A 72,089-nucleotide genomic window follows, 5' to 3' on the forward strand; every position below is an offset into this window, starting at 1 on the left:
CTTACTGATATATATATGTATATCATATATATATATATATATATATATATATATATATATATATATATATATATATATATATATATATATATATATATATATATATATATATATATATATATATATATATATATATATATATATATATATATATATATATATATATATATATATATGTGTGTGTGTGTGTGTGTGTATGTATATACATGTAGCTCTATGTTTGTTCCACCTAATCTCCTTCATGAAGTGTCAATAGTTTCTAAAACGTTAATATCTGGTTTTAATTTACGCATAAATTATTTTAAACAATCTGCTTCCTTGTGGCTATGTAGTTAGTGTACGAGCCTTTGGGGTGGGAGACCAGAGTTTGATTCCCGGAAGAAATTCAAGTAGTTGGGATCCCACGTTAAGTTGTAGATGTACTGTACATCTTACAAAACCTCAGTGTTGATGGGATTGATAAACTGAAATCCAATCCAAATTCAGTGTAAACCAAAAATGATGCACCTAAGTACTACATATTCAGAAGAGTTTATCCGACGATTGCACAAAGAACCTGAACCCATTTTTCATGAATTTGGTTTATGGAATTTTTTTTTTAATTTTCAGGGAGCTGTATAGAAAAACTTCAGTCGAGTGTTCAACAACATTGTAATTGAAACGTTGAATTATAAGTTGAATGTGGAAAAATGGTCAATGGTGAGATTTAAATACACTATAAGTTTCGGTTAATATCTCAAAACTTGACAAAAAGGATTCGGATTCCTCCTGTAGTCATAGATTCACTTATTGATTACACTATTAAAAACTTAACAAAACACGTTTGTCATTAGAAGTTATTCTCTAATGCCCTAAAAAACATTTCGTTCGAAATAGAAAAACCACCGCAACCACTAACTAACGTTATCTCTTTCCTATCAAATGACCGGTTTTTCTTTTATTCTTGCATTTCTAATAGTCTTTTATTCAGAATTCAACAATTGAATGTTATTTCCTGTTATAAGAAGAAAAAATAGTATAACTTACAGTTATTCCCTCATGAAAAACAAAGTCTTTTTTAAAATTATTTAGGCAAAAGACCATGAAAAATATTTCTTTTTTTAAGAGCCAGGTTTTTATTAGAACTTTTATGTTTAGTTAATGGTAAGCCTCCTTTGATATACCGCTAACTTGTATTTGTTGGAATAAGGGAAAGAGTACAAATTGATTAAGTAGGAAATGCCTTCTGCATAATGGTTTTTATTATCTTACAACTACGTGGCCTTTGATGAATTGAAAATTTTATATGCTCGAATAAGAAATTGGGGTATAAATTGCTTAAGTACGGAGTATCCGGTGTACTATGTTTTGTATTTTTAACAATAAGCTATCTTTGATGTACCGATAACTTTTTACGTTGGCATTTGGAGGAGATGTAAATTTCCTAGGCAAGAATAGTTTCTCTGTATAGCGTTTGTTGTTAACATTAGTCTTTCTTTGATGTACCGCCAACATGTATTAGTTGGAATATAGGAGGGGATATAAATTGTCTGGCGGAAAATACCTCACGTTATAGTGTCTTTTATTGTGTTAACATTAAACAAACTTTGAGATACCCTCAACTTGTATTTTTTACTATGTGGGACGAAGAATAAACTGCTTGGGTAGGACGCACCTATATCTCTATTGTGTTAACATAAAGCCATATTTGATGTGAAATTGCGTAGAAAGGAAATACCTGAAGTATAATGTTTTTATTGTGTTAGCATTAAACTACCTTTGATGTATTAACCAATTTGTAATTATTATATGCGAAATAAATATCATAGGTAGAAAGCACCTGTAATATATTGTTATGTGTTATGTTACCATTAATCCACTTTTTATGTACTACCAACTTGTATTTGTTGGAACAAGAGACAGTGGTATAAATTGTTGGGCAAGAAGCATCCCTTTATAATGTTTTGTATTAAGGTTGTTGGATGTTCTACCAACTTGAACTTGTTCAAATATAAGAGGGATATAAATTGTCAGGGCACAAAGTACCTCTCTGTACAGAATTTTCTATTGTGTTATCACTAAGTCACCTTTCATATACCTCCAAATTGAATTTGTTGTAATATGGGATAAGTGTAAATTACCTAGAGAACGTACTCTATGTATGCTCTTCAGCATTGCTTGAACATTAAGCCATATTTGATGTGCCGCCAACTTGAAGTTGTTGAAACATGAGAGGAGATGTAACTTGCCTTGGCAGTAAGTACCATTCTGTATAGTCTTTTATATTGTTTTAACAATAAGCTAATTTTTATTACCATAACTTGTTGGTATTGTTGGAATATGGGGAAATATAAATTGCCTAGGTAGTCAGTGCTCCCAGTATAATGTTTTGTATTGTGTTAATATTGTCATCTTTCATGTATCGCTTTTATTTGTTAGTATATATGAAGGTCTGTGAATTGCGTAGGGAGGAAATACTAGCAATAATGTTTTGGTTTGATTCAGTGGTGGTCAATTGAATCATTGAAACACCAATGATTCAATGCTGTTTTGGATTGTGTTACGATTAAACCACCTTTCAATGTACCACCAAATTGTATTTGTTGGAATATGGAAGTAAGTATAAAATGTCTAGAAAAGAAATATCTCATTCTATGGTGTTTTGTATTATGTTAATATTAAGCAACGCTTGATATACCGACATGTTGAATGGCGGGATATACTTGTACATTGGAATAAGTGAGGAGGTATAAATTGCCTAAACAATAATGAATGCTGTGGAAGAACAATGCTGTGGAAGATCAGGGAAGCAGAGTTGTCTTCAACGTTGGAAAACGGACAGATTTGAGGCTTATTCTGAGGAGGGGGCAGGATACTCATGTAGTTGAATCTGATTCCTGAGGTAAACCTGTTGTATATCTCTTATATATCAGGTGATGTAGATGAATTAGTGAAAATGAAACAAGCCAAGGGACATCAATTTCATCTCACTTTCCTTTGTAACAATCGGACACAAATCATCGCATCCCCCCCCAAAAAAAAATCAAATCGGTTTATTGGAGAGACAGTCTTCTCAGTTTCAAGATTGAGGGGACATGTTCCCCTCATAACTCCGGAATTTGCGCTAGGGGTTGGAATATTGAAATGGTTTATAAATTGCCTAGGCAGGAGGTGTCTCGGTATGTTGCTTTGTATTGTGTTAGTATTAAAATACATTTGATGTACTTTAATGTCATGTTATTATTTTAATATGTATGGGTATAAATTACCCAGAAATTAAGTACTTCCCTTTATAATGTTTTGCATTGTTAACCCTTTAATCCTCTTCAGTGTTAACACAAAATCACCTTTTGCAACTTGTATATGTTGCAGTATTGGAGAGGTATAAATTGTCTAGGTAGAAGTCCCCTGCATAGTGGTTTTCTTTTTTGTATTGTGTTAACATTAAACCACCTGTGTGGAAGACCACCTCTAAAAATTGTGTTTATGAAAATATGAGATGAGTAGGCCCTATTTATGAAAATACTTTGCCTGTAGGGGTATACTAGGTATTGTGTAACATTACGTCATGTTTCATGTTGCACGAACTTGTATTGTATATGCTGGAATATAGGAAGAGAATATAAGTTCCTTAGGCAGGAAGTATTCCACATTTATGAATAAAGTCGCATTTTCTTGGGCGGTATATTTCACCTAGGCATTTTCTACTGGAAGTTACTTATTGGCTATTATCTTCCTAAATGTTGGCAATACCTCATTTAGTGCGCATTCTTGAATGTAACTAAGTAAATATTGTAAGGATAACTATTAGCATAATATTACAACAGATTATATAATAAATTGGCTGCATTTGAATGCGAAATACTGCATTTGCACTCCTGCACCGGGGAATAGGTAACCACGCATCCCAAACCGATCAAACATAGACATCAACTTGGTTCCTTTCAACGGGGGCGCGATGGCTCAGTGGTAGAGCGTTGATCTCCGGTGCTTGAGGTCCCTGGTTCGATCCCAGCTCGCGCCGAGTGGACCTTGTGGTGGAGAAACACCACGCTTGTGCGTTTCCTCGGGTTCTCCCGTTTCCTCCATCTTCTTCATTCCACCATTTCATTCATTACTCATCATCACCGTTTCCTTTAGCCTAACCAGCATAGCTGTGGAACGTAAAACTTAAAGATTTAATTTCATTTCATTTTTGGTTCCTTTCGAAAATCGCTGTCTCTTAACCTCTGGACTATTTGTGTGAGTTACTGATAACTACAGCTGATAATCTAATATTATTTCTTCGAAACAGTTCCTTGTCTCGAAATAGCTGATTTAAAGTGAAATTCTTAAGTAAATAAAGTTGTAGGTAACCACATTATAAGTGACACTAAACCATAAAGTAATTAATTGTTGTTACTTTATTTGCAATCAAACCAATATCAACTCTTGAGGGAAATCACAACCCTCTGTCCCATATGGAGATGACAATAATCATAGAGCTAGAAGGATGGAACAAACGCCACTCGTAAGCTTTTGTACAACTGAACGAAAGCGAAAGCGGACCTAATTGCTGAACCATGCGTAGTTTTTTGAGATCTAGGATGAAAAATATTCAAATATTTAATTTTTTCTAAACTATGGCCATCGTCACGCAAGTGCTTACTTCGCGTTTCTAGCATGTCCTCACTTTTTTCTCCATGTAATATCAGTCATGACTTTTTTCAATAGTTTATTCATATACAGAATTACTTTCTGGCCTAGGCAGCAATTTTTAACACTTTGCCCTCCTGAGCTATTAGTTTCAAAAATGCCATCAAATTCACAAACTTCAACTTTCGGACCCCATAAATCTATGGTGCCAGTAGTATCATAACTGTGGATATTTCTGCATACTCTTTTCATGCAATAGTATTCAGCACAAAAGTTATGGACCCCACTTTATGCCATTCCAACACACAGCTCCTTTGAAAGTGTAATTTTCTGTACTTAATATGGTGATTTCATGTATTGGTTTGCAACCCGGTATATTTATTTAGAAGCAAGCGTACCTCAGTCTCTCTTCTAAACATTCGGTTTTTGTTTGGTGTTCCTCTGATTCGTACGTCCTGAGCAACTACACGCTTGCAAATTCAGAAATTGGCACTCCACCGACAACAAAGATTGCCGCCATTCAGGAACACTTGTACATACGACAACGTAAATAGTATTATTGACGTTCTCATACACGAGGTTTATCACACTCAATTTTTTATAATTTTTGGAGATGGTTGAGCAACCTGCTCTGAACCACTTCGTATGTATTGACTCCTTAGTGTGTATCGATAAAATAGAAATTTACTCATGTGGCTTCTCTCAAGAGTTCGTGCTGAATCACACTCTGTGGTTATAAGATTAGCATAGATACCTTCAGAGTGGGAGATCTGAGTTAGATTCAGTATGTGCAGTGATGATTTCCGATTTCTGAAGATAGATTTTCAATACACCGTGCGTTAGATTAGTATTACGAAAATACTGATATCCCGTGTTAAGCAACAATGGATGTAGACCCAACAGGAATTCCGTAGCTCTCACTGGGAGTGGGGATTTCTCTCGGCCGAATCCCTGAAAACATTGGTGGTTATGAGAGTTAATATCGTTCATAACTCACATTAAAGTATAGGTCCCCTTTATATATAGTCTTGGTGCTGAAAATGATCTGTAGAACCTTCTTGTGACAAAGACGTTAGTGTGCGCAGCTGCTGAAAGGGGCGCTAAACTCAAAATCAAATCAAATTAAATCAAATGTTACTGTAAATTCTAAGTCAATCAATCAATATGATTTCTATAAAATGTGTACTTACATTGGGAAGCTTGACATTCAGAGTGGCCAGAATTTGATGTTGACTGTATCTACTCTAATAATTATTATAAAGCATCCTGCTTTCGGCAGGTCCTGGGAAAAATGAGATTTTCTTTCTTCTTGTACTCCAATATATGCCGAAAGGTTAGCCTTACCTTCAAATTGATCTATTTCGAATGTGAAGATTTCTTTATACCTATGTTTCTGAATTGAACTATTGTAATTCTTTCGGAGACTCTAAAACTTGCTTAAGTACGCAGGATACAAAAGTTTACATGTGTTCTAAGAGCAAGAAATGCTTTACAATAGTCATTTATAATGCAAATAATTTCCTCTGTTCAGAAGCATTACATCATAAGAATGTGTGTAAAGCTCTCTCAGTGTAGTTAGCAAAATTACATGCATACAAATACTCTCCAAATGTTTATCTGTTACAAACAAATTAGTATTGATATTAGGAAACTGTTATCAAATATTTCAAATCTCAAATTGTTATTTCAAATATTTCAGAATTGAATTATGAATATAGTAATTCTACTCTTCCGACAGTACAAACATCAAATTCTCGGGATTATAATTCCTTAGTAATGCTAAAAATAAGTTGCCATTCTCAAAACTAAATATTGAAATATTGAATGTTAAATAAAATTCATTCCTATTTTGCTGGATGTAATTTTTTTACTCATGTAAGTGCTGGAGTTAATTGGTTTTATTGAAGCAATATTCGAATACAAGTACCTACCTGCTGAGTATTATAAATGAAAAGGACCATCACATTTTGCACAATTGGTATTTATAAAGGAAAGTAAAATGGAAAGCTAGTAAAGATTATTGGTTTTGATACAACAAGTAAGTAAATTTATAGCTGATTTGTATTTTTAAACTACAAATACATATGCCACTAGTACGGTAGAACAATGGATAAGGTATTGCGCTTCACCACTGAGGTTACTATTTAAACTAGCTCTACTTCTTTTGAATCTTATTATGGGTAAATATAAAATCCATCGTATTATTCGAACTGAATGTAACTTTTTTTTTATTTTTATTTTGAGTTATTCGTTTGCCATAACAACGCAACACACAGATGGTGCTTTTACATAAACACTTGCATCCATAGCTTTGTGCGTCATATTGAAACGAAGCAGAAATAATAGAAAGAGTCAGAATGATAGAAAAAAGATTAAGGAATACGCAAAAAATAACACAGGCAAAAATAGAACAAGCCTGACATAACGAAGTAATTACAATGTTAAATTAGGGGCAGTAATTCTCGTTATGGGTGATATAAAAACTCACACCACTGTTTTAATGATCATTTCTGTGACGTAATAATATCACATTTTTCCGGTTCGTTTTTTTTTTTTTAAGCTTTGAATATCTTCTACATTTCCCATCCCCTCAACCAGACTGTTTGAAACCACCACATCACGTGTTATCTACACGAAACAGGCACATTCCGATATGTTCATGTGGAGCAATAACCAGCAATAACAGCCGATTCGGTACCTGTTAGTGGTGTGAAAATGAACGTACTAGGTTTCCTGTGAACCCTATCGTAAAATGTACGACGTCTCAGCATTGGGCCCTCATTAGCGTCTATTCCACTCTCGTATCACGTGCTACAGATGGTTCCGATTTTGAGGCTCTGCCCTTTGCGGTGCATTACTAATGTGCCTCGTTTCTCTGCTGTTCTGTCTCGGTGTGTCGCATAGAATAAAATTCACGGCATCCACAGTTCCTCCTTTGAAGGGACGGGAAGTGGTACATTGGAAATTCTCTATCTGCCTCATACTCCTCTGAGCCTTGTAGATTCTTCATCTCTATCCCTAACATCCCTCAGTAGATTCAGTCTCTATATCTTTCTTTCTCTGTCTCTGTGTGGGTATGTATGTATGTATGTGTGTGCGTAAATGTGTGTGTTGTCCCATTATTCCTTGCATTACTGAGTGGCTCTGATATTAAAGACATCAAAGATCTCATCTCCCTTTAGGGCAAAGCAAAAGATATTCATCTTAAGTAATTTAACAATAAGGAAGTTGGGTAATTCCTCAGGAGAATAATAATACTCCCTTATCACATAAAAATACTTCCTTTTTCACTGAAATACTGTGTAAGAAAATTCTATTTTTCAGAGGATGTTGTGGTTGATTTAATTCAACTGCATATTCTATCACCATTCATACAAACCAACCACTAATAAAAATTAAATTTGCGAACAGTAAGAGTATAGAAGGAAATGGTAAGACAATATAAATACCACTTTTACATTTTTATCAAATAAACAAAAAGCAAAAGATCTCCAAGAGAATAATGATTTTCAATTTCGTATTTGCCAAAGTGGATCAATTTGTACACATCAACTTAGTTCAAAGTGAAAAAAATCAGATATATGAGGGAGGATCAGAAACTAAAGTTATAAGGTCGATATTTCTGGAGTTTCGTGTGTTATAGAGGAATGAGGAGTGTGCGGTTATTTTAATACATAACGTTGGCAGCTGTGCAGAATGTCAGCCATCTGTAACCTATGTGCTAATTGTAGGTAAACACAAATTGTGACTCCTTCAGAAAACTTTCCTTGCGAAGAAATTCGCTCATTTATTCGATTTCTGTGGTGAAGCATATAATTGCAGCTGAAATTCACCAGCATCTGGTAGAGGAAACTGCTAGGCCTTCTTACTAAGGACTACATCTTCCTTTACTTCAACGTGGGCCCGCATACAGCCCAGCAGACCACCCCGCTGTTGAAGTAGTTTCACTAAGAAACATCCATTATTTTTATTTAAGAGTTTACATTATGAATTTCACATCTCCAATCAAAGCGAGTCCTCATATTGAACACTTTCTCAATATAACGGGAAATGTCACCACTATAGAAATGAAATTAAATCCTTGAGTTTTACGTCGCACGATTATACCGGGTAGGCTAAAGGAAATATTAATGATGATGATAAATGAATAAAATGGTGGAATGAATAAAGTGGGAGGAAACGGGAGAACCCCGAGAAAACTCACGCACACGGTGCTTCTCGCACCACAAAGCCCACTTGACGCAAGCTGGGATCGAACCAGAGCTGAACACTCTATCAGTGAGCCACCGGATCCCACTATTATAGAAATCCCCCATCTCCTTTTCAAGAGAAAATTTTCAAAGACGCTGAAACCTGTGCTCCATTATTTTTATTATGAGTTTACATGCTGAATTTACATCTCTAACTGAAGTGAATCCTCACATTCGGTAATTTGTGAATAAATAAAGGGAAATTTTACTACTATTGAAACACCCCGTCTTGAGCGGGATATTCGGAAAGTCTCAAATAAATGTCTCATTTTTAATTTGAAGCCGACAACTACGTCAAAAAATCGAAATTAGTCACGCAATTGTTAAACGACGCCAATGGCCGCTAATAACATCTGAAAATGTCTATGAATATTTCTCCGAATATTTAACTTTCTGTGCTCTTACAAACGATAATTAGTTAACATAATTAACTTACCTTAGTGTAACAGCCAACATTTCAATTGGTGGTATCGCAAGTCTCATGAAAGTGTCTTCTGCTTCAATTTTATCACTTGTTTTCGATAAGAGTTCGACAAGAGTTTTGATACTCATGCAAAAATAATTAAAGAACTTTTCTTCGTCATTGCGCAAATCAATAAACATGGAACAAAATGCACCTTGATGCAGTCGTAAGCTTACGTACCGATGAACCCAGTATCGTATCTGTTTCTTCCTTGGGAGTTTACTGGCTAAGTATACAAAAACAGCACGTTTTCTTCTTTCAATTTCCATCTTCATTCAACTGCAGCTGAAAATAAAATGAGCTGTTTTCTATGTCTATGTGAACTGGTTGATCTTTGACGCCTGCACGAGTCTGCTGCGAGTCTGTTGCGTGCCCGCAACAGACTTTTCTGCACGTCTGAACCGAGTTCTGCTTCGTAGTGAACGCCTGTCTCCAAATACATTGTGAGAATACGTTGGTTAATTGCATAAGGGCGTTTGTTTTTCTGCTCTCCTGAAAAATTGAAGAACTGCTAGTTACGCTCTTATCCAAATTTACCCCTTTTGATACTTAGTCTGTGAAAACAGGCTATAATTTAGGTTACAATAGCAGAGTTGATATAAACATTAAAGAAAGAGAATTGAAAATTGATTCAAACATTTTCAAGGAAGATCTATTGAATAAAATAGAATCCACTAAGGACATCACAGATTTACTATTTTCAAATTCCAACGTGTACAGTCATGTTGTTTCATCTGAAGAACATAGAGAATCAAAGATAATAGTCCAGATTCATGAAACGCCAACATTTAACTAATATTCTCAGCCTGTTTACGTATATCTATTTGATCTTGAATCCATTATTTTCATTAGTAATCTTTTTATCAAACATCCACCAATAATGTTTCTTTTTACTCTCTTACTTTTTGTTTCTTTTGCCATTGTTTACTATATTTTTTGATTTTTCAATTTTGTATCATGTTTAGGTGTTAAAGAAGGCTTCATACAGCCTTAATCTCGACATGTAAAATTAAGTCGAAATAAATAAATAAATAATACTATTTTGATGTCCTGTTTCACCAGTTGTTAGTCATAATTGGTCACAATTATAATGAAATATGGAGCATTATTATTGACGTAACTCGATTACTTTGTTAGGGGAAACACGGCCTATAATGGGGCATAATTTTAAAAAAAAAAGTGATGAAAATGTAAGTTTTATTCTTTCCTCAAACTAATTAGCTGCTGATATGTGTTGGGTACCACCCAGACCCATCTGAACTATTTTGATGGGAAGATTGTCTATAAGGAGTTCATGTAATATGAAAACCTACAAGGAAGTTCTAAAATATTGAGTAAAATTGCCTGCAAGAATGTCCGATTGCTTTAGTTTGACCAAAGTATAATATTAAGAAGTGGGAAATAAAGTTTCTTGAAATGTTTAATATCAGAAATAGAAATGCTTGGACTATGCTTCACAACTTAATAGCAGTTGCTTTTTTGCTTATTTAAATTTCATTTCAGAATTTGAAAGCTGAAATTTTAGATTCCATGCCTATTACTGATTGCACTTTGCACAGACTTTATGACATCTAGGTTTCCAAGCTCTATGTATAGGGGTTCCAGGTGTCCCTGTTTAACCAAAAAAGTCCCGGATCTGTACCACCAGGAATTACTCGAAATTACAAATATACCAATTTACATCCAAAACATAAGTTAGTACTATTTGTGCGATAAATGTTTAAAAATCCCGCTTTTATTCACCATCATCATAGGTATTCTGCCCTTATTGGTATTGGCAAGTCACTTGCTGTAGCTCAAAAGCTTCCATGCCCCACGATCTTCCGCTAACCTCTTCGTATTCACATACGATTTTTCTGTTTGGATATCTTCCATTAATTGTAATCTTCTTCATACACCCCTCTCTTTCCTGCCACCATACCCTCTAGCACGTTCCTCATCATACAGTTCCTTCTTAGCCAGTGTCCCAACCAGTTTCTCTTTTTCTTCTTAATAATATTCAAAATTATTATATTCTGCCCTCATTTCTAACACCCTGTCAATCGTTTTCCGCTTGACCCAGCTAATTCTTCCAATTCTTCTCCACACCAACATCCATGCTTTTATTAGTTATTGAAGTTGCTGAATAATCTACCCTCTGTCATTCATTTATGGCGTGTAATGAGCTTTTAATTAATTCTGATATTTTAATGGATATTTTAATAATTAATGAATTTAATTATTTTATTTTAATAAGCAAATGGATAACCATGAATATATTGTAAACTTTCGCAGGGTGACCTGTTATTCATAGTCTAAAAATATTGGAACCCTAATAATGCAGGAAACAAAACACGTGTAATGAAAAAATTGTAGTCAGTAATATACGTAAAACATGAAAATGCGGCACAAAAACATTACATAAAACGCTACAAACAACACATGCTATTGTAACTAAATGAACCAATTTTGGGAGGTACGGAATTTTTTAGATAACTCTCTGGTTCCATTTAGTTAACTATAATAATCAATCTTATGATGATTAATCTTCTATACTTCACAAATCTTTTTAAATATTTTGTTATATGCTCTTGATCTTACGAAGGTTAATGTATCATTTTATGCAAATACTTGATTTGTGTTAGTTCAATTAGTAGGCGAACTAATTAATAGTTAGTATTATATATAGACATCGGACTTTTATGTACTTAAAATTCATGATATAAGCATGCAACTATGACGTTAAATGTGTATAAATATGCACCTAATATGCACAAACAATAAAATAAAATAAAACACTTTCAAAGATGCAGCGAAGTTGTGACATAAGTTTATAGGCCAATTATAACAACGAATGTGTTATTCACGTTTCAGGGATATCTCTTCAGAACTTATTTTTGTGATACGTGTATTTACACTTCGTATACCCCAAATTTTAAAAAAAAACACAGATTATGAGATTAAATTTACACAGTGACATGAGAACACAATTTCTAGTTTTTCTTCACATCTGCATTTTAGTGTATTTACTTTGAGGAGCCTCAGTTTTCTACATGTTTCCACTGTACAAAAAATAAGGGTTCGTTTTTAGGGATTTACCCTTTCCCGTAATTAGCCTAACAGTATATCACGAGATACTTCTCTATGTTTTCTGGTGTCAGTTTGTGGCGCTTGTAGCCAGAAAATGACCTGTCAACTTCAACAGATGTTACCGGACAACGTTGATCGGAACCAGCAAGTTTAGTATATATTTTCTGGCAAGTTGGAACATAACCCCTGAAGTTATTTCCCCATTTTATAGTCAGAATATATATCTGGGAAGAACATCCATTAATTTGTTTCCCACAGAGCGCCAGAATTCACCAAGAACTGACTGGAGCTCGTGTTGAAATTTATCAACTGGAGCTAAGCATTCACTGAGCACCATCCCACACGTGTCTTGTTTCTGTACTGATGTCAACAAGATCTTAAATTGACTATTTGTTATTATCAGATTTCTGTTAATGATTTGATAATTAAAAGCTTTTTTGTTCTGCTGATCGGTTGTTAATGTGCAGCACACCAACAATATTGGTCTTCCATAAACTAGGTATTCCTCCATCCTCCCATGCAAAAGCCATTCTGTTACATAGACATTTAAATTGAAAATACAATCTAAAACTGCATTTATGGCTTCCCATAAGCGTAAATTTAAAATGTAAGCTTACAAAATATGCTTAATACGCTCTAAGCATTAATATATGCTTTAGACCTTGAAATAAGCATTTATATGCAATTTAAAACTTCAAATTTGAGCCGTATTATTGTTGTTAGAAACCACTAGAAAGTTTAACAGGGATGCATATAAGCAAACAAAATATGCATTAGCATAAACTTCAGGGGTGGTATTCAGAGAGAATTTGTTAATCAATAGTTAGTCACCGACTAGTTAGTGTCATACTAGCACTTCAGTAAGGAAGGTTTACTTTTTGGTATTCAGAGTCTACTTTGAGTACAACTAAAAATTGATTTGGGTATGATTAACTAATATAACCCAATGCATCAGGTGAGAAAAATAAATATGGCAACCACGGAAAAGAGATGTGCGCATGCGTAGTCTGTAAAAATGGAAATACATGACATACGAAATCCGAAATATGTCGCACAAGCTAAACCGTGGCTAAAAGGGTACCCGCTGCTCTAGATTAATTAGTCACATGTAATGAACTCCGTCCTAATCAGAGACTCAGAGTACACTTTTGATAACCATCTGTTAGACAACCCCATAGTATTGCCTTAATCAGACGTCAAAACGACTCTGCATAAGGCCCCAGATGTCTAATTGTAAGACATAGACATTTGTGCGATCATTTAAAGAAAAAAAACTCAGTTTTGATGTGTATTCTTTTAGTTTAAAGGCCAATTCTTATTATACTTCATTCACTATCCTCAGGTGCAGTTGCTCTCCGACACACCGTAGGTAGTGGACGATATCAATGGAAACAGGACGGGAGATTATTTTTGACCAGGGCCCGGATGTTGTGGACAAGTCAACTTTTTTCTGTTATGCATGGGACAAGGCAAATTCAAATATAAACCTTATCCATCAACTCTAGGTTTTAAAAATATATTTTTTTAGGGCCAACTTTTGGTCACTTTTTGCTATTTTCAAGTTTCAGGTCATTTTTTAATATTTTAAGGTAACTTTTAGGTCACTTACGGTCTTTTTATTGTTTTTCTTCTATATAAGGGAACCTTAAAATAAACACTGTTTAGGGATATGGAAAACACGAAATTAAATAATCTCTTTCCCTGCTTCCTTACTATTGGGGTGGATAAAAGTGTCAGATGATGTTGGCAACAGCGTTCTGTGTAAATTGAAACGTGTGCTTGAAAGAAACAACTGATACAATACTTCGTGTGAAATTTCAAATGTATACTGCAAGGTGAAGTGTTATCTTCCAAAGTTGAAGATTTAACCCCCAATGACATAGTTCATTTCAAGTATAGGCTACTCCCATAGCTTCTGTTGAAGTTGAAAGGAGTTTTTCCAAATATAAGAATGTGCTAGCGGACAACAGGCGCTCATTCACTGGCGCATGTTTACAGTTATTTACTGTAATGCTGAATAAGGCATTAGCTAAATTTTGTGAGGATTACAAAGTAAGTTCCTGCGTTAGTTAGTTGTGTCACAGCTTACAAAATATTTATATGTTGCTTAACTGGATATAAGCCTATGTATCTGTATTGCAAAGAAATGCTTAACTATTTACTAAATTGGACAAAGTTTAGTTTTAATATTATTGCTTATTTTTTTAAACCAAAGACATGAATGATCAATGGACTGCAACTAATTGAAACAAAACTTCTGAAAATGAGTGAAAAATGAGTGAGTGAGAATGAGTGAGTGAGAACAAAATCCAATAGATAGTTAAAAATTGTCAATGTTTAACGAAATAAACGTTTTAAAAAGGTCATTTTATAGGTCACTTTTTAGAAAATTTTAGGTCAACAAGATCTGGGCCCTGTTTATGACTAGTCGATAAAAAAGAGATGAGATTGATTATTTCCTTGTTACTTTTTTTCTTTTCCTGTAGAGTTCCTAAAAAAGACTAAATGAGAACTGTAATAGTTATGAAATTTGTACTAGGAGCAAACACTTACAAACTATGAAGCAGTTTTGCAACTGCTTGCTGGTATGTATATTTTCTATACGTATATATCTGCGTTGTATTAAGTTTTGCTTTTGGTGAGCAAATTGTGAATTATATTTCAATTTTCACAACAAATAAATTTTTTGTATAGTTTCTACAGCAGCGAAGGAGATTATTATTATTACTGTTATTATTATTATTATTATTATTATTATTATTATTATTATTATTATTATTATTATTATTATTATTATTATTATTATTATTATTAAGTACACCTTTGTTCTACTACAGATTGTCTAAGCAGGTTTTAAATGAGTCTATATGAACCTTTTTATAAGTTTCTGAGTCTGTAATGACCTTGATAAAACAAACAATTGGAATTATGGATGATAAAAAGAGAACCTTTATAATTATTACACAAATACAATAAAACGATTGCACACAAAATGTTCACTTCTAACTTACATTGTAGCCAGATACAACTTGGAAAGCTTAATTTTATTTTCACTAGAATTCAGTGATTTTGCTGGTGATCTAGTTTACGAAAAGTAATAAATTTTTCGTTAGCAATAGCACCTATTATTTTATGTTGAAACTGCGATACTGCTTAATTAAACACTGATGTGTACTGCATGTACTTGGTAATCACTAAATTCCTTATTAAAAACAACTTTTAATACTTCCAAATCATAAAATATTGCTGAAAGTAACAGCGCCATTTCAGATGCATATTCAAGGAAGGGAAAAAGTGTGCTTTGAAACGGATAAGGATGACAAATAAAAATGAAAATTGGCACTGGCCATAACATCCCTCTTTATTCAATTTACCCTGCTCGACAATTTGGAGAAACATGAGGAAGTTGCAGAACTCATTGACGGATGGGCTGTATCAAGGTGAGGGTTGTGTTGGCGTTATATGATGGCTCTTTTGTGGTTCCGGGCGAAAGGGACAGAACCTTTGAGATTCTGAAAGTGTACATGAGGAAAACGAATGAAGTATACCAGACAGTAGCGTATGCATAATTTCGTCAAGGGTATTGTTCAAATTCCCAAATTTATATAATTCCAGGTGTTTGTATAAATATCCCAACATAGTAAATGTTTTATTTTCATAATATCTTGCTCAAACTAATACGCGATGCATTCAAATTAAACTGAACACTGGACTGAACTAAAATGAACTGTTGCACTTTTAACATGCAATGTAGAGTCCTAAGTCTTAATATATCTACACACTAATGCCTACCACTTTTAACTCCTAGTCAGCAGTCAACAAATAAGCTAAACAGTGCTTATGAATATTTATATCTCTATATATTTTTCTGTTGGAGAATTATAGTAAAGAACAAGGGGGTTTATATTCTAGTGGGACAAATCGTACAGTGAATTGCAAAAGAGTAAGTTTGGGTTAGATGGAAGTACAGAAAAAAAATGTTATAGAGACAATTTATAATCGATTATTGCCGAGTTTCTTCACCAAGCAGTTATGTATTATGGCTCAACTAATATGCTTTATGCCATTGCCGCTAGTAATTGCACATTGTTTCGTTCATTTATTTTTCATTTCTTATACCTTTCACCTTTCTGCTTATATCTTTCATTTCTTATACTGTATGATCAAACAAATAAATTACGAATATCGAAAACGATTGTCTTATGAATTATAATGTAAATAAAGAATATACATTATTATTATTATTATTATTATTATTATTATTATTATTATTATTATTATTATTATTATTATTATTATTATTATTATTATTATCGGATAGAAATAGGGATGTAATTGTAAATTTGGACTTTGCCCAATGTGTTCTACTCAAGCTTTAATTTTGTTTTAACTAAAAAGAAATACACTATTGTACGTTATTTCTATGCTAATTGGGGTCATTTGAGTGATAACGAATTTTCAAATATTCAGAGGTCAACAAAAGGGGAAACTCAGATTAACTGATTGTATAACACTGATCAGTGATAGGAAATATTACAAATCTTCTACCTTCTATCGTCCTTGATGAGTTGGTGTACAACTACTAGCCTGACACTTCAGTTATATCTCAATTTCAAATCCTAGTAGGAGCAGAATGCTTACGATTCGAACAAAAGCAGTAGATTGTGATTTCACTTTTAATAGTAAAATTAGGGTCTACCATGACTTGGAAACGAAAAAAGTAAAATATTCTCTCTCAATTCATCTCCCACCGCTGATCTAGTTGCTAGCAAGCGACTTTGGTGCAGTGTGTTTTCGCTCTGATTCCTGGTGAAAGAGTCTGTTACGGTGATACTGATTTTTCATTCAATCTTCGTACTGGAAGGGGAAGCTAATCATCAACCAACGAACCAAACTCTCTCTCAAAACAGCTCCATCTTCTTTGAAAGGATTGACACCTCACCCAACGGTGTCTTTGAAATTCCACATTTGCAGTTCATTTTTGTTAACTAAAATTGCGTAAATTGAACCTACGAACTACAGTTTTCACCATTCCTCTCCTCAGTATTATTAAAGCTTCCTAACCGGAAATATGGTAAGAGTAGCTCTTACATAAAAAACAAAAATCATAACCAAAACTATGAAAATCCTCAATTTCATACCTTCAATGGTCATGTACCATGATATTTTTCATGAAATTATTAAATGAGGAGTTGAGGTATATAAAAATCATCAATTGTATAAAATTTCCATCAATATTTTCCTAATGCTTGCAAACAACCAACATAAAACGTGGGGATTTTTTCTTTGCTCGAAAGAATTCTGAAATACCCTCTTGCAATACTTTTTTCTTTACTTCTACAGTTTTATCCTTTCCTACTCATCCCTTAGGACTAGGAAATGCTATGGCACATTATAATCAAGACGTGAGCAACACCGTAATGCTTCTCTAAGCACAAACCCTTGCCTTCTTCTACTTGTTTCTGGGGAAAATGAATAACAATCATTATATATATATATATATATATATATATATATATATATATATATATATATATATATATAAACATCTTCATGTAACAAGTCACCCCTTCCTATGCATCGCCTTATCTACCTCATGTAAGGAATGTCAATTACTGTGCAAATTCGTTTTCGGTTCTTCTTTTTTCTGGAGATGAGCCTTTTCTGTTTCCTCAGTGTTTTTACCCTTTCCTCTTTCTCTCCCACGAGTAATAAGGATGCTTCTGTTTAAGGATTAAAGACTTGGATAGGCTCTTGGATCCGTAGAGCAGAGCGATGAGAGTCCTTCCAATGTATGTATAATGGAATAGATGGGCTTACTTTCTCGTTATTTTTTTAGTAGAAGCAAAAAATACTGGAGGGACAAGGAGAGTTTCAGGATTTTCTTCCGGCTGATTTTAACGTAAAGTTATTTTACTCCCGATGGTCATATAGTTTCTCTCTTTTTGTCTGGGTAAAAGAAAATGACATAAAAGATTATACAAAGGATTTTCTGACATACGCATGCAATGAATTTAATATAAAGTATATACCAGAAAAATGTTTTCCTTTCTAGCTCTTTATACGGTTTTCCCCAAGCAGATGTTTCACTACCTTTTCCCACTGGAAAACCCCAAGTTTAATTCATTTAATAAAAGCCATTTGATAAATTCTCAAAAGTGGTGAGTCCAAACCTTGATAGATGTGCTTCTGAAGACTTTGCTAAATCTCTTTCCGGCAACTCGAATGCCAGCCATACATTCTTCAAATTTCCTGAAAATTATTTTAATTGAAAATGTTTGATATATTCCATATACACACCTAAATTAATCTTCTTGGAGATGCCCTTAAATAATTTTTGCCAAACTCACAACTTGATAAATTTTGTTTTTCGCATCCTAAAACAGTAGATTTATAAATTTCTTTCAAATTGTTACACGCAAAATGTAAGTTATTATCTAGTTTTTCTAAGTGAGTTTTGCAGAAGTCGTGACGTAGCTAAACTGTTTTCTTCTTCATAAGTTAAAATTAGAGCATCATCAAGAGAGTAGCATTCAATCATTCAAGCAACAATTGATTGCTTTAGAAATATCTTTCAGATCAAACTCTGCTCTGTGATACTAAAGAAAATTACACAATAACCTAAACTATTATATAATATATTCGCAAACTTGAATAATTTCTGGAGTAAATATTATCAAAGTCACTCTCATATTAGTTTACGAAGTCGGGATTTAAAATTCTCCTTCTTCATTCAAAAGTAGTTTATATCTCTAATATCTTGAAACTCTTTAGATCATCAAGGGAAATTTTCTATTAAACGTCCTCCCATGAGTTTTCCCGCTGTGAAGATCTAAGTCGATTTCTCACCCACAAGGACAGTATTCATATTTCGTCTGACAGAAGTATATGCCATCAAAATAATATTCTCTAGTAATACTATAAATATTTTTTGTTTTGAATCAGGGCTGGTGAAAACAATGTTTTGTAACCAAATATAATTTTACCAAAAGAATCATACAGTGCTTTGGCAAACGTTAGGAACTTTCAAAATATATTTTCTATAACCTCCCCTTGATGATTCTTTTTCAGAAGTCAATGCCATTATAAACAGCTTTTCGCACTCAAAGTCATTAGTCCACTCAATTTAGCAAAAATAGTTTAAAATTTCTAGGACGATCTTTCAATAAATCTTTGAAATAAGTTCCCCTAAAGATCAGACATAAATATTCCAATTCTCATACTTAGAACGGGAGACACACTTCGCTTCATGAGATTTGTTCGCTGTCTCAAGAACGATATTGTACTACAGACATCCGAGAGCGATTTTTAGAAGTACCATATCTTGTTAAGTCGTTTTGACTAATAATAAGTTCTATGTAAGTTTTAAAAGCCTTGTGAACATAAACACCTCTGTCAGCATAAACCTAAGAGAGTTCTGAGTGCTTTCAGCTTATTCAATTAATGACTTTATTCAATATTCAGAACCAATTTAACATCTTTTTGAACCTAGAAATCGACTTCTTCAAAATTCTATGAAACTTGTTGAATCTGGTTTGACATTGTAACTAAGAAACTGTCTAAATTTTCTTCTTCTCTCTGCAGACATTCCAAAATATTTTTTCTCCAAATGTGGGACGTAGTTTGTATATCTTATCAAAAATATTTACGAGGCATGTATTATGTACAAAGCCATAGATAAAGATTACGGTGCCCGGAGCGAAGTAGAATTCGGCGCCCCCTACATTCACCTTACCAAGTTTTTCTTTTATCTTCTTGCTTTTTTTTACATATAAGGAACAACTTATACGCTGAATTTTTATTGGATCAGAAGATCCAAAATATTTGAATCAAAAATTTTCTGTAGGCCTTATATCTGGAGAACATAGTGTACCCAAATCCAAACTATGAATTAATTCAGTATGGTGTGTTTATTTCGTAGAAAATATGAAAACTCGATTTAGGGACTGTTCAAAAATGTTCTGGTCCCTGATCCAACTGGCACAACAGATCATATATTTCAACAAAAATTTTCTTGTAGCCCTTATATCTGGAGAACTACATACAATGTAGCCAAATCCAAACTATCAGTTAACTCAGTATGATGTGCTTATTCCGTAAAAGATATGAAAACTCGATGGAAAGAGTTATGAAAATTTACAACCATTGACAATGCTTCATACTATCGATAAGAAATGAATTTCAATACATTAGAAACTGTTTCGTTTAAAGTGTTCGAAATAGGTAACAGCTTTACTTTCCAGTATTAATCGTAAACATTTGTATTAATGTTATTCTTTATGTGACCACACAAATAGTTTTTTTTTTTAAATTTCGATTCTTTTACAGTAAAAAAAAATGTGAAATGTAACGGAAATTCAGAAGGAGCCTTCTTCTTGCGAGTTTCTCAATATTCGTGAATGAAGGTGAAGAATATGTTTAATGTTTGTACTTAAAATCCAAAATATAGTTTGGCTACTGCATGTTTGAAATTATAGAAATTACTTAATTTCTTAATAAATGAAAGTTCTGATGAAAGTTCTAAAAAGACGAAATTCATTGGGTTAAGTTCTGACCCCATAAGCCCCCATTCTACAACTGCTACAAGTTCGAAAACGTTATTATATCCTTTGTTTATAGGCTATTTGCTTTTAATATTCCGTTTGCGTATCAGTTCACTCCTTTTATTTTCATAGCTTCCTTTTCACCGTCGTGATTAATCCAATTGGGTAGAAGAGCATCATTAACTAAGCAAACTCATCACCATCCAAACGCTGAACACGTATTTCAGACTTTGAAAACCCTGCTGCTTACACTATAAGAGATTACTCGGCACCTTGTATATCACATCGTCATTAATAATTCATATATAATTACTTTTTTCTTTACGTAATAAGTAAAAATTTGTTGTGACTCTTATTGAAAAGTCTGAGTTGCGAGCGAAGCGAAAACGTAAATTTTTGCAAAATCTATTTCTTTTCAAACCGACAACAATATTGCTTTAATGGGGCGCTAATATCTTTTCGTGGTGACGCATTGTTACTTATTTCCAATTCCTTTCTTCTTATTCGGTCAGCACCCTCTTGCTTTCAGCGCCCAGGGCAACCGCCCCGCTCGACCCCGTGGACACGGCTCTGATTACATATGATGCCGTTTATACATGCTGTTTATACTGATACAAGTTATTTCCTAGTTATTCACATTACTTTTTTCATTATTTAAGAAAATTGTTTGTGTGGAACTCTTAATACAGAATCAATCGAGGAACTTAAGATATGTATCATCGTTCCCATTTCGGAACAAAAGAGTCCATCTCACACACACATGAAAAGCCTGCCGTTGTGGAGGACTGTGAATAGTAACATGATGTAACTGAAGCCCTTTTCCCAACAGCAACGTAAATACTGGGGAAAAAGCTCGACTTAGCACCCCTCTGACCAACCAAACCAAAAAGCTCTCCCAAATATTCGCCCAATTTTGCGCCTCCCAATCCGACGCCCAGAGCACAAGCCCCGTTTGTGCCCCTAGTTACGTCACTGATTTCTAACCATTGTTATCTTGAACTTTGCATAATTTGAGTTGACAAAATCAATCAATTGCTTCGCTGTTAAACTAACTAGCTCCCTCTGGATCTTGTATTATGATGAAGAGTACATATAGCCTATATGCTATTGCCTTTTATCTACAAAATAGAGTTAATCTTGGAATTAGTATTTCAAATATTTCATGTGTGATGCTTTAAAAAAAGAAAAAAAAACTCAAAGCAACAAAATTAAGTTATACCAATTGAAACGACTCTGATATTTCGAAACAGTTAACTTATTTCAAAATATGGCTCATGATTAATTTTATCTTATGGGAGCAAATATAGGAAAAAAACTCCAAAATTGAATTAGGACTTGTTATTCCACAGGATATAAATAAAACGTTTTTAAACATAAGCAGAAAGTTTTCAAGAATGTCAGTGTTCAGTGCAAACTATTTCCTGTATTTATCAATGACTGTTAAATACTGTCAAGCATTAGCAAATTTTATTTTTCACACATTTCTATTAGGAACTGTCACTGGAGAAAGTTCAATCGTAACACGAATGATATCAAAAACTCTGTATATAGGTAAAATGTGTCATTCTCTTCTGCTGCAAAAATGAAATAATTAGTCTAAGAAAACAAATAATGAATTTTTACTTCTGATAATACATTAACACCTCAGCAATATGTTGTCTCTTGCTGTAAATTTTAATTAGCATAGGTTTTTCTTAGCTTTTTTTAGATGCAAAATATAGAGCAGTTATGCGCATTTTCATATCTCTTGAAAGCATCGAATGCAGTGTGAATCTAATTTACGTACCGTAATAATTTCTTAAATTAACTATATTGAATAAATAAAGGAAAGTTTATATGAACAAGTTTTTCTTTTTCGCTTGCTCTATATATAAGCTTGCCAAATTTACAATATTTTTATCGTACTGTAATTTATACACATTTATTTTACAAATTATAAGAGTAAAATATTTACAAATACATTTCTGGTACATAATATGTATAATAAAATAACCACTTAACTTCTAACACCGTCGGTTATAATCCTAATTACAACTAATATACTTTTATATTCCATCAAGCCTATGCGAGGGGGAGCCTACTGTGAAACTGGAATCTCAACCACTACTTGGTTTTGTATTGAGTTAAAATTCCCCACTTAGAATCAAATCTGGGAACGCACAGCACTTAATCAGAAACAGAACAATCTTGATTACGAAATTACACCTGCTTCGCCAAAGACTTCTCAATCGCGACTAGAAATACAATCTTGGCTCCTTGCTAATTTACGTATAAAACATGCAAGCCTTGGTATCAAATTAAATTTGCATTAATTTGGCGTCTTGTTTCCAGTACTGGCGTCTACGTCAGAAGAAAAGTTGTCTAATGATTATTATTAGTTTTTTTTCATATGTTAGAAATACTAACCAACTTACTTTGTAACTTTTTGATGTTCTTCAAAGTATTTTATTGTTCGTTAATATTTAATGAAAAAAAACTGTAGGAAAGCTTTGTGAAGATATTTAAAAATATTTTACTGTATCAGGTTCAAAGGTGTTTAGTTAATCTTCTTAATAAGAAAGATCATATGTCACATTCCAATCTGTTATAGCTGTTAGTATTAAGGGCCCATATAAACAAACAAAATACTTTTGTTAATTCTACAATCTTAGAGAATATAAATAGCATTAGTAAGAAGGGAAGCAGACATGTAATGCTGGAATTATCAAATGCACTCAGAAGAAGAAACATAGACACATTCAAATACGCAAGGTTGTGGTACCATTCTGGACACGGTACTTGCATCAACTTCCTTGGAGTTCAACCATAGAAGCACTTTGTCAGGATTTGGAGACGCATTGCCTTTGGTTTATTTTTTCTTCTACCTCGTGCTCAACGCTTCTCACATTTTCCTCTTAGCATTTTCTTTTAAGGGAAGCGACGAAGTGGGAACCTTCCATCTCGAAAGGACAATAATACTTGGAGACAGCTCCTTCGTCTTAGCTGACCTTCCGCTCCTGTAGCACGTTTTCGAAAAGAGAGTCCTGTGAAAAATGGTCCATTTACCTTACACTGACAATGACGAGAGCAACACGTCTTGGAACGCCAAAAGCTTCTTTCAGCTCTTCTTCTCAGCGCTTCTTTTGCCTTAAAAAGACGCAAACGATATGAGCAACAAACGAAAAGGTTAATTTTGTTTTAAAAAGTATACGTGCCATTAGAAATTGTTTCTCCAATCTCAGTAGCGTAACAAAGCATTCTCTATGTGGCTAATTAGAATTCCTTTTGTTAAAGAAGGAGACTAGATAATAACAGAATACAAACATTTCTTTAATATCGAACAGTACAAATTTCGTTATTACAGGTTCTTTGTAATATCAAATAATTTTATGAAAAGTATGACATATTGTTACTTTTCAAAACAAAAGCCATCTACTGTTTCTATTTATCACTTATGTCTACCCCAGTAATTGTATGACTTGTATTACTTGTTTTCGTTGTTATGAAAATAATATTTTAATAACTCGTTGCCTGTAGAACTCACACATCATTTCAGTAATAAAATATATGATAATCTTAGGAAATATCGTCATATCAGAACCATAGTAACGTAACTTCATTTTCATAGGTTTACAGAAGAGAGAGGAAAAAAATTTACAAAAAATTATAAGGTAGTAAAACATTATTGAATAGCTGTCAAGCCATTATAAAGTGAATTTTAGTAACGGTCAAATGACGGATAGCTTACCAAAATAATGATTTAGTTTCAGACCACAGACTTTCTAAATGAGACATGTTCCTGTGACTCTGAACAAAACTTGTCTAATAGGAAAGTTCTGTTGTGAACATACGTTCTGTATATTATGTTCTTCAGTTTCTTTTATTAAACACAAATCGCAAACACTAAACATTGAACTCTAAGCACTAAAATAATATTCAGTAACTCTCTCCATCGATATCACTATAATTATCTCCATCATTGTCACAACCGGTCTTTCAGCTTCTCTTCTTGAAGTGGAATCATTCTACTATATTTTCTTTCAGCTGAAATAGTTTCTTCGGTAGCGTCTTGAAATTTGAACATATTTTAAATGTTGTTCTTGACAGTTTTTGAAGAGAATACGAGAAGGTATTAAAAAGTTCGTGCAATCACTGAAAAGGTAATTAACTACGAACCTCTTCGGAGAAGTGTTTTATACTTAGGTCCTCGCATGTTACCCATGCGAATTCTTTACTAGCTTGAACAACTCTTTCTTTCCTTTTTTGCAGGTAAATCACTTAGGATGCGCTTATGCATAAGCTTGAGGTACGAGGCGTCATTAAGTTCCTTCATATTCAGGAAATATCAGCAAAGCAGATCCACGAATGGGTGGGAAAAGTCTCTTGGTATGAAAACCCATCCTAAGAGATGGTATACAAGTAGAAATGGCGATTCGAAACTGGGCACATAATCACCACAGAATCTTTAGAGTAGAAGACCATGTTTCACTGGTGATGCCACTTTGACGGAGAAAGTTGAGATGATAATGAAAGCCAGAAGGATGACCATTGAAAGTGTTATGTGTGCAATGGATATAAGTTACGAATCTGCCAGGAATATTATTCACAAGCTGCTGCATCATCAGAAAGTGTAAGCACTTTGGGTGCCACGACTGCTCATATCTTTCCAGAAGAGAAATCGCGTGGATGCTGCAAGAGAAATGTTGCATCGCTGTGAGGTGGACGAAGAGGATTTTTCAGCTGACTAGTGACAATGGATGAAAGTTGGGTTTATCTTTATGCTCCAGAAACAAAGGAAATGAACAAACAGTGGAAACACCTCTTCTCACTCACCCCTAAAGTGGCACGAGTGCTGATTCTGCCGTCAAGGTGATGCTTTCTGTTTTCTGGGACTGTGAAGGTGTTATCATGATAAATTACCTACCATATTGGCAAACTATTACCAGAACATATTATTCTCATCTTTTGACTAAGTTACGAGAGGAATTGAAGAATAAAGTCGTGGATTGGTCACGAAAGGGATGCTGCTGTTGGTAGACAATGGACCAGCTCATTCCGCCCATGCATTGATGACGAAAGGAGTGGAATTAAGATATGAAATATTGATTCAGCCCCATAATCATCAAATCTAGCACCAAGTGACTTCTTTCTCTTTGTAGAAAATAAGCGTCCACTCAGATGACGCTATTTTGGCAGTAAGGATGACGTTATTTCTGACGTTAGATTGTGGTTTCAAAGCCAAACTGCAGACTTTTACAAAACGGGCTTACTAAAATTCAAGAACCGCTGTCAAAAATGTGTCGCTGAGCACGGTGGCCACGTAGAGAAGGACTAATGGCATTATGGTGTTAGAGTTTTCAGATTGGATTTCTTCTATGTGATTGCACGAATCTTTTTATACCCTCTATTGTTAATATCACTTTTGTGTAACTGGAAGGGTACTAACTTATCCATTAGTCTTTCCTTCCCTTACAGTCAATTTTCTTATTCTTCAACATAACTTTTCAATTGATTCAAAGTCATCGAAGTCATTGTGGCCAACTTTAGGAACTTCATGCAGTCATTCCTGTTTTATCTGGACTACAGTAAACTAACCACAGGGATCATAAATGTTCCTTGCAGCTTTCTCAATACTTAAATTAACTGAATCCCACTCCATTAATGAATGCCTCGGCTCAAAAAAGCATTAATTTATTTCAGGAAATGTTCAGTATCTGTACAGCACATACGGACATGGTACACATGTTAACACCAACAATTTTCTCTTCTGCAGGTATTAGAGAATAAGAATATGGTACCGTCATAGGCAATTTTACTAAGGCTATCAAACACATCTAATGCTATTTAAATTGATCCTCTTTTAGTAACAATCCTCTTTTAGTAACATTCATGCCACATACCATTTGTCTTTATCTTTATAGAAGTGTTGTACAGAGTTAGGTTATGCACAGCTAATCTTTCTTTGTAGAAAATGAACTTAGCAGAAATGGACAGACAGTATCTAGCAGCTTCCATATCAAATGCCAGCAAACATCATTCTCCAGCAAAACTCTTTTCTTGATCTCATTTTTTAAATTGTCGGGCTGACTCTTTAGCATTTAAATATTCAAAATTTTCTTTTTGGTCTCCGTCTATATCTTTCTCTGAGAGGTTTTGGAAGTGATAACCGAAGTCACATTCATCCCTTCTTGGCACATGAAAAGCCAAGGTAAATACTTCGTTGAACATTTCCCTGTAAAGTCAATTTTTTATGATCATTTTTCTTTACATTGTTTTCTGTGGAGGTCATACATGATTTGTACATTCAGATCAACTAGGAGATGCAGTCTTGTACTACGGTGCCGAGAGTAATGAGACTGAATAAGAGGAAAGGATCTTGCGTAATTTCTATTTTTTTTCACTACTTTAATACTTGGAGAATTACAGCCTCTATTATTTTGGGATATCATAAGTGTATTTTTGTCTGGTTTCTTCACTATGTTTCGTGCAAATATTTCTGAAATAACACACGTGCTGAGGAAGAATCTAAGACAAAATTTAACATGCTTGCCATCTTTCAGTGGCCATTCAGTTGCAGCATTTGGGAATTCACATTTGCCACCCTCCAACAGAAATATGACCTACATCATTAGACACTGCATTGTTGACTTCCTTTCCGTATTGAACACCGCATTAGTTTTCCGGCTCGAAATTTTGGAATACGGGACTCCATACTTCATTTTTACAGAATTCTAGTCCCTTTGTCTAGGAATAGAAGCTATTGTCTGGATTTGTTTTCATTAACGTTTGTTTCCTTCTATGTATAGAAGAATGCAGTTCAGATATTTTTCACATACTTTATTCACACCTTGTGTATTATTATACATTTTTTGCACAAAAATTCTACAGAATTTCCTAAAGTAAATAAATTTCTTTATGTTTTTCTTCTGAATGAAACAGTCAGACAAGTACTCATAATTCCTTATAGGGGCTCTGAAGGCCATGATTCACTCTCTGCGTACGTCACTGACAGCAATCAAACAGTGAAACAAAATGGAATTATATGATCAACTTAGGAAATTGAAATTATTACTTCGAAAAATATTTCACCTCTCAAGCAGGATGTCCAGAGAACATTCACCATGAGAGCCTGAACTGATGAAAGACACCGTTTGAGAAATCCAAAGGCATAATTATTGTGACTAACATCTGGATTTCTGTCCTTCGGCAGAGTATCATAGATGCAAAATACGTTGTTCTCCATCCGAACAGAGTGAGTTAGTCCATAGTCTAGCAACAGCAGCATCCCTTTTGTGATCAATCCACGACTTTATTCTTTAATTCCTCTCGTAACTTAGTCAGGTTATGGGAATATAGGTACTAGTAATAGTTTGCCAATATGATAGGTAATTTGTCATGGTGACCCCTTCACAGTCCCAGAAAACAGAAAGCATCACCTTGACGGCAGAGTTAGCACTCATGCCACTTTAGGGATGAGTGAGAAGGGGTGTTTGCCCTGTTTGTTCACTTCCTTTGCTTCTGGCTCATAAAGATAAGCCTGGAAAGGTCAGGCACTTAATTTCTCTCTTGGAAAGGTCAGCTGTGTTTTGGTCATGAGACTTGAAGATTAGTGATAGGGCAATTTCACGTAGAATACTGTAACTTAACCATAGATTGCTGTTAGATCGTCTGTATAAACTGGGAGTAAGATATTTTCTTGGTAATAACCATAATTAAATTTGACATTAATTTGAAATCTTACGAATATTGAGCTTCCTTCTGTAGTGATAGCCAATAACAGTTACAAAACCTTTCGAGAAACTTTCTTGTCATTGAGCCAAAGATTTACATCCGTCTTTTTATGAAAACCTCTACAGATGATTTTCTGAAAATTTGGCAATGGTTATCAGCTACGTTGTGCTGATACAGCCTTCTGTCCCTGCTCTATCTCTCAATGATATGCCATGATGTTAATGCATACACATTAGCATTGTACACAGTTTGCATCCTGAATTTATGATGGATTTTATATAGATTTTTCTTCTAACTTGCATGCTGTTTGCAATATTCTTCTCATCCTAAATTATTTTGTTCAATCTTATGCAGTTCTAACATCAGTTAATAATTATGTCGTCCATAATAACCATCGTCCTTCAAATTCATTCATTTCCATTCGATTTCGTTTTTAGCTTTTCTGTAAAATTCATTTGTCTCTAAATTCAAGCATTGTTTCATTAGCTTTCTTAAAGTAAGGGTCTTGCTTTTTTGTTTATTTTTAAATTTATAAATAAATTATATTTACTTTAAGTACATTAAAAAGTTTGAAACTACCTTTAGTTTTATTTTGAATAACTCTGTCTCTTACAGTTAAGAACTTAAAAGGGACTTTACATTCTCCAACCTTTTGTATTTTAAATGTTTGTAACCTGTTTTTAAATTACGTTTCTTTTAATTCAAAATTTACTTCAGTTGTCTCTTGGTTTGTTTCTTTAAATATATCTTTCTAAATGGAAACAATTCGGTAAATTTAAATCTGTTTTATTCGTTTTCATGTTGTTTGTTTAATACATCCAATCAGTTCTACTTTTCTCAATGAGGAATAACCTCTTATTACTTTTCTTTGCCAATCTCTTTTATTTTAGTTACTTTATGTTTATCTAAACTTTTCATCTTACTCTTTCTTACTTTCACCACTTGATTTTATTTCATTATTATTATAACGTTTATAGCAGTATAATTAAAATTCACTTCTTTACTATAGAGATTTGTTTTTTTGCTGATTTACGAGAGTTAATATTCATACGACCCGTAAAAATCCTTATGTTTATTAACATATTCTATTAGAAATTTGGCCTATATGGGAGTAACATATCAATGTCACTAATATTATATTAAAAACTAATTCACTTTTAAGAATCTACCTCAATGATCATCACTATCATTTATAGGCTCATTTTTTGTCAGTATCCCAATTTGATTCTTTTGTATAACTTCTCCCTCGTTTTTCTTGTTCTTTTAAAAAATTCTTTTTTTAACACTATTTCTTTCTCTTTTAACAATATTTGGTTTTCTATTAATGCAGCTAAAAGTTTAAAATCTTGATGAATAAAGTTAAGTCTATCATATACTAAACCACAATCCTTCTCCATTTTTATTACATAGAAAATCTTTAAAAATGAATATCTGTACCATGTTTTCTTAATAGACCTTGCAAAACATTCTTCGCAGTTATAAAGGCTTTCCATTTAGTAAATTAACGTTCTCAAAACATAAATTTGCTTAATTTTAGTTAATTTTCCCATTAAAAATAGAATATTCGGGTAAATATGATATACATTATTGTTCTACATGTCACTTTCAATTGAATGTCACCCAATGCATGCAGTCGACAATTGGTCCGCATTGTTCAAGTCGTCCCGCAAACTGTAGCTTCTTCTTCAATTTCCCCTAACGATGGCACACATGCTAAAGGCGAACATTGACATACTTACTACTTGTAGTCCAAGTCATATGAATATCAAGATATTTTTTTCTTACAGATTTGGATTTTAGCAGAGATTTGAATCTTTTAGAAACCAGTAACAGTAAGAAGGAACGAGAAATATTAACGGTATGGGAAGAAAACAAATACTTGAAAGATGGAAACGAAAACCTTTAAGAAATGTTTTTTTCTTCCTTGAAGACATTGTATAAGTTATTATAAAACAATTTTCCAGCTGAAAACTTTTAATTCCTCTGTACAACCTCAGATAGGGAGGAAGAGAATTCCATTGCTAATAATTTGGAGAAGGAATTTTCTTCAAGGAATATATACTTTGTATCTTTCTTTCCTTTTCCTTTCTCTCTTCTTCGTAATCTCCTTCCAGAAAAGATGATAGTAGTTGGTTTTCTTAATCAAATACATGGGTTAGTTCGTTCCTTTCTTTCCGATACTTTATTAAGGCCTGAAGGTAGCAGAAACTAAGAAAAGCTTCAGAATTGATAATAAGGAAATTTATGCCCAGCCCTGGTTGGATTTTAGCAGAATATTAATTCAATTCCTCTTCGAGAAAAGCGCGGGTACGTATTATTTTAAGACTATATGTAAGAAGGATCATAAAATAAAAGAATGCTTTCACACACACACACACACACGCATATATATATATATATATATATATATATATATATATATATATATATATGAAATATTAAGTCCTTGATTATAAAAACGAGAAAAATTAATGCAAATTAATTATAAATTTAGGAGAAAGTATAGGGTACTTGAAGTATTATTTAAAGAATTAAACTTTTCTTCCTATTATTTAGATTCTACTTTCGTATTAATTGTAATATGGAAAGATATAAATCAATAAAGCTTTTACAGATTGTGCACTTTTCTGCCTGCAGCAGAACTTCCGAGTACTAAAATCCTATAGTTATTTCCTTGAAGTTTATTTACTTTTTATCAAATGGCATATATATAAATATGTAATTCTTGGCACAAATGTTAACACCATAGTTCGATTTTATACCAAAGAATGACCAAATTGCAAAGCCGTACCAGTAAGAGTTTGGCTTGTTATCAGATTTATGTATTAATATTAATGTTCTAAAATTAAATATTCTTTTGGTTGCATGCTTTTCTTGTTAGGAACGAGAGAAGTTCACATTGTTTTTCTTATGATTGGTATCAGTATTTTATTTCGAATTAATGGCCGTAAACCTTGGTTTTCAACAAGCTCTAAATCTGTCTTATGACGTTCATTTTGACACATCGACTCGAAGAGCATTTTAAATATTTTAGGTGTTAGAAATGTAGAAACAATTCTTGTTTCCCTGTGTCACTATTCCTCATTTTGAACATACAGCTCCTGAGTGAACATTAATTGTGTCAAGAGGGTGAAAATTTTCCGTGTATTTTCCTAGTTTTGCATAAACAAGAAAAGATGAATATAAAACATTCTTAAATAAGTCATCTTCATTAAAAAGAAACTGGCGATAATAAAAACATAATCTTGAGAATGTTATGTTTTTATTATTGCCACATAATCTTGAGAATGTTGTTTTTATTATTCACACTGACCAGGAAGCACATAATGGCTAACTACCTAATAATGGTATTTCCATTTTTTATCTCGCAAGGCAGTATGAATGCTATTTAGCATGGAAGCAATGAAGGATTAGTATATGACTTAAAGCATGGGCCATCATATCTACATAAGCAAATAACTTAATTCCATGATCATATCGGGTCTGACATTGAATTATATGTCAAAGGTGTTCAATTAAGTTTAGATGAGTTTAAAGAATATTACAACAATTGATATTAATCACTGTGCTCCTCAAACCATTGCAGCACGATATTGACTTGAGACAAGGAACGTTGTCCTACTGAAAGATATCATTATCAGCTGTAAACATGTCCGACATGAATTGATTTACGAGATTAGCAAAGGCCTCTTGATAGTTAGGAGCATCCCCTCCCCTCCACACACAATACTGGATCCATGGATGTTCACATGAAAGTTCAAGAAATCATAAGGGGGCTACCACCGGCCTGTGGTTATCTTTTGTGCACTTCTTTAGAAACTATTCGCCTGCAAGAAGAGAGATCCTGATCTGACCATTGATATGATGAAGGTAGTATCTTTATTCATCGGATCATATAGCGTTGTATTTGATCGGCGGTTCGACAAGTGTGAATTCGAGTCAGAATTCACGATGTCACGCTTTAAGATTGGTACAGGCGTGGGGCGTCAGCTGCGGATGCACATATTTAACAATCAACGGCGAACTTTGTGCTTAAACATACTCGTTCTTTGTCCATTGTCCAAGTCTGTTGTTGTTTGAGCTCAGTTTGCACCGTATTCTGTTGTACCAATTTCAACAAGCCACGGCGTCCGGCATTTTTAATGAGACCTAGTACCCCTACTTCTTGTGGTTTGGTGCTGGTTTCAACTTTCTTTTCATATCTTTAGATAACGGTAATTATAGTAGCTTGGCTAACTCTAAAAAAGTAGTACGTTTTCCGAAATGCTCGTTTCCTGCTGTTTGGCCATCGTATTTTGGCCCCTATTAAACTCCAATATATTGCAGGCCCCATTTTATGCACAAATCTTACACTGACTAATGATGTAATATCCCTGCCAATGTACGGAGAGCAATTCTGTTGTACGCCCATGCCTCTCACGGCAGCCTAACGATTTCGCTCAAAAATTATCGGATGGTGATAATATTTATGCTGTTTAGTGTTTATCAAAGATAACATGAATAATATTAAGGAAACACTCGAAACATTTTACCTAATATATAAGAAAACTTAAGAAGTTGTTAAATTTGAATATAGAGAAGAATATTTAAAAATAACTGAAAAGAGATATGTAGAACTTGTACTGATGGAATGGGTTATTACATGGTGTGGAAATGGTATGAGTAGCTAGCCAGGAAGGAATTAATTAATCGGGCAACAATAATGAGCTGAAAAAGCAGAATAGAAGATTGTCAATTTAAAAGAAACACTCTTTATCAGTATCAAACTAATAAAATTTATTGATAAATTAATAAATATTTAATGCTTTGTAACATTTTTTGACTTTACCGTAGATATTCAGAACAACACTAGAGATTATTTAGAAGAGAAAGACATATACATATTTTTATATCTTGCGGAAACGAAATCAGAACTAGTAGAACATCTATTAAGAGATGACGATAACTTCTTGTGTACATTTTGAAAAGATAGTACAAACTATAAATATGTATATACCGTGTATGTTATGGGAGACAACTTTAAAGAGAGATGTATTACTTAACGGAAAGTTAATTTTGGATTTTAGTAAGTGATATAACGAAGAGAGTAAACTTTGTAAGGAATACGAATAGGATAAAGAACTTAATAATACGCAACGTACAACGTATCTGAGTACGAGCACCAACGAATTACAATTGGGATGTTAACTAAATAATAAATAGATGAAAAAGAATCACAGAGAAATATTAAACTAAAGAAGTTCCTTCTAAAGGGGTTTGAAAACTAGGAGAAGAGAAACAAGGTATTTTTTTTCAAAATATAATAGACATGAACAACCTGTCATTGATGCTATTCATGACCTAGGTAAAGACATAGAAGAAGTAGTAAAAGAAAATGCAAACTCTGTCCAGAAAGTTCGATGAATGTGTCTACATTTCGAATGAATTATTCTCTTACGTGAAACAGCAGTTATTGGTCTTCGTCGTCATCGATCGTAATGCACTTCTGGGAACGGCAGTACAAGTTCTGCAATTTCCTGGTGTACTTACAACGATACTTGTATTCTAACACCTTTGTTATATCTTTATTTATATTTGGGGGCAAAATGTAATTTTAAATTATGCACAAGCTGTTCAAGAAAGGAAGAAGAAGAATATGAAAAGAGATATAGATATAATTTCTCTTCTGGTTGTTATGCGATTATATTTTGTTATAATAGTGATTCGACTATGTGAGTTTAGTTGTCATAACAACGAAAAATAAATAACGCATAAGAAAGGATACACCTCGTTAAACTTACATGTACAATTTTTAAAGAGTGTACTTGTTTAACTTGTTTGGTACAATAAAAGGTAAATGGATATTTTGGATACACTTCATGGATACACTGCATGGATACACTTCATGCAGTGTGTAAATGGATATTTTGGTATATCAGTAGCCTTAGTGATATAATTATATATATGAACTAAGGACCTTTGAGTTTCGTTACATATAAATTTGATGGTTACGCCCAGGATTCTAGGAGATTTGTGTGAAGTTAAGTAAACAATCTCCTACATAATTAACTCCAGGATTGCAGATTGATTTTAATGTTACGTAGTGATTTTGCTAAAAACATCAAAACGGAGTATACTTTATTACAGAGTGGCAGAAAAATTTTCAGAAATATCAAAATGAGTCTTTCTATTGAAAATACAACTGAATCAAATGATAATGGGAAGATGAACTTATTTGACCTAGCCGATCTCATTAAACAGCTGAGCCAAGATTTTAGTTAGCAGATGGGACAATTAAAGCAAGATGTTGGTCAGCAGATGGGACAATTATAGCAGGAACTGAGGCAAGAGTCTGGTCCGCAGATGTTACAATTAAAGCAAGATTTTGGTGACCGAACGAATCAACAAACGGAACAAATAAATCAACGAATTGAACAGTGATCTTAAAATTGAACAGATTATACGTAGATTTACTGAGGTGCAAAATTCCGTTGAAGTAATAGAAACTATAGTTAATGATCACACTACCCAGTGAAGATAATAACCAGATTAGAAAGTTCCAAGAAGAAGTGAACTCTATTAAAGAAAGTCTTGTTGTTGCTAATGAGAATCATGTCAATGCTCATGCGAATGGCGATAGAGCTCTCACTGACATTATGCAGGCATCCCAGTATTATCATCGAAGGAACGTGAGAGAAAGTGACTCATCTGATTCTTCAATAAGGAGTGATAGTGAGGTTAGTATGGACCAGCATCGGAGAACCAATGGTTTCTCGTAGCATGAAAGAAATCATCCTGTGAATTCCCTTCAGGTGAAGGATAGGAACAGAGGTAAATTTTTCCGTGTCAGTGAAATCAAATCTCTTACAAAGTTTAGTGGAAGATCTGATGATATACCAGCTAGTATATTTATAGAGAAATTCGAAGATGAGTGTGATCTAATGGGAGTGGATGAATCTAAATTCTTAAAAATTCTGCCACACGTTTCATTGCCTCCCTGTTCAACTTGGTTTAAGGCTGTCATAGTTAACCTGCGTAATTACTCTGATTTTAAGAATGCGTTATTATCCCACTTCGAAAATGACTTTATGTTAGCTAATAGGGATGCATTGATTCGTAATAGGCATTATCATCCTAAACTGTACCGGAGTATCACTGACTTTGTAATATCAGCTTATAACGAGTTGAAATCAATTAATCCTTTTCAACCTGAATCTAGGATAATAACATCCATACGTATCTTATTACCCTTTAAGCTACAACAAATGTTAATTTCGGCTCAGTGTGTCAACTTCAACCATCTCATTATGATTGTTCAAAATGTTGAATGCCAATCTATGATGCAAAATAACAATAGAGGGCAGGCTGACCCTAATCGTAGCCACGTTAATTATGCCTCTGTCCGTAATATCAATGTTCAACAAGAGGATATTTCAAATGTGCGAAATAATAATAGATTTCATTCTAATGGGAGAACAAACGAATTAAATTTTACCGGTACTCGAACTGAACCTAATTACAGGAATAGCAATAGATATAGTAAACCTAACACGTTTTCACGAAACAGGCTCACAGGTGGCAGGAATTCGCAATATAGAAATCGGAATACAGATGAAGGATGTAATAGACAAGACTGTACCCAAGATTGCGCTACGCAATGTAACTTAACTCAATCCTATGATAATATAACGGAAACTAATGTTGCGGCGTCTGAGAAAACCGTATTCAATTGATTTTTGTTTTATTTCACTATAAATACCGTTATAATTTCGTATGTTGTTCGTACTTTATTTAAATTCTATATAGATAATATAAATGTATAATTCATCACGTACTAATGTAGATGAATATGAATAATGCTTATCAAAGTTCTGACAATTATGTTAATTTTTACTATGTTGTGATATTAATTATCGTTTTTTGCTCTGGATATTGTCGATATTTCAATTTTAATTTGTATTTTGTTGGAATGTATGATATATTTGATCCTTTCTTGTTTAAAAGAGCAATTATGTAAATATCATAATGATATCCGTTTCACAATCTTCTTAGTTTTGCCCGATAAAATAATATAGATTTTGTTAACCTTCAACTTATAACACGTATCAATGGCCACAAAAGAACTTAAAATTAAACAACTTCTATGCCGTTATCTGAATGTACCTTCTGTAATCGACGTTGAAGTGCATACATATTTGAAATGAAATTAATTAAAGATATGCCACATTGACTTGATCCCTAGCCTTCCGTAGCAAGCGCTGCTATCGGCTGAAGGAATTCCACACCCTTTCTCTCGCTTAGCAACAGCTGAACCCTTATTGGCTCAACGCGTGGGTGTGTGAGGGTGTGAGCTTTAGTTCGCATTTTTGCCACGGCTCAAGACATTTTGGAAGCACAATAAGAGGATTACGATAAAATACAAAAAATATATGAAATGAAATCTTTGAGTTTTACGTCCCGCGGTTATGCCGGTGAGGCTAAAGGAGACGGTGACTATGACAAATGAGTGAAATGGTGGAATTAAGAAAGTGGGATTAAACGGGAGAACCTCGAGAAAACCCACGAGCACGGTGTTTGTCCACCAGAAAGTCCACACGGCGCGAGCTGGGATCGAACCAGGGACCCCAATCACCAGAGGTGAACGCTCTACCACTAAGCCACCGCGCCCCCCCAAATACAAAAATAATATTGATACAAAAGTAAAATATGATATATGATTATATGAATTGTAATTTTTATATGTATACGAGGGTCATTCAGAAACTTAAGTAATTAGTATGTAATAGCGAACAGTCCAGGATTTATGTTTTTATAATTTTAGAAAAAAGCTCCTATTGTTCATGCGCCACGATACTTGTATTCTACAGCCTTTATTATATCTTTATTTATATTTGTTGCCAAATGTACTTCTAAATTATGCACAAGCTGTTGAAGAAAGGAAGAAGAATATGAGAAGATGTAATTTGCCACATCTTATGGGATTATGGTTGTTATGGGATTATATTTTGTTATTATAGCGTTTCGACGATGTGAGTTTAGTTGTCATAGCAACGAAAAATAAATAATGCATAAGAAAGGATCCATCTCATGAAACTTACAGGTACAATTTTTAAAGAGCGTACTTGTTTAACTTGTTTGGTACTACAATAAAAGGTAATATCTTGATGCAGTTGTAAAATGGATATTTTGATATATCAGTAGCCTTAGTGATATAAATATATATATGAACTAAGGACTTTACACACTCGTCTTTAAGGATGGCTTTCAGCTAGATTGTAACATTACGTTAAATATCCTAAATGTCCGATATCACCATACTCTTCAGGGCTGATTTCTGCAAACTCCTGGTGTAATCGTCCTTAAGGACGGCTTTCAGCTGGATCGAAACATTACGTTAAATATCTTAAATGTCCGATATCACTTACCATTCAGGGCTGATTTGGGTTTGAATAACAAGAAAAAATCGAGGGATAGAAGTCTGGGTGATAGGGTGGGTGATTTGGTGACACAATCCCCTATTGAGTAGAAACTGTTGCACCAGAAAGGCAGTGTGTGTCTGGGGATTGTCATGGAGAAGGTTCCAGTCACTTTGCATGGCGTACTGGGAGCGTACCAGCTTGATGCGTTGCAGTCTACATTTCAGCATTTCCACGCTTGTAGCGGCATTTAATGCGGTGCCCACAGGAAGGAGCGCTTTATGGATGAGAGGCTCAGGATCAAAGAACGCGACGAGCATTGTCTTGATGCAAAATCTCTCACTTCGCACTCTTTTGCTTTTCGGTGACCCTGGACTCCGTCACTTTATACTTTGACATATTCCTTCAAGGCAGAACTCTTAGGTACCAGGTCTAGTTGCCCGTGATGTTCAGGAAATTTTGATCTCGATTCGTGTCGATAAGATTTCCACAGATGTCAAACCGAAGTTGGATTTGTTTCGGAATCAAAGTGCGGGCACGGTTCGGGAGCAAAAACCGGAATCCTCGGTCATTATGAGGTAGGCAGGTTCACGAGTTCTCACTTCTTCCGCTACCATTCACACTGCCACACGACGGTCTTAGGCAGAAAGTTCCTTCACTTTCTGTACCTTGTCTGGAGTGCGTGCACTTCCAGGTCATCCAGTTCGGGAGGCGTATTCCAGGTTTTTCGCCCTTTTTGGAAACGTTTAAACCATTTATAAATACATTTCAAACTGACGGCACTTTCTTCGTAAACTGTTTACATTTCATGAGTTTCTTTCGCTGACTTTCCAAGTTTGAAACAGAACAGCATATTCGTTTATTGTTCCAGTTTTATATCCATAATTTGTTTCGACCGCACACACTACATGTTCATTCTATGATGTACTGTTTACAAACTGTAGACACAATCACAGCGCCGCTGCTCGGCAACTTCAGACATGTCTTGCTAGACTTGTTCTTCACGGGATGTGACAATGACGCACTATACAATCGTGACTAGTATGACGTCATTTACCGAACTTTCTTGACATAGGGTCTAGGAATTTGATTAATAATCTTGTGCCAATTGTAAAAATGAGCGTACGAACAACATTCTAATAAGAGCTATTAAAAACAAAACGCCACTTTAACAAGAATGATCAGTTACAAACGTAAAAGGTACATCTCTAATACACAATACATAATGTAAATTATTCAAGAATGTCATACAAGGAATTTAAAGTAAACTAGGCAATTATACAGTCGGAGATAAACAAGTACAAATACGTTGTCTTTGGGAAAGGTTCTGCAAATTTCCACTTATATGGCGCTAGTGTTATGCTATTAAAAAGTTCGGAAGAAAAGACCTTGCTTCAATAACTTTTGGAAGATACATAATTTTTAAATTATTATTTTTTTGTGTGTGTTGAAGTTAGCTAGCTATGGTATAGCTAGCCCCCATTGCGAGGGCTACACCTTCTATTTGGGAAAGAGATTTAACATTATTATGGCGAAAAAAGGAATTTCTGTTGGGCAAAGAGACATTTATTAATTTTATTAAACATCCATAAGTTTTTTTTGTTATACGTGAGGAGGTCCTGTTAGTAACAAGCGGGTTTAATGTGCATGATATGAAGGTGAGATATGGGCTGATACGTGTGATGTGCTGAGGATACTGATGATGTTATAGTCCGGATGATTTGGAGGTACGGTATATTTATATAATGCGAAAAGCAGTGAGAGAGGTGTAGACGTGTGGTGATGGCTGTGAGTGTAGGAAGCGTCGCTGTAAACTGTTTCAAAAAATAAAGCGTGTTCGCTATTATAGCGTTGAGTTATGTATTTAGTACGAAGAGCTTCAATATGATAAAGAAGGTGAGAAAATGTGATGCGGTCGTACAATTGGACTTCGTAATTTAATGCGGTAGGCTAGGCGGAGAGCATGTCGTTCCATTATTAACAGCTTTTCGTAATGTTTTGCGCTTGCTAATATCCAGGAGGTAAAACCATACGTAAGAATGGGACGGAAGAAGACCTTGTAGGTGTTGATGAGCGTAGAAGAATGGAGACCTCACGTTGTACCTATGAGACATTTAAGTAAATTTAATCTATTTTTGGCTTTGCTTACAACGGTAGCGAGGTGTGGACGCCATGTAAGATGATGATCAAATATACACAAGTAGCTCACTGTCTTTGATTGCTGTATGGCAGTATCATTGACTGTAAGGGCAAGATGTTCGTGGACTGTATTATTTTGAACACAAAGTTCGTTGTACAATATACTATTTATTATATTGTAAACACACAACTAAATACACTAATTGCTATGCATAAGCAACTACACACTATGCAGTCACACACGCCACATTGACACTTATAAAAAACTATCAATCGTCCAGCGTTGCCAGATACAAAACAAAAGAATAATGAAATGCGGCCGAACATACCGCCCACCTTGAAATATCATTTCAACAATACATATTATTCTACACATTACACTACACATTCTACATATTATTCTTCATTAAATGGAAGAGGAGAAATTTTTACAATTGGTCGTTTGAAGACACCTTTGCTAGTTTTAATAGTAACAGTTCTAACAATATTATCTACACCAGGATGAACAGCAACTACTCTTGCTAAATTCCAATGTTGAGGAGATGTCTTATCTTCCTTCACTAATACTAAATCATTGACCTTGATATTAGCATGTTTACACCACCATTTTGGCCTTTGTTGCAGCCGAGACAAATATTCTGTTTGCCAACGGTTCCAAAAATGTTGGACCAATCTTTGAGTTAATTGCCAGCGTGACAAATGATTGATTTTTAATTCACACAAATTTGGTTCAGGTATTGCTACTAGTGCATCGTGAATTAAGAAATGACCAGGAGTTAATACCTGATAGTCAGTAGGATCAGAAGATAGAGCAGTTAATGGTCTAGAATTTAAACAGGCTTCAATCTGACACAAAACTGTATACATTTCTTCAAATGTAAGCACAATGTTACCAACTATACGTCTCAAGTGGTACTTGACAGACTTTACACCAGCTTCCCATATGCCTCCAAAGTGAGGTGAGGATGGTGGATTAAAATGCCAATTTATATATTGCATCCTGAGGTAATTACATACAGACTCTTTTGAATCACCATTCGTTACAAGTTTCAGTGAGGATTTTAATTCTCTGTTTGCACCTATGAAATTTGAACCACAATCACTGTAAATATCAGTAGGTTTTCCCCTTCTAGCTATAAAACGTTTCAAAGCTACAATAAATGACTGTTGATCCATCACTTACCAATTCTAAATGAATTGCTTTGACACTGAAACAAATGAAGAGTGCTACATAACCTTTGAACAATTTTGAATTTCGACTTTTCATATTTTTTAACATTAGTGGACCAGCATAATCTAAACCGCAATGCAAAAATGGACGAGTTGGTGTTACTCTACCAACAGGAAGTTGACCCATTAATTGAGAGGCTGTTACATTTGACTGTTTGTGACATGTTACACAACTTTCTACAATCTTCCTTACAAAGTCACGACCACCAATAATCCAAAACTTTTGTTGCAAAGCAGATAAAAGTAACTGTGAACCTGCATTGAAGATGCTTTATATGTTCAGATTTTACAAGAAGTTCTGTAATTCTAGCATGTTTTGGAAGTAAGATAGGATATTTGAAATCATATGTTACACTAGCATTTTGCGACCTCCAACTCTCATAACATCATTTTCATCAAGAAATGGATTTAAACACAATAGTTTGCTATTATAAGGTAAAGGTTTTTTCATACGTAAGTATTTTATCTCAAGTGGATATTCTGATTCTTGAGCTTGTTTTATCCAATGTATTAATGCATTTGACAACTCCTTTGTAGTTAATGGTCCACTATATCTTAACTCCTATTTACTTTTACTATTCCTAATAAATCTTTTACACCAAGCAGTAACACGAACTAACCTAGATAACGATGAAAATTTATCTACTATTGTACAGTCAACCTTAATGTGCATGTTGACAGTTGAAGACTTTTGCTCACATTGAACAGAATCTAGATTTTTGCAATTAATATTTACAATAGGTAACTCTGATTCCATCAACCACTTTGGCCCATTCCACCATAGTGAATAAGACTCTAATTGTGACGGATTCAAACCACGAGAACTACAATCAGCTGGGTTGTCTTTGCTCGATGTGTGCGCTCATTTAATAAAAATTGAGTGTTGAATCTCAGATACTCGGTTAGCCACAAATGTTTTCCATTTACTCGGACATGAAGAAAGCCATGCTAACACAATAGTAGAATCTGTGTAACAGACAACCTGTTCAAACTTGATTAACATTGCCTTAATCTACATAACAATACTGCAGCACACAATTCTAACCTAGGTATTGATATTTGCTTTATAGGGGCAACTTTGGTCTTTGCAGCAATCAGGTATACTTGTACATTTCCAGATGTATCTATACAAGGTATATATGCTACTGCAGCATACGCCTTTTCACTAGCATCTAAGAACCCAATTAGATCATATTTCATGTATCAGAAGAAATACACCTTTTGATCTTAATCTCTCTCAACAATGGCAATTCTTGACAATATGCTTCCCACGAGCGAGCAATATCATTTGGAAGTACGTCATCCCATTCAATTTTTAATTTCCATAATGATTGTAGCAACAATTTTGCAACAATGGATACTGGAGATAACCAACCAAGCGGATCATACAATTTTGCAATATCAGATAGTAACATTCGTTTTGGCATTACTGACTTATAAGTGGGAACAACAATAGAAAATGAAAATGAATCACTTGATGGATTCCACTGTATACCTAAAGCTTTTACATTCTCATCTTCATTAAAACAAATTAACGACTGAGTTTCTCTTAAGTGAGAAGGGATACTATTTAGCACATTCATGTCGTTAGTAGACCATTTTCTTAATTCGAAACCACCTTTGTGTAATAATGCTGTTAATTCTGAGTACAATACCATTGCCTCACTACTATCAGTTGCACCTGAAACTAAATTATCAACAAAGAAATCATTCATGACTAATTCTGCAGCTCTGGGATAACAATGACCTTCATCTACAGCTAACTGTTGCAAACACTTTACAGCCAGATATGGAGCCGAACTGGTTCCATAAGTAACAGTTAACAATCTAAAATCAGTAATAGGTTGGTCAACTGTTTCTCTCCACACTATTCTCTGGTAATCAGAATCAGTTTGATCTACCTTAACTTGTCTGTACATTTTTGCTATATCAGCACACAATGCAATTGGATGAGTTCTAAACCTTAATATTAATGGGATAATATAATCTTGTAATTTTGGACCTACCATAAGTTGTCATTGAGAGATATCCCATTGCTAGTTTTAGCACTACCATCAAATACAACCCGCAATTTAGTGGTAGAACTACTTTCATTTAAGACACAATGATGCGACAGATAATAAGATTCAGATATAAGCTTATCAAGTTCTACATCAGGAATTTTTTCCATGTGACCTAAGTCTAAGTACTCCTTCATGAAATCACAATATTGTTTACATAAATCAGGATCTTTCTGTAACTTACGTTCCATCTGGCATAATCGCTTTACTGCTGTGTCCCGTGATACACCTAGAGGCTCAACATTTTCTTTAAAAGGCAATTTTACAATATATTTGCCATCAACATCACGTTTGTAAGTTTCAGCAAAATACTGCTCACATGTTTGCTCTTCAACGGATAAATGTTGTACAGTTGGCAACTCTTCTACTTCCCAAAATCTTTGCAATGTTTTATTGAGATCAACAGGAACAAAATATGACTGAACACTTGATGTGTTATTCGTTAAGTTAATCTGACCACACAATACCCAACCTAACACCGTTTCAATGGCAGACGGAGCTCCATTCGTACCTACGTGTCTCCCATTGAGCAACAATAATGGGAAAACATCAGCACCTAACAACACATCAATAGGGCCGCTTTTATTAAACTGTGGATCTGCTAAGTTTACTTGTTTCACAATTTCCCAATTACCTATATTTTGAATAGTTACTCTGGGTAAGTTACTTGTGATTCTTGGGACTACTATTGCTTTAGTATGAATATTATTATTACTGTACAATGACTGAAAACACAAATCAACTATTGCATGAGAATTTCCAACGTTAGAACCAGTAACACCTGATATGCTCATGTTTATTTTCTCTTTGGTTATGCGTAATTTCTGGACGCAACGTTCAGTTACAAACGATAATTCACTGCCACAATCGATAAGAGCACGAAACTGTATCAACTTATTTGCATTATCTTTGATATTTATGACAGCCGTGGACAACAACATCTGAGGAATTAGTTTTTGATTTATAGAATGAGAACAATTTACATTATCTACTTTATCCTTCTTTTCAAAATGCAATAAAGTATGATGTTTTTTGTTGCAAGTGTGGCAACCCTGCTTCACATTACACTTATTTACGGAGCAATTTAAGGTCAAACAATTGAAACAAAGCGAATTCTTTTTCACAAAACTATGCCTATCATTCACTGACATATTTATGAACTTTTGACACTTATATAGCTTGTGGTTATTTTTACACATGATACACGACACAATTGGACTTGAATGATGCACTAACGTGTTGCCTTTTTTGTTTGTTTTTAAAGGAGACGTGTCTGCCGCTGACCTTGCACTCACTGCAGCTAACGCTTTGGCACGTTGTAATATGAACTCTTTCAGCTGGTCGAAAGTTGGTTGTTCGTTTTTCTTCAATGAAAGCTCCCATTGTTTTCTGGTGTTCTTATCTAGCTTCTCACCCACATGGTAAATTAAAATCACATCCCAATGTTCCACTGGAAGGCCCAAGGATTTAAGTTCACACACACACTGAACACTATTGTCAACCAATCTCCGTAACTCACCTGATGACTCATTCTTCACAGCTGGTTGAGTAACAAACTTGCTCAAAATATGATTTGCTAGCTCTCTTACATCTTCATATCTTGATTTAAGTAACTCCCATACTACTTTATAGTTATCATCAGATATGGAAATAGACTGCAACAATATAGCAGGCTCTCCTGATACAGCTGTCTTCAAATACTGCAACTTTTGAGCATTTCCTAATCGATTGTTATTATGAACAGGGATGAATTCAGGGGGTAGCCCGGGGGGGAATGTCCCCCCCGAAGAAAGTTCATTCCCTCCCGGAGAAACTCCCAAAATTCCAGTCACAAATGTAGAAATTATTTCAACCAATTATTTGTTTTTCTTTCCGTGCAGGTGCAGACGAAATCCGATCTCTCAATATACATATAAATGACGCAGACCCATTCTATATAAATATTAAACATGTAACATCTAAGATAGAATACCAAATAGTCAATAAAACCTGTATTTCTTAACGCTATGACCAAGTTTGACAGAACATGAAACTGTCAACTGTTGAAGAAAGGTTTGTATTTTAGTAGGTACTATACTCTCGCCCTATATTATATATTAGTATGTAGCACTAGCACAGATTGAGATAGGAAAGGAAAGTTAGGGAAGATCTTTCGATCATTCCATATGATCTCTGATGTCAGTAGACTTCAGTTCTTGAAAATGTACAGTTCTTGCATTATTTGAAATAGAGAGTCTAAATCTCATTTCTCGCATCTGAAGTAACAGACGTAAATGTGTTTTACGATTGTTAAAGTAAACACACCTTTCTTTAACTAAAAATAAGTCAGTTAAAGGGTGAGATTTAGAGGGCGTCATTTAGAGGGATCAGGGAGGAACAGTTATTCCTCCTGGGTTAGAGATTTATATAGAATTTATCAATGTAATAGTAGTATATAAGTGAAAGATTGATATTGAAGATGACGAAGGAGGGGCAAGCGGAGCGACGGCCCCGGGCACCGAAGAAAGGGACGCACGATTCGGGAGGGAAAAGAAAAGAAAAGAAGAAAGGAATGAAACACATATGCACATGTGGACATGTGCACATATATAAAATGAAAGGAAAAAAGTAATAAAAAGTGCTCAAAATCAAGGAAAAGCAGGGTTTACTTTTTTAAATTTTCCCACCTTTCGCAGCTGATCTGTCGTCCTCACTCATATGTACGGGGGCGTCGTCGTATACTCTCGCCCCAAGCGCTGATTTTCCACGACACGGCACTAATCCTACTGAAGATTTCGTAAACTAAACTATTGATGTGTATGCAGTGAAGAAACCAAGGTTAATATACTTGATTTAGAATCAGAAGTGTGAGAAAGAATGGTTACTTTTTGTTAAGATATTCCTATGTATGTTTGTTTTAGGACAAAAAATATTTGAGTTAATTTAAATCTTAAAAAAAAAAAAAAAAAAAAAAAACTTCTACATTAGTAACAAACAGGAACTACTGAATATAGGGAAAAATAACTAAAATAGCTGCTGTAAATAGCAGTTAAAGTTTAGTCTAAAATATTTTTTCCAGTCTTTATTTAATGTTTTAGATAAACTGAAACGATTGTTTTTTTTTTTTAAATATAATCTCACATTGAATATTTATCAGCAATTAGTCTCAATATTAGGTAGGATGTGCATGTGAATGGAATTGTTAATATGCTGCTTTCTTGCAAAAATACAGAAAAACAATCCTCCCCCCGAGGAGTTCACATTCCCCCCGGGTGAAAATGTCTGAATTCAACACTGATTATGAACAGCAGCAACAAATAAGTCACGAAACGATAGCCAATCTTGCACTCTACCACAAAATGTAGGAAGTTCTAAGTCTGGCAACTTCACATCTGTGCACTGTTTATTAGATGAATTTACCTGTTCAGTATTAGGTGACTGCATATTGTACAAAATTTCTAAGACAGAGTCCAACTTATTTTGCACTTCATTAAATTCTCCGTCATATTTTGCAAACTCACTTTCACCACCCAAAGAAATGAACTTTGTAATGAGCTCTGTACAATCGCCATGTAATTGCGTAGCACGTTCAATGTACAGCTTAATACTGAAGTTAGGCTTGTCTTTATTCTCGTTCACTTTATGTGTTAATCTAGTCACTTGACGTTTCAGGACAGTTTTCTTACCTATAAGCTCTTCCATTGTTATAATTCTGCACCACTTTGACAATGCACTACAAAATGAAGATACTGCGCCATAAGTTCGCAAACCATGCACATGCACAACTGGAACAAAATCCGGTCGGTAAGGACCAATTTAATGTTCGTGGACTGTATTATTTTGAACACAAAGTTCGTTGTACAATATACTATTTATTATATTGTAAACACACAACTAAATACACTAATTGCTATGCATAAGCAACTACACACTATGCAGTCACACACGCCACATTGACACTTATAAAAAACTATCAATCGTCCAGCGTTGCCAGATACAAAACAAAAGAATAATGAAATGCGGCCAAACACAAGACGAGCTGGGTTTCGATGAACTCGTGATCGACGTTTTGGTGGAATAAAGACTATGGTCAGAGTTTTGGTAGCGTTTATTGTTAAGCGCCACGTCCGACACCAATCGCTAAAGCGACGGATAGCTTCATTCATCGCAGTGCTTATTTGAGAGATAGTTTTTGTTAACGCCAGGAAAGCCGTGTCATCAGCGTACTGAAAAGTATGAATGTTTTGCGGTAAGGACGGCATATCAACGACATAAAGCAGATACAGCAGTGGGGGCAAGGCAGAGCCTTTCTAAATTATTTATTTACTTATCGTTTGTTTAAGGTGAGTCTTAATTTTCATGCAAGTTTGAAGAAAAATGTTTTTGTGAGAAGTGGGAATTTCTCGTGATCACTTTCGGAAAACGGTTCTTTTTATGATTTTAAATGTACTGATTAACACTAAAACATCGCATTGGGTGACTTTATTTGTCATATGCATGTATGTATAGTGAACGATAGGGCCAATGACTCTAATATCTCTAATACTGTAATAATTTCTGGTGTTACTAAGAATAGGGGACATATCGTGTTAAAATTATATTTTGTGCTGCGAGGTTTTGGTGTATATAATAATTATATATATTATTAAGTGTATATTATTTAAAATTCCTGGTGGATTATATTATAAAATCTGGTACTTCTGGTCACATTGGTGTGACGTACGTCACGTGACATTTTTTAAAAAAATAATTGAACATAAAGAGTTTAAAAGATAATTCAAGGCTTACATTCAGTACTTGGAATGAAGTGAGGTATTTAAAAACATATATTTTTATTAAAAATAATTTTGTAAATATTAAGCATGAAAGGAAAGCGTAAAATATAATAAAATTGGTATTCATTACTGTTATACCTAGGTACTGTCCACGTTGTAATATAATTATTGATCCAAGTTAGGTATTGCCATCTCAAACTGAAAATTCTATTGAGTCAGATAATTTATGTGGCAAAATTAGTAATTTTTATATTATTTTCAAATAACTCTGAGATATATTTCCCTGCTAATTCTGTTCCAAGGATTAGCAGCAGCCATTCTGTCTCCATTTAAAATAGTAACTGAATAAATTAAATTTTGAATATCCTATGCAGTTGGACATAGCGTGCTGGAGTTAAGTGAGAATGACCCATCTATATCAATATCTCGCCACCCAAAATATCGCGGGATGAACTCTTGTTATAGTGATTTCTTCAGTGTAGATGTACAAAATATGAAAATATGTATACATATATTATTGCATGACAGAATCCTCTTTTTCACGGACATTCTTGGAAACGGACAACGATTTCTTTTTTCCTCCCACCTCTACCCCGTCAATATTTTAGAAACTTTTCCATAACGAACAGGAACTATGACCAATTTAATCCTACAACGCATATTGTATCATATTTGATACAAAATAAATTATGGCTAGTATTAGTGTCCAGGTTGTGAGCTTTGGTACACACTGGAATCCCAGCATGCCACGGATTCGAAGTTGTAGGATTTGCTCTAACATGGTTTTTATTTTTACACATATTTATGAATTCACAACAGGTTCATCTTTTCGAAAATGAGCAACCTTTTATTTTGATATATTATCCTAAATTTTTCTGATGAACTCATAGAAAATAGACAGTCAAACAACGTTGTTTTGCTTAACGTAGTACCAACCGACTACGCTATGCAAATTTGCGTAACCTCTTTGTAACGGACACATCTCATCCATAGACAAATAATCGTATTACATGGGCGTTCGTTATTTAAATGTTTCACAATAATTACCTTGAAACAAGACGGAAGAAACGCGCGCTAAGAAATTATTAACCATTATAAGTAAAAGACATGACATAATAACAAAATCAATATACATAAATAAACGTAATATTGTTGAAGAGGGAGACAAAGAAAAAGCCCTGTCAATTAAATTATAACATGTATTACAATAACCGTTCCTTCGAAAACAGATCTTCGTAGTTAACGTTCCCCGAATAATTTAAATAAATTAACTTAAATTAAAACACTTTCAGTAATTTTGTTTTATTTAACGATTAGGCATTTGTAGATTTTAAATCCGTTTATTATTTTATGGTTGTAGTGTTTAAGATAAGAATTGTTGGTCTTAATGTACTTACCTTTTTTCTTCTTCTCCTCCTCCTTCTTTCCTTTTTCTATTATTATTATTATTATTATTATTATTATTATTATTATTATTATTATTATTATTATTATTATTATTATTATTATTATTATTATTATTATTAATGCGCACAAACATTCACGTTCTCCAACAGTCAAAAATTCAAGATATCACCTAGCACTGATAAACTTATGGTAACGATCTTTTGGATAATCTATGGTGTATTTCTGGTCTCTATTCACACAGCGAATGCTGCAGTGTATTAGGCACTACTCGGGAAATTGAAGAAATATGTTCAAGGGAAAAGGCTTCAATTGTTCGGCAGACCCTGCACTTGCCCGGCGACAATGCGCGCTCACATACTCACGCACAGTGAATCTTTTACAGCAGTGGAGTTGATGAATTCTTTTGTATCCTCTGTACAGCTCGGATCTCTCACCGTGTGATTTCTATATTTAAGGAGTTTATTACAAGAGTAAGTGCGGTCTGGATTGAATGATTATCTAGTTCTTCTTCGTAGAGAATAGTTACTGGAAGAAGCATTTACTATTCTTTAGAGTTCATTCGATTACAAAACTTGACGTGCATTCGGACTATATGCGTAAAACCTTGAAAGGTACTTTTTATATTTCTTTATTACTTGGAAAAATGGTCAACTCTGTTTAAGATTGTGTATGTTTTTGCTCTCCTCTACATTCTTGACATTGTTTCCATTTTTCACTTGAGTCTGAACAAGAAATCTTTTTGCACATAAACAAGTGCATTATTATTAAAAGTAGAAACACCAAGAGACTAACAAAAACAATGAGACAAGATATATATATATATATATATATATATATATATATATATATATATATATATATATATATATATATATATATATATAGAGAGAGAGAGAGAGAGAGAGAGAGGGATTTGTCCGTTCACATAAAGAAGAAAGAAAGGGTGTGTATGTATGTATACTGTAAAAGGTTGGAGAAAAAGACTTTGGCCGAAAAGGAATTTCATTTCGTCTTTTCGTGTGCCCGGTGAGCCATGAAATGTAATATCTCTCACAACTGGGCTTTTTCTCTTTTCCTTAGCAAGAATTCAGAAGACCTCGTACTGTTTCTCAGTTCGAGAAGAAGAGACTGACTATCTGTTGGGAAAGGTTGCCGATTGTTTCTTAACGCACGCCGAACGATAAAAAAAGTCATGGGTTTAAAGAAAAATATTGAGCACTGACATAAAGAGAAAAAATCCATGTTTGAGCGACGTCTTTCTGGAAAATAGAACACATCTCAAATAATCATATGACTTTAACACTATCCATAAGTTCAACCAATGCAAATGAATTAGATCTATGAAGGTGGACGGAGGTTTATCCCCCGTTGCTAAAATAGAGTTTTTTCCTCATACATATTTTATGTATTAATTGAGTTTGACATCCCATTTCAGAACTGATATTATATCATACGAGATCTGCAGCTCAAATTGTGATTAAAATTGCTATTATGTTTATATTTCGAGTTAGTACCTCACTAGAAATCGAACCAGAGACAACTCGCACGTTAGCCACTTAGTCACTTCTATACCTTTGTTAGTGATTTCATGGTTTGAATAAAACATTGATAATATTAAATAAGGAAAAGGAAACTGAGACTAATGAAAGTAATAAATTATGAAGATAGTAGAGTTAAATAAGTTTTAAAGTAGTTTCGCTTTCATTCTAAAATGAGAAAGTTTGTGGAGTAACGAATATTTAATATACATTGTTTATTTTACAGCTTACGTTTAGCAAACACAGGAATTAACATGTATTTAGACAAAAAGAATGTTTTAGGAGAATATACGCTCAGTAAAATTTATTATTTGCTACTCCTGCATTTCAATACATATAAAACAATTATACGATATAAAGTCATATTCTTCCTCATATTTCTTCCTTAGTCATTCGATTGTACCGTATTTATCTTATTAGACTATAAAGGCTAAACCTGGGAATAAATTAAAGATTTGGTTTTATTGTTGGTGAATTTGACATTTGCGCTTATTAAACCCGGTGTATGGAACAAAATAACTTATCTTTAATAGATTTTGTGAGCCTCCTAATAGTTTTCGACTTTGGTAACAGTAACATACATAAAATACTTAAGTGTAGTAATGAATAGTATCTGTAAGCCACCTGGCACATCATGATTTCAGATGGAATTCATACCATCTTAGTCTCTATCTCACCGATATACATGATGGAATTTTGTCGTAATACATAAAAGAGAGACACAATTTGTAGAAAACTCTCCGGAGGATCTAAAAGGAAGCAGACAAGTGGATCTGCAGCGGGATTTTACTCCATCCTCGGAGAAAGGCCGTGCTTTGCATGAATAAAGCCCAGTAAAGAATAGCACAAAAGCTCCACTTTTAGTAGCTGCAACGCTAACAAAAGAGAGGATCAGTTAATTTAGTCGCTTGTAAGTCGCTTAAGGGACTCCCTCTTTCGTTTTCTCTTCAAAGCGTTTTCGAGAAGAAAGGGAGAAAACTTACCTACAAACTATCTTTATCTCTTCACGATAATGAACAATGTGAAATACTTCTACATTCTTCATGCATAAGGTTGCCTAATTGAACTATGCTACTGTCTTTGAGGTACATATATTGTTAACGGGCAATTTCCTTCCCTTTCAATTATCTACGTGTAACGCTTGCTTGAACATTATTAATAATAACATAAATATAAAAGAAAAACAGTAAAAGACTTATTTATAGTCTTGTAGAAAAGCTTTTATAATAAAACTATCTTTTTAACAAAAAAGTCTTTCAATCTAAAAATCAATTTTACCTAGTATCAATTCAATATTAACTAGTTAATTTGTTTTAGTGAAAATTTCAAAACATATATATGCATAAAATAAAACTATACTCATTTTGTAAAAGTAACAAGTAAAAAACGAAATTATATTTATTTTGCATTACTGTCAATGAGTTTTCCTTTCTTTCTTTCTTCTTTTTCTTCTCTTTTCACTTTTTTTTTTTGGTAAATTGATCATTACTGTTTTAATATACTGCTGCATACCATTTGGTAATCTATAAGAAATTGTGAATTTCTACATTATCGCATTACCATTACGTCTGACTGTGAGAATATTAACAATGGAAAGGAAGAAAGTTATATCTTATCTCTTGCATAATAATAGAGGATGTGATGGAAAAATGAACCTTAGATAATAAGCTCTCGAAATAACAGAGTAATTATGTTATTACTATTTGAACTGTGCTACTTTAATTCGATCACCTGTGAATTATGGGTTTCCATTCATTCTTAATTGTAATTAAATACTTTTATCATATTCTGTTTTTTCTTTAAGAACTACTTGCTTTGGAATCATTAAGTAATAAATTAACGACTTTTTATTTCGTATATTCGTGAAATATGGACAATGATTGAAAAAGACCTGAGGGACAAATATTTAAGCATTCATAGGATCTATTCAAAGTTGGATTTTAATTTTTTATATATATTGCACGCTACTTTAACATCACTTTACCTCACTCTATAGTAATCACTAGTGAGTGGGAGTATATGCAATTATAAAAAGATATTACTCGTTTCTGGTATGGGAGTTGAGTTGAGTTGATTTTGAGTTTAACGTCCCGTTCAGCAGCAAGGCTATATGAGACGTGGACCTACTGATTAACGTGGAATCCGAACCACATGAGCTCCCGCCGGGAATCGAACCCGGGCCTCCCACGCCAAAGGCGCGTAGTCTGGTATGGGAGATTTGGGTTCAATTCCCGGTGGATGTCATGTGGTTCGGATTCCACGCTAAACTGTAGGTTAACTTCTCATTTAGTCTTGATGCTGAATCGATTCCAAAAAGACGCATGTTGATACCATTTAGTGTTATTGGTGTACGAAGATCAGCATTGCAACCGGAAACAATAGTAAATTTGAACTATTTAAGTTTTGAAAGAGTGTTGTGGATAGAAATGATATGTTGCTTTGAGACACTGAATTATTTGCGAAAAAAAACACTGCTTCTTGCTAGCTGTTACTATTTTCCTTCTATGGCGATTAACGTTGAAACCAGAATTGATTATTTTAACCACTATCGGTTTAAGGAGAGGGTTAAGGGCAGGCCCGCAACTAGAGGGGGGCTCGGGTTCGTGGACCTTAAACTTTTCGTGTCACCTCCAGACCTCAACATAAAAAAAACACACAATTTAGATATGTGCAAGAGAATTTTTAATGATTTGCCCTCCCTAAAATATCCATGACTCCCCTAACATATCCATCGTCCCCCAAACCTCTATGGCTGTTTGCGGGCCTGGTTAAGGGAATAGATTAAACCTATTTTTTGTTCATTGAATCGATTGGAAAAAGCTAGGGATGCCCACGAGTCGAGTCGAGTCGAGATTTAAGCCTGTCTCGACTCGTCTCGAGAAAATGTTGTCTCGACTCGAAAATATGTTGCTGTCTCGACTCGTGTCTCGACTCGACAGTCTCTGTCTCGACTCGACTCGAATTCGAGTCGAGACAAAATATACGAGTTAAAATATACACACACATCAGCCAGACCATTATGACTACCTACCTAATTGTTAGTATGTCCACTTTTTGGCATGCATAACAACGGCAACGGAACGCCTCTTGGCATGGTCGCAATGTTCCTCGGTGGGTCGCTGGAGAGAGTTGGCATCACATATGCACACAGAGGTCATCTAATTCCCGTAAATTCCGGGGAGGGGGTGATGCGTCCTCACGTCACGTTCAATCACATCCCAGATGTGATCGATTGGGTTCAGATCCGGAGATTTTGTGGACCAGCACATCACCTGGAACTCGCTTCTGTGTTCCTCGAACCACTCCATCACACTCCTGGCCTTGTGACATGGTGCATTATCTTGTCGAAAAATGCCACTACCGATGGGAAAATGGCCGTCATGAAGGGGTGTACGTAGTCTGTAAGCAGCGTGCGACGCCTCGGCCGTCATGGTGCCTTGCTCGAGCTCCACTAAACACATGGATGCTCATCTGAATGTTCCCCAGATAATAATTAAGCCCCAGCCAGTTTGTCTCCGTCTCGCAGTACAGATGCCAAGAAGCTGTTCCCTTTGAACACGACGGATTCGCACCCTCACATCGTCATGATGAAGAAGATGTCGGGATTCATCAGACAATGCAACGCTCTGCCATTGTGCCAAGGTCTAGTGGCGATGGTCACGTGTTCATTTCAGTTATAGTTGCCGATGTCGTGGTGTTAACATTCGCCATCGTTAGGAGTGTTCGATGCACAGTGTGTTCAGACTAGTGCTCTCAACGGGTCGGGTTGAAGACCGACCCGACCAGGCCCGTGACCCGAATTGACTGACCCGACCCGATGACCCGACCCGAACCGTGATCCGACCTGATTGACCTGACCCGACAACCCGACCCGAGCTGACCAGGTTGACCCGACCCGACCCGAGCTGACTCGATCCGAGTCGGGTCGGGTCGGGTCAACCCGATCCGTTAGAGAGCACTATGGTCACGACACTGGGTGAACGCCAAAATGCGCTCCCATTGGGAATTAAACCCGGACCACGTGTACAGTAGTCTTACACGTTAACCACTAGCTAGATCAAGCGGGGGATTTGTATATGCATCTTAATGAATATTTGGCACTTTTGAGGTTTGGTTATTTCTTTTTATAACAGATACCAATGTCCCACGTGGGAGAATTTTTTTTTCTTGCTTTAGTTCTATGTGACGAAATTTTTATTCAAGGTCAATGTTCTCACCTGCTTGAACGGCAGGGGGTCTTTTCGGAAAGCAGTAGCAAGAGTCTCTTGGCGGAGACAAAAGGAAATCGTTTAACTACAATGATAAGGGTTGAGGAAACAGGAGAACACCTGTGATTTTTTCCAACCCTTCAACTTTCATTCCAAAATAGGTTCTTATGATTCCGGGACCTGTGCCACTTTGATTTTTCTTTCTCGGTAATTAAAACGTATTTTACAGTATATATAGTTGCACGTAAGAAGATACATAATATGAATTTTGTAATTTAAAATTTAAAAATACAGTATGATATTTAATTATAAAGTACTAATTTTATTTCATCACTTTCAACCCAACAAATGAAATTCAAACAATTCGCACCCTAGATCTTGGTCGTCAATACTGCGTGTTATTCTTTGTCTTGCAGTCAAGTCTTGGTCCTGCATTTCGTAGTCTTGCTGGTCTTTCATGCTATACAAGAGCCAAGAATGTTCGCCTCACCGGTACAAATGAAGACCAAGTGTGATTTTGATTATGGTCTTTCATACTTTACGGAAAGCAAGAAAATATGCTCATCGCTACTTAGTGATCACCAAAACAAGGCCAAGAGCAAGATTACTATGCAATTCGTCTTGCATATCCAATCTTTATCTTATTCTTGTATCGATGTCCTTGGGCTTGGTGAAATAAAATGAAATATTCAGTTTAAGGTCCCTCGATTCTGCACCGAGGCTAAGGGATACGGTGACCATGAGAAATGAATGAAATGGTGGAATGAAGAAAGTGGGAGGAAACAGGAGAATCCCGAGAAAACCCACTACACGGTGTTTCTCCAACACAAAGCCTACTTAGCAAAGCTGGGGTCGAACCATGGACAACATGCACCAGAGGTGAATTCTCTACCACTGAGCCACCGCAGCCCTGCTTGTGCTTGGTCGTCCATATCCAATCTTTCTTTTGGCCTTGCTTAAACAACTTCTAGTTTTGTTCTAAATCCAGACTCCATATTGGCGTAGGTATTAATATTACAGTCGATTGGTAAAGTCAATCTTCCACATTTACAAATTAAAGTACACACAAGTACAAAAATAAGCATTTACCATAAAAACTCTAGCTGCAAGTGTTCAAAATAGATTAATGGCTTCTATAAAATCAATTGAAAATTGCTATTTTTAATTAGGCAGCTAGTGAAAAACAGCAGCTTTCGACTCCAGCCGAGTTTAAGCTCAACCTAAACTCAGTTGACCAAAGTGAACTGACCCGACTGACCCGACCCGACAACCCGATCCGATAACCCGACCCAAGCTGACCCGATTGACCCGACCCGACAACCCGACCCGAATAACCCGACACGACAACCCGACCCGAGTAGCCTGACCCGACAACCCGACCCGAGCTGACCCGACCCGACAACCCGACACGAGTTGACCTGACCCGACCCGACCCGTTTGAGAGCACTAGTTCAGACTAGTGTTGTGAAGGCCTGTGAAAAAAACGGAAATTTTGGGTTAAAAAACAGTTTTTCTTACGGTTTTCCCGAGCTGGGGAAAAAGCGGAAAATTTGGGTATTATCAGAATCATCATTTTTGTTAATCACAGAATCATTTTAGTTAATATGTTAAATCAAACATATATTTCATAGAGATATCTTCATTGTTCTATGTAAAATTCCGGAAATTTTGAAACCATTAGAAAAAGTCATTGGTTCGGAAATATTGGCAAAAACAGGAAAATATAGTTTAAAAACTATTTGTTGGCCTGATGCTAGTAATCTTACTTTCTGTAACATGTCTGCAACACATACAGTGGGAAGTCGAAAATCCGAATTAATTGCGACCACAGGTATTCGGATTTTCAAATTGTTCGGATTTTCGAAAATGACCAAGAATATGCCATTTAGGCTTACATGTACGGGGGGCGGATTCCGTCCCCCTGAGATCCCACTAACTCCCGGCTCGCATACAATTGTAGCTGAATTTGCAAATCATTGCTAATGGAATTGTCACCATTGATTTCAGCGACCGCGAAAACTATGGATTTGACACTAATATCGGTCATTTTGGATTACTTTTACTTGTCTCGGTATCTCCCCCCCGGTGACCCCGGCCCGAATAGGGTGTATTTGGAAGTTAATGTGATCAGAGTTTCACCATTGATTTCAGCGACTGCGAAGACTATGAATTCGACAGTGATATCGGCCATTTTCTCCTACTTTTACATGTCTTTGTAAGCGCCCCCTGAGACCCCTGGTTCGAATTTTGAAAAACAAAAAAAAAAAAAGATTCGTCTTGATCTTGGGCCTGGGCCAAGGTACCCCTGACCAAAATTTGGTAACTCTCGATCCACTCGTTTGATCCCCACGCCTCATACAGACAGACAAACACAAACAAACAAACAAACTATTTTTTATCTTAGACTAGATTCTTTCAAATTATGCCAGATTTTCATATTATCTTTCCGAACTAATTTTAAAGACCCGCTCCTACTTATCTTTATATATATACACAGTATATCTATATTTATATCTATATATATGTATATAACAAACGCAGGAATTACCCCCTAAATAACACTCCTGGAGGACCCCTTTCTCAAAAAGTTTGCTGGGGAAACACTTGTACAAACTTGTTTTCGTGCCGGACGATGACCGAGACCTGGTGAAAAAAAAAAACTTTTGCGATCGAATTAAAAAAAATAGTTCTCCTCAGGTTAGTATTCACTGAGAATATTTTTTATAAGATTTAAATATGATGCGTAAATCAGTGGGCTTTGAATACCTCCACATCGTATCCACTGAGTTGCGAAATTGTGTACCTCCAGACATGGGCGGCCGAAGAAAATTTTTTAGGGGGGAATCTTCAATGTTTGCTATATTAGTCTGGCATTTAATGTGCATGGTTTCCTATATTACGTATACATTTTCGTGAGCCAGGGTGGTAAATTCTTATCAAACACAGAGATTATGAAGGAGCAGATCTACTGTACAAAATATAATAAAAACATCTCTTTCGGATTTCTATCATCCCGCAGTCCAACCCCGAGACGGAAACATAAGAGATAGGCTTTTTTTTAAACAAGATAACGTGCCTAGCGAATGCTTTACATTGTGAAGATTATACTAGTGAAAATTAAACGAATATAATTTTACAACTTAATATACATATTACTAAATGTTGAGCTCCCCGTTCCTATGTGGTTAGCTTATGCGCATTTCTCAAACGAGGTTTGATTCATGGTAGGAGCTTATGTGTTTCAAATCCGACGTTAAAAGTGTACGCTCACGTCTTGTAGAGCTTTGCTCCTGAAAACGGCGCTAAACTATAATCTAATTTAATATTACTAAATATTAAAAAATAATGACTTACCAAGGTGACGTCAATTTGGCAGTCATCAAATCCATTTTATAGTTTCACTAATCCAGTGGATATTAATGTAACAATTACAAGACATACACGCATATAAATACTCAGAAACAAGCACATATACACGTACACATACACAAATATGAACACTTCAAATCTATTTACATGTGGTGGACTGCGCTGCATCAAGCACTGTTATCTTCGTCATCATCTTCTCATGTAGCTGCATTATTTGGTTCATCCACAGATTTGTTATTTGTACGCATCATTCATTTTTGCATTTTCGGGAGCGTTCAGGGTTCTTTCTTCATTTAAAGAGTCGGTTCTCTGTATTGGAAAGAGAATCAGGGTAGGAAGGGGGAATTTATACTTTATGAATGGATAACATTTTAAGAAATATATACAAAACATGCCGCTTCCGACGCAGCACTGAAGCATTTCTTTTAGCGGTGTACTCTGACGATCATACCCCCTCCCCTCTCAAGTTGTAAAGTGAGAAGGGACAGAAACATCCCAGACACTCAGAGTTCAGTTGACAATAATAAAACTATGGGTAAGTAAACATCTTGTGCAGAGTCACGTTTTGCTTATTTTTGAACATTTCTGTGAATTCAACAATACAACAGCGGAAATACTAACTGGTTTTATTACTCCAATCATCGCTTCAACTAAGGGATAATTCCCAACGGTCAGTGAGCCATCTAAATTTTCGTTCTTTTTCTGTTCTCCAGAGGAAAGAATGAGAGTTTGCCAATATGCTAAACTCAAGATGCTAGATGCTAAATGGGAATCAATTATGCTAGATCTAGCACCAAGATGCTAGATATGGCTTACTGGCGGGCTTCGATATCTACAGAAATTTCTGCCAAAGCATACAAAAAACAATAGCACAATAGTTTCGATAACATCTGTGTGGTCCTTCGGTAGGCTACACATCCGGTAGGAAGCTCAATCCAAAGGGTAGTTTGGACTGCACCAGTAGCCGGCTAACAAAAGACTCGTAACCGGCTTGTATGTATAATTGAATTCAAATTTTCAAGTATCCATTTACTGAATGCCCATATCGTGTATGCATGCATTTATATACATTATTTAATAAAGTACACACACAATCAATTATGTCAGTGATAAACGGTGTTTATTGAAAAAAACCCTCTCCAAACAATGAAGATTAATCTTAGACTGGTGAAATGGTTATCCTTCGTTTTCATTATAATTTGGCCATGAAACAAACGCCTGATAGATATACAACCCCTGTATACAACTATGTGATGTTGGAATATATAACTCGTAGAGAATGATGCTTTACTTTTTCAAAAATTTCAGTACTTCTAGTGAAATGAAATCTTGAATTTTACGTCCCATGGTTATGCCGGTTAGGCTAAAGGAGACTGTGATGATGAGAAATGAATGAAATGGTGGAATGAAGAAAGTGGAAGGAAACGGGGGAACCCCGAGAAAACCCACGAGCACGGTGTTTGTCTACCACAAAGTACACACGGCGCGATCTGGGATCGAACCAGGGCTTCAAGCACCGGAGGTGAACGCCCTATCACTGAGCCACCGCGCCCCCACAGTACTTCTAGTGTACCCCTATAAATGTAATAAAGAACTAATGGCCATTTTTTTAAATAAAAATATTCAATTAGAACTGCACAATTTACACAAAATTTGGAATCGACAAATGAAAACGGCACGTTTCTAGCACTTGTGGGTTCGAGATCTCATTGTTGAAAGGATTGGAGACAAACATATAAACTTTTCTGTGAGGAGAAACATATACGCGTAAATCTAGTATTTTAATATATAGATAATAATTGGAATAGTTTTATTTTCGAGTGCTATTTTTTAATATTCGCAATATTGAAATTTCTGAACTTACATTTTTCGCGAGTTTGAAAAAAAGAGATATCATTACTAGTAAAATTAACCTAATACAAACATATTTATTTTTTTTCAATTTTTCCGGAAAATCGAAAAAAATGTTTTTTTTAAAAAAAAGGTTCAAAATTTCAGGAAATTTGACAACACTAGTTCAGACACACTTGTACTTTGCCCAGCATTAAACTCTGATCTTAGTTCCGACGCAGTTCGCTGCTTGTTCTCTTTTACCAGTCTGCCCAGCATACGACGTTCGACATCTGTAATGAGGAGGGGGGCGTCCAACCCCTCGACATTTGGACGTATTTTCCCCTTGGTTTCGCCACTTGTTGAAGACAATCACCACAGCACTCCTCGAACACCTGACAAGTCCTGCAGTTTCAGAAATTCTCGTGCCGAGTGTTTCTGAGCGAGTACTTTCTTCAAAATAATATTAAAAATTATAGAAAAATTTTCGAGACATTCGAGTCGAGTCGAGATTTTTACCAGCTGTCTCGACTCGACTCGAGTCTCGACTCGAAAATTCGAGTCGAGAAATACGTTTGACTCGACTCGTCTCGAATTTTACAAAGTGTGTCTCGACTCGAATTCGAGTCGAGATTCGAGACATGTCTCGACTCGTGCGCATCCCTAGAAAAAGCACATATTTATAGCAGTTACTGTTTTTGTTCTACGGAAACCAATATTGAAACCGAAAGTAATAGTAAATTTGAAGCAACCCCGCTTTGGTAGGGTCTTGTTGATCGTAATGTTACTTTAAGACATCGCAACGTTTGCAGAAAAGACCAACGACATTTGTTATCGTTTTAGTTCTATGATGATAAACGTTCAAAAGGGAGGTTCTAATTTGAACAACTTCCGGTTTAAATTGAGAGTTAAAGGAGAAAATGAATCATGTTCTTGGAACGCTAAGTCAAATGAAAAAAACAAACAAACAAACAAAAAATATTCATAACCTTATAGGTTTTCCTCTATGGAAATCAGTATTAAAACCGGAAGTAATAGTAAATTTGTACCACTTCCAATTTCTGTAGAGGTTTCTGGATAGTCATGATATGTTGCGTTAAAAGCTCAATCGTTTGCGAAACGTTGCTTCTTGCTATTTGTTTCTTTCTGTGGGATAAAGTTCAAATCGAAAATGATTAAATTTGAATCAGTAAATTTGAACTACCTGTGGTTCTGGTAGAGTGTTAAGAAGTTCTTATTTCAACATCTGAACACGTCTTACCCAAGCAAGTTTTCTGAAATACTCTAATTGACCCAACATCGGAGATTACTATTTTTCATCTGAATGAAACCAAAACAACAAAGGAAAACTTTCTTTTTACCCCCGCTTTCTTTCTCTTTTTCTCCCTTGAAGGTTAAGGAGAGTAGCTGCGGATCATCTATCGAAATCCATTAATTGCCGCTTTCTTTGATGCCAATTGCGTCTAGAAGTGAGTGGTATTAAACCGAAGTAGTTAATCCCATTAAGAACAATGGCGAATGACTCAAAATAGGCGATGACGGATCACGTGTTTTGTTATTTTTGTCAAATTAAATGATTTCTTCAAAGAGGTTCAAATATATGCCTTCCCTCTTAACGCTTCAACTAAGATAATTTTCTTTTTCGTTCGGAACCTCCTTTTATGAATAGAAAGGAACTGATTCTTTTCAGTATTGCCTGGATCAGTCTGCAAAGGAATTTTGTCAAAGAAAATACGTGATAACTAAGGTCATTGTTATATGAAACAGGAGAACAATAACTTCAAGGTCACCATGTCCATATGCATATTGGTCATCCTCACTCTTTCCTTTCTTCCGTTTAAACAGCAGGGACTCTTGATAAATTGCAAAATGCAAACATTTTTAACGATTTTAACACCAGAACTGTAGATGGCCAAAGAACATTTCACAGCCTTGGTAGATCACAATGTATAACGCCAGGTAGTGCTGTCATGAAGTTTTCTAATTATGTGAAGCGGACTTTTAAAAAAATTCAGCAATTATTCAATTATTGGGAAATTCAGTTCTATTCCAATTCTGCCATACAAAAGTCCACGTCCAAAAGAGAGAAATTCCTACTGCAGATGTAGGGTGCTCGCATTGACGATACGTTGGATACTTGTTATTTCAGGTATAAGAAATATGTAGCAAGTCAACGCCTGTCTTCCCCTACCTCCAAAAAATATGTACAGCGTCCCTCAGTTCTTAAAAGATTACAATGGGGGAAGATAGGCAGGAGGATGGCGTGTCATTAAGCCGCTATCTATCGTCCCCCTACCTTTCCAGATCCACTTCAATCCCTGATCACCTATGGAAATTCTAATACCTACAATGAATCTGAGATGGAAAGTTCCGATTATGAACTCTGATGAAACAAACACGTGTTCAGAGAACGAACCCGACGTCAAATGATTCAAGTTAGCTGCTAAATAAGAGGAACATTTTTAATAAGTCCATCTGTTGAATTACTTTAATATACAGTTTTGCAAAGTATTTTTTTGTGTAAGATAACATTCCAAAATAGCCCAAACGTCTGAGCAGTCTAGTTGGCCAGACTATTATTGATGAGGTCTGGGGTTCGAGTCCTTGTATGATATGTTTGTGAACTTTAAATAAAAATATTGTAAAGCGGATAAAGAGCCAATAAGTTACATACAGAATTTCTAGTAACTAGGATTACCCATAAATATCACAGTTAATAGTGCAATGAAATCTATGAATAGACTCAAGTGACAGTAAATATTTACACGAGAAGCTGTTATCTTACTTCGACTTTTTCATTGTTTTGAGACAACTTCTGATCATGGTGTACTTTAATAACATGTTTCACTTCATAATAATCTTTCACGTATTTGCTGAAAGACAATCTCATTATAAATACAACAATTAGCCACAAAAACACAAAATTGTAAGTTCTGTAAATGTGGTAGGCAGCCATGTTGGATTGACCGCCATATTGGATGAATCAAAAGAAAGAGATGCACAATATTTTAATATGTTGTTATACACATATGCCTTGGGGACTTCGTATGCAATGTTTAACAAGCTCAACAATTATATCCGGGTTCACCTCCCAGCTACATTGGGTTTTAAGTGTGGTTGGCGGCCATGTTGGATTTTCCGCCATATTGGATGAAGCAAGCATCGTAGAGGTGAGAACTTTCAATAAATTCTTATACATACCTTATTGACTTGTGCCCAAAGTTTTAGAAATTCAACAATTATGTCCAGGTTCACCTCCTAGCTATACTGGGCTATTACGCCACGCTGAAGTTTTGTCAAGCTGCTTGGAAGGCAAGTGCAACTGCCGAAAGCGATTATTGTGCATTCTTTTACAAATACAAGCTGTTCTCAAGAGGCTTGTTTCAGACTTTTTGTTATACTTGACTACGTTTGGTTAGTATACAAATCCACTTGCAGAACAGTTCCCGCAGAAACAGCAGCTTAGAAGCTTTAGTGTGTCTTTAATCTCTTTCATTTTTCATATCTTTATTTTCAGCGTCGTGATTAATCCGATTAAGTAGAAAAGTGGGATTAACTAACGGAACTTATTAATTTGATAACGCCTCTCCATACACTATAAGTTATTATTTGGCAGCTTGTATATTAGGCCTACATCGGTATTAACAAGTCGTATACTCAGTGGCGTATTTAAGGGGGGGCTTCCGGGCTTAAGCCCCCCTCGAAATCTTACTTATTATAGTAAAATATATGAAATATCTTGCAGAAGTTTCATATTTTTAGACAAAGCACCCCCCCCCGAAAGTTAGCAAAGCGCTCCCCAAAACAAAATCGTAAATACACCACTGCGTATACTACAAGTTTTTTTTTAATAATAAATGAAAACTAGTGATTCTTATTGAAATGTTTGGGTTGCAAACGGAGTGAACAAGAAAATATTTTACCAAACTTATTTCTTTGTAAACCGACAACAATATTGATTTAATAGGGCGCCAATACTTTTACGGGGCGCAGTGTCGTTTAACTATTACAACACCTTTTCATTAGGGGGTTGAAAAAATCGAAAGTTTGAGGGCCCCTTTACGGAAGTGTAGAAAATGTGTGCCTGCATGTAAGTATTGCCCTTGCAAAATATCAGAAACTTAGAATATTATCTTCTGTTCTGGCAAGCTCTATGAAGTTTTGAAAATTTGGTAAAAAATAGGAAAAATGCAAAATTTTGCCAATTTTCAATAGAATCGTAGACCCTTTGGAGATAGTACGGAAAAGTTGTACCTACATGTAGGCATTACCTGTGCGAAATTTCAAAACCCTAGAATGATACCTTATGTTCTTGTACAGGGTGTAAAATTTTGAAAATTGTTGAAAAAATCGCAACATTTATCTGTTTTTTATTTCTTAATACTATACATTTATCACAGCATCTTTCATGGTAGTAGCGAAAAGTTGTTTTTATATATATTTAACTACTATAAAAAGTTTCAGAGCCCTGGGATAAATAATACCAGGCATTTCTGACCGATCAAAGAACAAAGTGACTAATGTGTATCGCCCAGGTCAATGAGCAAGAAACGAGGAAAATTCAAAAGCGTCTCGAGAGAAATTTAAATGCTCTTCTTCATAGTTCAGAAATTAATGCCTCAACCAGCTTATTTCATGACTCATTGTTATCGCTACAAGATTTGCAGTTCAAGACAACAAATTTAATATCCTTAGAGTAAGAAGACGCAAACAAAATAAAGGAGGACGTCGGTGCAGGTGGACGAATCTCTGCCTCGAACAGCGTCGTCCCAAATGCGAATGAAGCTTACACGTACCGCCATATTAAGTCAAAGGTTCAGGGTGTTACTTCAAGCCACTGCTGCAATAGCCACAGGTGTTTTACACGACGACGTAAGCCTAATCAGTACATCGGATAAAACGTTAGTGGTTGACAAGAGCAAAACATCAAAAGAAAGATCCCGAATTGCGAAAAATTTAAAAATAGGAGTTTGAAAAATGCATGGGGTCTTTACTTTAATGGTCGACTTGATAACACACTGTCAAGAGAAAAGCTTGGCGAGAACATTAACGGAGAACGGCGAGCAGAGAACATTAACGGAAGAACACTATTCTCTTGTGAAGGGATCTCTTTCTGTCTACCTTGTACACGCTACATCTACCTCTGGATCCAGACTGAAAATTTCAGAAAATGATATCAACTTTGTCACAGCAGAGGTGCTCGGAGGTCTCAACAGCGTTATTGCGCTTGGTTGTGATGGAACACCATTGAACACAGGAGTACATATTGCAGTACTGCGCCGCCCGGAATAGAAGTTAGGCAAACCTGTTCAATGGGCTGTTCGTCTCCTTCATTTTAATGAATTACTCTTACGTCACTTGTTCCATTTCCTCCTACGTTACTTCTGGACCTTCGTCTTACTGTGGCAGTATTGGAAAGTCCATGGACGACTGCTCGCAACTTCCGTTAGTAACATATGAGCCAATTAATTGTTCCTTACTTTCGATTGATACTTCCTAGTAAGGATCAAAATATCTTATGGATATTGCTCTTGCCATTTCCTCAGGAATCCATCCAGCAAATTTAGCCAAACGCGATCCAGGGCGACTCAACATGTTTCGGTGATTGACAACAGCGAACCGGATCTTGCGACTGAATGTTTCCACAACGAAATCTTCATACAGTCTAAACACTATAGTGGAGTTCATTATGAGAGTGTATGTTCCATTCTGGTTGCGTATAATAGCCCAACATTCAATTAAGGATGGAGCTCGACACTTTCACCAAATCATTGTGACTTCTAGATATTTGGACAAAATTCACCTCGATGTGATCGACAATATGATTTCGCGAAGTGCTTTCTTAGCATCTGCAGAAACATTTTGATTGCAATGCTAAACGACAAAAGAGCACACATTTGAACAAGAGTTATAAAAGCCAGAGAAGTTGAAGCAACAGATGAAGCTGATGGTGTTGGCAAATTCAACGTTCCTAAATAAAGTTTGAAATTAAGGACTATATTGACATAATTGACTTGAAGACAACCCAAGTGAACCCACCACCAATTTTGAATGACATAACGTCTGAGGATTCGCAAACCATGCTGCAAGAAGAGGATCCAACACAATGGCCATTTGCTGACCTTCCGTGCCACACCCGAGCTGTAGAAATAACTGTACAACTAGTTACAGAGTCCTCCAGGAATGTTTTCTGTCATGGAAACCGTGGCGACTTCATTCGGACTAGCTTGAAATCCAGAAAAAAAGAATGCCATCATTCAGCTTCAAGGGCCAGTAAGAAATGTAAATTGTGAATTTTCACAAACTCGAAATTGAGAGTCCATAAATTTTATAATGTATTCGTTTATATTTCTGTTTGTTAAAACATAAACATCCTAATCTGTCAGGTATTTGTATGAATGAAACATTTGAAGCCTAATAACTGTAGAATTGTAAAATGTTGCTGCTTTAGGTGAAACAAATGAGTTATTGTGATTGAAAGAATATGGTTCATGTATTAGTAAGAAAAAATATGCAAGTTCAATCAAACTGTCAGAAGAGAAAATATTATCCCAGGGTTCTGATACTTTTTTATAGTAGTTAAATATATGTAAACGCAACTTTTTGTTACTACCATGAAAGATGGTGTGATAAATGTATAGTATTAAAAATAAAGAAAGATAAATTTTCTGAAATTTTCAAAGAATTTTCAAACATTTCCACCCTTTGCCAGAACATATCATTATAGGGTTTTGAAATTTCGTACAGGTAATACCTATATGTAGGTACAACTTTTCCGTACTACACCGAAAAGGCCTACGATTCTATTGAAAATTTACAAAATTCTACATTTTCCCTATTATTTTACCAAATTTTCAAAACTTCATAGGGCTTTCCAGTACAGAATATATTATCCTAAGTTTCTGAAATTTTGCAAAGGTAATACTTACATGCAGGTACATCTTTTCCGCACTACCGCAAAGTGGTCCTCAAACTTTCATTCTTTCGACCCACTACTTTTCATTCCTTTTGCTCATTTGGCGGCCTCTTGCTATCAACGCCCGGAGCGACTACTCCACTCGCTTCCCCATAGCAACGGCTCTAATAAAATTCTATCACTGTGTTCCTGTCGTCATGTATTCACTCCGAGGCCAGAAACATACCTTGGTCAGAACGCCTAGAAGTTACGTAATATTTGTCCCTGTAGAGTGAAACAGATATCCTATCCTCAGTGATGCCAATTTAGCTTATTTTTGATTAAATTTAGTCTATTTGGAGAGACTTTAACCATATAAATCTAAGAAATGCTCATAGCCTTAAATATAGCTTATTTTATGAAACTCGTTTACCACTTTTGTCTTTTTTATTAAACGTTAAATTTATTCTAAAAATAGTTTTCTTTGAAAATAAAATGTAATTTTTAAAATTAGACTGTCATTATGTATTATCGTATTAATTGACGTCTCTAGACAGAGGGTGCTTTATTACGCAACAAATACTTGTTTCTCATTCTTCTTCTCTCTCCTCATCCACAGATTTACAACTGCTGAATACTTACCGACTCAGACAGAGTTTTAATGTCGCTCCCGTAACGGGCCCGTTTGCTATATTTTAATTATTTTACTTTTCGCATTTCATTGCAAAAATGAGTTTTCTAAACTGTTCGGTTCTTCAAGCCACAGACACTAGTTTTGTTTATAAAGGAATTAAATATAATGTCTAATTAGTCTGAAAATCCTCAATGCAATTATGATTATTCATGTGAGTATACGTAGAAATGATTGTGAGGACTATAACCTGTCGAAAGAAGTACTACTGAAAATTGAGACAATTGCAGTCTAAACAAACACAACCTATCCACACAGTGCCTCGGCATATAATGACTTTTTTCAATTGAACTGATATTACGGCTGTTGACTTTCACATATCAGATGAGTTGTTGATGGAATTCATTCTAATTTAAAGTCATGTATGTTGCTTGTTAGTCTCAATGAATAAAATTTAACATTTCAAATTTTACCATAACTCACTTTATATATACAAAATTGGTGTTTAATATATATAATGTGAGTTATAAGTTAACAATTCAAAATCTAGCATTTTTTGCATAAAAAAGCTTATTTCCGAAGACCATCTAACTGATTTTTTCCGAGGTTGTTGGTAACACTGCCTGTCCTCCGTTCTGCAAGTGTAAGGATAATATATCACTCGTTTATTTTAAGAACGACATAACTCAAAATTCTTAATTTTCAGGAGAAGCGCTTAAAGTTTTGAAACGCAATAGAAACAAATGGGCGCAAGAACGACACAAAGTGCTCTCTAGTACCCAGTTTTTAGAATCACATCTGCGAATTCTTTTTTTAGTAAAGATAGACATCAAAATTAGCTTTAATTTTCTGCCAATAAGTTAATAAGGGTGATTTTTGAGTTATGTTGTTCTTGAAATAAGCACTTCCATTGGAATGAAAGTTACAATTTAAAATTATATTTGATATTGTTACTTCGTTACAGGGGTAGAAAAACAAATTGATTAAGAATTTGATAGTAAAAATTTGTAACCACTTTATATTCAATTGGGAACATTCCTGAATAACAATTCACGACACGTTTTCTTATTTATATTATCACTTGCGTATTTGTGTTCATGAATTTTTATTGGAGGTCCTTCGACATGCACCCAGAACACCAATAAAAATTGTATTCGTCAGGGGCGAGAATTCCCAGGCGCCCTCCCCCCAGTGCGTTATGCAAAATAACCAGAGATCATTCTGTACTCCTATATTTAAATATGGTATGTAAGATTATAATGTAAGACGAGAGAAGGTGGTATTATGTCAATTTTTAAAAGTGGGTGGCTTTCGTAGTTAAAACATAAAAGATAATAAAAGCATGGTTTTGTATTATTGAAATCGAGTGCTATTTTTGTTCATTGTGAACTTGATACACATCAACATAGTAATAGCATAGAATATATAAATAACCATACAAATATTTCAAGATATAAAGAGAACTCTTCTTGCAGAGGGTTGGGAGAGTTCCAGTTCAATAATCCTAGGCAATGTTTTATATTACCGGTAATTTTCAAGTTCGATACTCTATCGGGAGTCCTTCAAGAATCTAATCTAGGTCCCGTGTTGTTTCTTCTTGTTATTAATGATATTACTCTGAGTATTAAAACTTCTCAAGTTTTTCTTTATTGTCGATGATCTCAAGTTATACTCCAAGACAAGTTCAATAGATGACTGTGTGAAGCTTCCACAGAGAGTTCAAATGTGGTGTGATAAGAATAAATTAGTCCTGAATGTGTCCAAACGTAAATTGGTATTTTTCTCGAAGAAATAGGATAGGACAGGATAGGATAGGATAGGACACGATTTATAGGATAGGACAGGATTTGTAGAAAGAATCAACATTTATAAGTTTATATTTTTCGTATGTGAGGTCAAAATTAGAATAATGTTGTACTGTTTGGACAGCAAATTTCACTAAATACTCTGATGCAATAGAAAACCTCCAGTTTAAATCTTTGAAAATGCTTGCATACATGAAAACCAGTTTCAACCCAAAGTATGTCCCTTATGAAAACTTAGTAACAAATTATAGTTTCTAAACATTAGGAAAAAGGACATGGGTATTGATTTGTTCTTCTTACATAAATTATTAAACAGTAAAATTGACCGCCCAGAATTAATTTCAGAAGTATCATTACGTATCCCAACAGGCAAGACTAGAACAGCAAACATGGGCCATTCTATTGTAGAAAAGCAAAAAGTAACATATTACATAAGTCTCCTCTGTGGAGAATGTGTGCATCATATAGCGAAATGATTAGATTTCATGTAGTAGATGTATTTAGTATGTTCGAAAACAAGTTCAAAACAGTTGTCAGGCAATAACTTCTGCATAATTAAACAACGTATGTTTGTGTATGTATAACAATGTATGTATAATAGTGTTTGTTAGATAATTATGTACACGATACTACAACTGGGCATTAAGCCTGTTGTGTTGTCCTTACGAAACAAATAAATGGATCTAAATAAATAAATTTTACTGAGCTGTAGTCTGATCATTATTAAAATATCCGAAATAACATTATTTTTTTAAAAAAAAAGCATTTACCAAAATAATCTGAATTCCTACGTCCCGGCGCCTTCCTTGGTCGCGGCGCCCGGGGCAATTGCCCCGGTTGTGCCTCCCACGCGACGGCCCTGCATTCACCTTTTAGAGTTTCTATGCCCTTACAAGTCACGGATACTTTCCAGTTTAGTTTTAAATTTCTTTTCCCATGTGGACAATGTGAATAAAAACTCGCTTAGAAGGAGTAGGTAATAGCAAAGCATGTGCTACATAACATGTACTAGTAAGCAATAGCTTTTTCTGAATTCTGAATGAATAATCTCTCAGTATTGCTAGTAATGCAAGATTCGTAACGCGAAACAATTGCTTCCTGTAGTTTGAAGTGAAAGAGGGATAAAGGCAATTATCACGTAAGTGTCTGTGTGAGGGAGTGTGAGCTATTTGACTCTGATTCTGGGGCTAAATGGGGAGAAAAACTGGGAAGGAAGGAATGTTTGAAGAAAGCAAGCATTCTGATGGTGAAGAATGCAATGATAACTAGTTAAGATTTGTGCATATTTTTCGAAAATATAAAATTATGATAAACAAGTCGTAGTTGCGGAAAGTATGAACAGAAAGAGAAGACAATATAATATGGTTGCCAAATATGAACGATTATTTAGAGAACAAATCGCAGTTAAGCAATTGCAGAAGAAAACCAACCATATAAAAGCAGAGGTGAAAAGAAAAACAGACGGAAATGCCACAGGAAACAGGAAAATTGCTTCTAAACCATGGGAAAAAACTGTTGTTCGATATACAGTATTATCACAAGATCACGATTCTGTATTCAACGAAGTGCCAAATAAGTGTAGTGTTGTAACTGTAAATAGCAATCATAGTATGAAATGTGTCAGGAGGGGTTGTATGTGTGTACAGTTGTATTTGATAAATGACGAACAAAAATGTGCTATTAAAGGGAAATAACATTGACAAAAAAGGAGGAAATATAGTGTAGTACCCGTCTAGTAAGAGAGACGGTACCACGTGTGCAAAGTGTTAACAACTATCATGGGTCCGTCGTCACCTTTTGGCGGATAGATGCCGAAATGAAGGAAAAATGTCTACCAGCATCGGTTCGCTTTCGGTTTCAAGCGGAAAGCCACAGAAGCGAAAGCGAAGCGGCTGGCATAGTCGTAAAGTTAGCTGGCAGTTGTCGTTTTTTCGCCAGGCGGTGTTATAGAGACTTTTCGACGAATGACCACTGAATGATGTGTGAACTCGATATCATTCTTTGAGAACTGTTCTCCCACCTGTTGTACTCATCTGTTTTTTATGTGCTAGGACATTAGAACAACAGGTGGCATCACTACTGTTCATGTAACTGTTGTCAGATGGTTCATAGGCTTACATAACTATTTTCGTGACCGATTACAGCAGAACACGTTACGTTATTTGTTACTTGGCAAAAC

The 72,089-nt window shown here is 35.0% G+C and overlaps 3 protein-coding genes across 3 annotated transcripts; all 3 read right to left on the reverse strand.

Annotated features, from left to right (window-relative positions):
* Positions 1 to 40,579: 40,579 nt before the first annotated feature.
* On the reverse strand, positions 40,580 to 41,359 carry LOC145679331 (uncharacterized). The gene has a single exon (XM_081749916.1). It carries the CDS (start codon positions 41,357 to 41,359, stop codon positions 40,580 to 40,582), a length of 780 nt encoding a protein of 259 aa, XP_081606042.1.
* A 1,250-nt stretch (positions 41,360 to 42,609) lies between these two features.
* Positions 42,610 to 43,332, reverse strand: LOC145679332 (uncharacterized). The gene has a single exon (XM_081749917.1). The coding sequence runs from the start codon at positions 43,330 to 43,332 to the stop codon at positions 42,610 to 42,612; it is 723 nt and encodes a 240-aa protein (XP_081606043.1).
* Positions 43,333 to 43,415: 83 nt separating this feature from the next.
* Positions 43,416 to 47,154, reverse strand: LOC145679333 (uncharacterized). Its single transcript, XM_081749918.1, has 2 exons — positions 46,873 to 47,154; positions 43,416 to 45,128 (listed from the first exon to the last, which is right to left on the reverse strand). The coding sequence occupies exons 1-2, from the start codon at positions 47,152 to 47,154 to the stop codon at positions 43,416 to 43,418; spliced, it is 1,995 nt and encodes a 664-aa protein (XP_081606044.1).
* Between the last annotated feature and the right edge of the window lie 24,935 nt (positions 47,155 to 72,089).

The sequence above is a fragment of the Thermobia domestica genome, chromosome 2 (assembly GCF_964235325.1).
Source record: "Thermobia domestica chromosome 2, izTheDome1.hap1.1, whole genome shotgun sequence".
Taxonomy (NCBI): domain Eukaryota; kingdom Metazoa; phylum Arthropoda; class Insecta; order Zygentoma; family Lepismatidae; genus Thermobia; species Thermobia domestica.

What these genes read in the sequence shown, in the direction of transcription:
- LOC145679331 (XM_081749916.1), bottom strand. Translation starts at nt 41,359, where the DNA reads ATGGATCAACAGTCATTTATTGTAGCTTTGAAACGTTTTATAGCTAGA.
- LOC145679332 (XM_081749917.1), bottom strand. Translation starts at nt 43,332, where the DNA reads ATGTACAGACAAGTTAAGGTAGATCAAACTGATTCTGATTACCAGAGA.
- LOC145679333 (XM_081749918.1), bottom strand. Translation starts at nt 47,154, where the DNA reads ATGGAAGAGCTTATAGGTAAGAAAACTGTCCTGAAACGTCAAGTGACT. An exon ending in AGTCACCTAATACTGAACAG is followed by an intron (nt 45,129 to 46,872) that starts GTAAATTCATCT and finishes ATATTGTTGCAG; the next exon opens with TCTATTTCCATATCTGATGA.